At 51.5% G+C, this 71,696-nt stretch overlaps 1 long non-coding RNA gene across 1 annotated transcript; it reads right to left on the minus strand.

The window, feature by feature from the left end:
- Positions 1-24,613: 24,613 nt before the first annotated feature.
- Positions 24,614-52,038, minus strand: LOC131495339 (uncharacterized). Its single transcript, XR_009253905.1, has 3 exons — positions 51,640-52,038; positions 49,801-49,975; positions 24,614-25,682 (listed from the first exon to the last, which is right to left on the minus strand). It is a non-coding gene; the product is annotated as an uncharacterized LOC131495339 (long non-coding RNA).
- Positions 52,039-71,696: the final 19,658 nt, after the last annotated feature.

Consider the following 71,696-nt stretch of genomic DNA (forward strand, 5'->3'; position numbering starts at 1 on the left):
AAGAAGCTTCCATAGCTGGTTAAGAAAGGCCAGCTTGGAGCGGGAGCTGCTGTAGGTCTGGGGCCCGGGGCCTGGGGCCAGGGAAGGTCATAGCACAAATGCAGACTCACATCTCAGCCTGCGGCCACCGTGCAAACCAGTCAGCCGCCCCGAGGTGCCAGCACTCTGGCCGGGGCCTGCTCTGTGGGTCAGATGCAAGAAATCCTGGCTTCCTTCAGGTCATTTCAGTAGAGGGTCCCTCTTGGATCTGGTGGCAGAATGGCTCACATGCACGCGTGCACACACACACACACACACACACACAGGAAGCCAGGTGTGGAAGCGGATGCCCACCCGCGGTCAGGCCCTGGGGGACACACGCGGTGGTGAGCAGGTCTGACCCTGCCTCTGAGGCCCTTCCGCTCACGGCAGAGGCAGTGAGTGAATCCATGCTGCGTAGAAAGGCGGGAGTCACGTGGCAGGTGATAGCTTGATCAGCCACGAAGCTGAGGTGTGAGGGATGAGAAGGAATGGGCTCTGCCCATGGAGTGGGGAGCAGGGAGTCAGGCAGAGTGCCTCCCACATGTGCAAGGGTCCTGGGGCCAGAAAGAGCTTGATGTGAGTAGTGATGAAGACAAACACAGAAAATATGGGAAGAGGGACCCACGGATGCTCAGGTGACAGGGCAGGACCCCTCTGGTCCTGGGGGCCAGGATTGGCCAGGACTCGTTCTAAATGCACCGCTGACATTTTAAAGGGCTTTAAGGAAGGAGACGATAGCATTTTTAATAAAGCATCACCCTGGCTGCTGTGTGGAGACCGGACGTAGTGGGTCAGCTTGAGAGCAGGAAGTGCAACCTCTTGCCAGGGTCCCGGGGACGTGGAGAAGAGTGGAAGGGCAGAAGCACGCAGGATGCATTTGGGAGCGCAGGCAGGGTGGGAGGGACGGAGAGGTCACCGGTTTTGAAATGTCTGGCTGGAGCGGCTGAGTGGAAGGGGGCGGGGGCAGGTGCTGGGGAAGACAACAGGGCAACACAGGCAGGAAGCCATAGCCAACGTCCTCTGCCCTGGGACCTGCACAGAGCAAGAAGGAGGAGGAAGACGCCAGATCATCCACATGCAGGGAATTTCAGGCCCAGAGGCTTGGTCTGGGAGAAGCTCGGGGCCTGAGGAGGGCCAGGAAGACGTTCACCAAGTAGGAGGCTGGCCTCCCCCCACCCACCCTGGATGCCTGGGGGGGCCTTGCAGGTGGAGGCCAGGGCTGGAAGAGGCTCAGGGGCCACTGGAAACTGGCCATGCTGGCCAGGCGCAGGCCCGGGCGGAGACCAAGCGATGGAAGAATGAAAAGACCTTCTCCTTACGCCTTGAGCCTTCCAGGGAGGGGTTATAACCGACGGAGATTCTGAAATTAGAGAACGGCCTTCTTCCACCCTCAGAAGCTTCTGGAACTAGGTGTCCTGTAGCCAACACAGGCAGGCTTCTGGTATCTCCACCTAATAAGATGCACAAGGAAGTGGGTTTCTGTCCACCAAGTTGACTCTTGGGCTAGACCCAGGCTTCTTATCCAGCTGGAATGTACCGGAACACCCTACCACCCAGTGGCTTCCATTCCACTGGGGCCATGCCAGGTCAGTGATGGTGCCATGCGGCCATTTGACTATCAGCACAAAACTGGCCTTATTCATAGAGTGATATTGGGGCCCCTCTGTTCATACGTGGTAGCCAGTGCCCACAGGTCACATGCAGAAGGTCTTTTGACCCTGGTAGAAGAGAGAGGTTCAAAATGCACATGTCTGGTTGGGGCAAAATAATGGCTGCATTATCACTAATGTCTAGCAATCACTGAATTCTTCTATGTGCCTGGTACATGCCCAAGCTCCCCAGAATTTTCTTTTTAAAATTTTTTTTATATGTATTTATTTTTGAGAGAGAGAGAGAGAGACAGCGTGAGCCGGGGAGGGGCAGAGAGGGAGGGAGACACAGACTCCGAAGCAGGCTCCAGGCTCTGAGCTGTCAGCACAGAGCCCGATGCGGGGCTCGAACCCACGGACCGCGAGATCATGACCTGAGCCGAAGGTGGACGCCTAACCGACGGAGCCACCCAGGCGCCCCTTTCCAGAATTTTCTCATCTCATCCCTACAGAGACGCCAAGGGGTGGACAGCCTGACCTCCCCTCTGCTGGGGAGGAGGAAAAGAAGCTCAGAGGGTTTACCTCTGAAGGGGAGGGATAAAGTTCAAACACTTGCTTGGACCCCAGATCCCACGTTCCACCACGTGAGTGGGAATGAGTAATGCGCCAGGGTCCACAGCTCCGGGAGTGGCACCCGGAGAGCCCTAATTCTATTCTTGTGGCAGAAAAGCTTGGGGAACGCAGGCTGCGGGGCGCCTGGGTGGGCAAGACTCATAACTGGAGAGAGATTTAAAGGCAGAGTGCGAATACATTGGCTCACCTTCTTGCCTCTAATTGAGGAGAAATTAAGAAGAAGATTTTTGGAGACGGGCCTCTGTTAACTGCCTCCCAGACTGCCACTCACCGCACGCGTGACGTCAGGCAGGTGGCCTCACTGCTCTGGCCAAGCTTGCTCATCACGGGACCGACCCCACTGGCTTCCATTCCACGCTGAGCGGAAGGTTCTGGCACTTGGCACGGCTGGTGGGGAGCAGCGCGGTCCCGTCCATGACAAGCCCAGCCTGAGGGCCAGGATTTATGAATCTGTTTTGTTTTCTTTTTGAAGCAAGGCCAACTGAGTTTTATAGGCACTTGCTTCCCAGAAACTGGCAGATCAAGGTGTCTCTGTAACCACATTTTTTTTTCTCAAGTCCAAGGAGACAAGAATAAAATCCCCTTTTGGGGGCACCCGGTGCGGGGGCTCAGTCGTGAAGTGTCCGACTTCGGCTCGGGTCATGATCTCACGGTCCATAGGTTCAAGCCCCAACTCGGGCTCTGTGCAGACAGCTCAGAGCCTGGAGCCTGCTTCGGGTTCTGTGTCTCCCTCTCTCTCTGCCCCTCCCCTACTCACGGTCTGTCTCTCTCTGTCTCTCAATAATAAATAAATGTTAAAAAAATTTAAAAGGGATCCACACCCGCTTTCTGCTTGGTCAGTTCCAGTAAACCAAAACCAAATAACAATATGCCCCAAAGTAGCAGCATCTGATGGGCTTGAGATGTATAATGGCCTGAAAGTGCTCTTTGGTTATTTCTCTCTCTCTGGTGTGTTCTAGAAGCTGGTTTACAGAATTCTCTGATTATAGAAACCACACCATCTGCGGATCTCTGGGGTCTCAGTGGTGCTGGAAACCCCACCAGGAGTCTCGGGACGGAGGGCCACGAGGACCCGGACCTCAGCCTTGCTGTGAACAGTGGCAACCTTGATTCGCCCTTGACCTGCCTCCTCCTGGTCCTCGCCCGAGAAATCAGGCAAATGCTGCCAGTGGGGCTGCAGAAGACCAGGTGGCTGACCAGAGCAGGTGTCCCATGGGTGAGTTCCTTCTTGTAACTGCCCAGGGAGCACAGAGGACCTTAGAGCCACAGCTCAGAGACCTCTATTTTCTTAGCTACAAACCACATGGGGGAAACACAATAGAGTCTCCAATTAATGCGTATCCCATGATAGCCCATGTAATTCTAAAATCGTTGGCCCGGGGATCCCAGAATCTCCTGTAGCTCGGATGCAGAGACAAAGAGAGCTCCAGCCTGACCTCTCTGAGCGTTATCACCCCGGGGAAGTTACAGCGATTCTTAGCCCCGAGCTGCTATGTCCGCAACGGGTTGCTGGGGATGAGGGATCCTTTGGGCTGACTTGAAAAGGAAGAGAAAGAAACGTCAGGGCTGCGGCCGTGAAGTTCTATCACCTTCCCCCTCCAAACCTGTCTCCCGGCCTCAGGAGGTGGGTTTCTGGTCCTGGGTGGCGCTCCTCAGCTGTGTGTCCCGTGCAGTGAGCTCCCACATCAACAGGGCAAGCGCAGGACCCGCCTGGGTGCTGGAGACGGGGCATCGGGCTTGAGCCTCCTGTAAATGACGACCCTGACCGGCCATCCGATCTCCCTCCCGGACTCTTCTGCCAGCCTGAGGAAGTGGTGGCCTGCATCCCAGTCAAAGGGGACCTCCATCTTGTTTTTGTGACTGAGTACTACTTGGCTTGGTGTTGACTCAAGCGTGGCTTCCGATGGGAGAGAGGAGTGAGCAGCTGTAGAATGGCTGGTGGCAGGGAGGCAGGGGTGGGGGGGTGGTGGTGGGATTGCCACGGGTACATTTGCTGCCAAGGGATGATCAGGCCCAAGACAGAAGAAGTGAAGTGTCCTTCCCTGGGCACACGGATTGACAGACACGTAGGTACGGGAGGGACATGACGTGTCCCAGACCCTTAAACCAAGCACCTCCTTCACTGGACTCCACTGCCTGGAGGAAGGTGTTTTACTGCTACCTTTTCATCACACAGCATGGCGTGCAATCGATGGCCCTGGCCTTGCCCTTGCAGCCCCAAAGACCTGGCTGGCGTCTCAGTGCCTACAGCCAGCTCTGGTACAGTCCAGAAAATAAGGACCAGGAAGGCGAAGCAAAGTCTTTGCACAAAATAATCCCAGAACCACTCAGAAGAAAATAATCCTAGAACCGTAACCCCACTTGGTTTCTTAGGGCATGGGTGGCCCAGGGGCCAAGTCCCGGTCGGAAACTACACAGTGCGTCTTCTCACGGCAACGCGACAGGTTGCGAAGGAGCTGGGCTGCTAAGGTAACAGGTCAAACACTGACACTAAAAAAAAAAAAACTGAGTCAATGTTTATCTGAAAATCAAATGTCTCTGAGTGTCCTGTGTTTTTTAAAATTATTTTAAGATTCCTTTATTTTTGAGAGACAGAGAGACACAGAGCACAAGTGGGGAAGGGGCAGAGAGAGCGAGGGAGACACAGAATCCGAAGCAGGATCCAGGCTCTGAGCTGTCAGCACAGAGCCTGATGCGGGGCTCAAACCCACGCACGGTGAGATCATGACCTGAGCCGAAGTCGGACGCTTAAAAGACTGAGCCACCCAGGCACCTCTGAGTGCCCTGTATTTTTATTTGCTAACTGACAACCCTAGGTGGAGCCTCTGACAATAACATCTTGGAGTAACCTCCTTTCCCCGGATCCAGCCACTTTACCGCTCCTTGTACGCATGGGCAATCTTTTCTCAGTTTAAGCTGCTGCCTCGTACGTGTTATAGTTCCAACTCGATGGCTCTGTTGTCAGCTTTTTTGCTTCATGACACCGACCCTCCCAGAAATGATTCATCAACGATTCATCGTGATCAGGTCCCGTAAATAATTGCTGAATTGTATAAACCCATAAATCTATCCTATTCTTGGGGTTTTTGTTTTTCGTTTTATTTGTGCTTTATAGAAAGGTGTGTTTTTTTCCAATTTGCCCATAAGGTTGGCACACTGTTACACTTTTGAGAAGAAAACCCTGAGGAGTGCTAACGTGTCACCGACATGTCTAGGCTGTTGCGCGTTGCTCCGTGTTCCTCAATGTGGCAACTGAGTTTGTTCAATTTCCAGCACGAAGCATTTGGCCTGGCCATTCAGTGGTTGGTATGTGAACCGGAATCCCGACACTGTTCTGAATTGTTGACAGCAGTAACCTTGGATATGGGCAAGGGTGATACGAGGATTATTAAAATGAGGTTGGAGGAGGAGGATAGCTTCCAAATCTATATGAAGCACCTAATCTATCAGTCAGAATCTCTGGCAGTTAGATCCTGGACCGAAGCATGTGTTGGGTGTCTTGGGCGATTGTACCCTGAAGCCATCATGTGGCACATGGCTCGGAGCAACTTGTCTTGTCTACACATGCCACTGCGTTTCTGGAAATAAAGTTAAACATTACCAACTGGTCTCAGGATCCTTAAACCATTTACCAGTTAGTGAGTGGGTTATGGTTACCGTGCAAATAGTGGAAATCATCAACCGGGACTTTGTCAGAACGCCATAAAGTTGTTCATGAAAATGTATCTAAATGATCGTGTGCTAAATATAAATTCTCTGAAGATTTTATAGAGGCAAAGTCCACATGGTGAATTCCATACTGTCGCAGCCCCACATAAAATCCCTGGATGGGTCCCTCGGCTGTCGTATGCCAAATCCTCACATTAGTCCCCCCTTTTGTCGGTACGTATGTCTATTCTGATACCTAATAAATACACGCCCATCGAGGCAAAGTGGAAGCGTCCAACTTCGGCTCAAGTCATGAGCTCATGGTTCCTGGGTTCGAGTGCCGCATCGGGCTCTGTGCTAACAGCTCGGAGCCTGGAGCCTGCTTCCGATGCTGTGTCTCCCTGTCTCTCTCTGCCCCTCCCCTGCTTGCATTCTCTCTCTCTTAAAAATAAATAAACACTAAGAGAATTTTTTAAGTGGGAGGATTCTATAGCCCCCAGCTTTCTTACACAAAACATGGGCATCTTTCCACATCAGCAAAGATGTTTTCACAGCCACATGGCGTTTTACCGTCAGGGCGAGCCTACTCATTGTTCACTATTCTGGATGTCCCATTTTCTCCCTGTTGTAATCAATGCTGTCAAAGGCATCTATCATCACTGATGCTGAATTTTTGCAAAGCATGAAATCTTTTCATAGCTTGTAGTTGTGGTCTGATTTTTATCTTTGACCCCTCAGTCGCATAGGGCTGTTCTATGTTGTCCTGCTTTGTTTTAATTTTCCAGGGTTTGAAGTTTCCTGTTTATGCCTCCATTATCTCTCTCAAGTTTTCCTGAGTTGCGGTCAAAGGATGCGGCTCATACTGTTTCTTCTCTTTGAAATTCATGGAGTTTTGTTTAAAAAAATTAGCTAAGACGTGAGGTCAGTTTTGGCAGATGTCCCCGGGGCAGTTGGAAAGTGCTGGATTCTCCCTTTGGAGAGCACACCATTGGACTCTTAGCTCTTGATTCAAAGTTGTTTATTACAGGATTCAAGTCCTCACTCTTGTTGTGTTTTGCTTACGCGATCTCTTAAAACCCAAGGAAGAACCTAGTGTGTATTAATAAACTAGTGTTGATTTGCGGCCAGTTCCCTCTCACTAATGTGAAGTCACAGTGCTGTGTGGCTGCCATTGGGTGTAGCCTGAAGGTCCACGGCAGGTGACTTGTACCATCTGCTTGAAGCCCATCTTTCCAAATGTTACACATCTTTCTCGAGGAACAGAGGGCATCAGTACATGGAAACACCGCCGTCTCTCATGTCTCTCATCCATAGCTATTATGTTTTTTTCTGACATCTTTCCGCCGTGTTTTTACCTCATTCTAAGAAAAGATCCTAAACATCGCCTAACTCAATTTTCAGAATTCTTACTGGCTTTTACCTTTTCTAACCCATTTTAAACTCTGTTGCCATTTTCTTTGTCTCTAACTACTTCTTCTGACGTCTGCCATTTCTTTTTTTCATCTCTGCCGGACCGTGTCATGACTCCCCTCTGCCTGTGCAGAGTCTAGAAAAGGGGAAAGAAGATGATGTCTAAATTTCCCCTAATTTCCCCTCCATCTGTTTCCTGTAGTAAGTTCTTTTAAATGTGTTTCTCCCATCGATTGCAACATGGGTTTGCCTCGTTCTGTGACTCTGCAGACTCCTCTCATGGGTGCGTGCATGGACCTGGGCCATCACAGGATGCCATCTGATCAGAACGGCACCTCTGGGCCCTCCTTCCTCCAGACACGTCACCCACCCCGATCTGGAGAGCAGACAGGTGTAGATTTCCACGGAAGGTGCTGGGTCTCCGGGGCTGACAGTGAGTGTGGCCCTGCTTCGTCCCCTGGTCTCTGCCTGACGTCTTCTCTCATTGGCCAAACCCTCACATCAACACCCAGGTGTCCACGCCTGGCTGGCTGTCCAGCCAGGGCACCACTCCAGCACCCAGGGTGTCTCTGGCTGGCCTCCTAGCTGGTGGGCATTACACCTGCTGAATTGGAGGACTGCTACCTCCCACCTCAAATGAGACTATGGATCACGAACGTTCCCCGAGAGATCAGGTGATCCTCCTGGGGACGGGAGGAGCCACTCAGAGACAAGCTCCACATCAACTAGCTTTCCATTCATCCTCCCTGGGGGTCCCAGGGGTCAGGGCGAAGGGAAGACAAGAGGCGACTCTGCCTGGGCCCAGGGTCAGCTTGAGACTTGTATCCCGAGACCGGGTTGTGGCACGGTTCTCCGGAAGACCACCTGCCACACCCACAGCCCTCGCTGACTTCTGGGGACAGATGAGGTGCCTCCAGGACGTCTGCTGCTGTCTCGCCTACACCACATCCAGCAGGATGCCCTCACCACTCTCGGCCAGGGACCCTCAGCACCAATGGTATTTGCCCCACCTATTTTTGTCTTACCGCCAACCTTTGGCTTCGGTTCCAAGGAGAGAGAGAGAGAAGCTGGGCAGTTAGTCTTACCCCGTGATGTTTCTAGGGATAGTAAGAACAGCCAGCACTCCGATGAGGCCGAGAACAGTCCTGAGCATCTGGCATATACCAACCCACCCAATCGTCACGAGGCATATTATTATTCCCACATTACAGATGAGGAAACTAAGGCACACCGAATCGGAATGACTTCTCCCGTCACACAGCTGCGGGTGGAGCCAACAGTCCCGTCGAGTCCAGCCTCAGTCTGCGTCTCATGCATCGGTTGCGTGGAGCCCGCCCCAACTGCTGAGCCCTCCAGCATGCGGTTCCCGGGGACAGAGAAGGGAGAACACAGGAAACGGTCACGCCAGCTTAAATTCTGGCCCCCACCTGGAGCGCCGGGAGCCAGGGGGGCTCAGTCAGTTGAGTATCCGACTTCAGCTCAGGTCATGATGTCACGGTTGGTGGGTTCGAGCCCTGTGTGGGGGTCTGTGCTGACAGCTCGGAGCCTGGCGCCTGCTTCCAATTCTATGTCTCCCTCTCTCTCTGCTCGCACTATCTCTCTCTCTCTCTCTCTCTCTCTCAAAAATGAATAAATGTTTAAAAAAAAACCTTTAAATTCTGGCCCCCACCAGCAGTCCCAGCGAGGACCTCGGGCCACACGTCAGCTGTCAGATAAACAGATAGCAAGGGCAGGAGCCATCCCTACACGAGCCCCCCCGTGTCAGGGCTGGTGAAGCAGATGCCCAGTCTGCGGTTATCAGGGCAAGTCCGTGAGCCGGCCTTTCCACATCATGCATCAGAGAAGCGGCTGCAGAATAACCGATGCTTCTCTGCCCAGAGCACATCACAAGCTCTTGGCCTGTGCACAGGCCCGTCAGCCAGCACGCGGACTGGAACGTCGCTCCTTCTTTTAATCATCTTACACAGGCTCGACGTGGCATGGTCTCCAACTCAAACACGATATAAAGATTAACAGAAGCATAACTTGGCAAAGGTAAGAAAGGCGAAGAAAACGCTAACTAGCCATCTTCCCGCCAGGGCCCGAGAACCACAGACGGCTGCACGGTAATAACATTCAGGCTGATGCTTTTACTAGCTGGAGATGTCACAGAGATCCCTCCGATACCGTCCACACCACAGCCCTGCGATCCCCACTACACATGCACACACCTTCGAGGCAAGAGCAGATTTACTCTAGAAGCCATGGAGAAATCACTGCTCGCTCCTTCTCCAAACGGGACGCCTCCCAAACTGCTTCTTCTCTAGCTACCAAAATGCTAACTTCATTGCCAGAGAATCAAAGTATTTAAAAGATGGTTTGCCAAATGAATGCTGTGACATACAAACATAAGTGTGGTGGGGTTTTTACTTTCCTTAATTAAAGATCTCCATGGAGAAACAAACAAATACTTTTCTATTCAACAACACTTAGATAAGAAGTTGGAAATGCATCACCATCTGAGGTACAGGAACTTCTAAATGTCAGGAGGTGTGTGATTAATTTGAAGTATTCCGTGGTCTTCCTGGGTGATCTCAAGCAAGTTTCCATGCCTCAGTTGACTTTCCCAATCTGTAAAATCTTGCAGGGATATTAAGATCCGTCGAAGAATGTCTATAAAGCGCTTTGAACTCCTTGAGTTAGACATTAAATAAATACCCAGTGTTATTAGAACTCCATTGGGGCAATAGAATGTTCGAAATGGGACTTTATTATAAATACTCCCTGAAGTTTGCCAAGAATAAATTGAATGGGCAAAGCCAACATACTTGGCTGTAACTTAATCCAAACTTGGCTTATTTGCCAAAAGTTGGCATCACAATACATGAATAGTGATCTCTGCAGTGAACATGAAAGCGTTCTATTATTTTCAGCCAACTGTTTAGCTAAATTTCCATACCGTTCATTTATGTGTTCTAGTCTTTAAATTGCTGCAGTATAGAGGAAAGCAAGGAGCACAAAATAAAAATAAAAGTTCCCTAAGCCTGTTTGCATTTTCCTACAACTAATGTGACTGAACGTAATTTGGTTTAAATATCGCAGAATCAACCCCCACATTGATTGACAGAGATGGATAGAAACCAAGATCCCCTTTTTTTTAAGTTCCCACGGCAAAAACTAGACCGGTACTAAACTCCCTGTGCATGGCGATAACGATTTTCTCTGAGTTGATCAGAGAAAGCTATGTGCACCATCAAATTAGATGTATTTTAAAGTCTCGCATCTTATAACGAAATCATGACTTTCCACGAGCTGGAAGGAAGTTGAGAATTGCAAATTCAAAACTTCCACATTGCCTCGAAGCGTGCATCATGATTTTGGAGTCTTTATAAAGACACAACATGAGGCAATTACCATTACTAAGAAGCGGGGCATTCAGTCTCCATCAGAAGATCAATCAGGGGAGATAGCAGGGTGCAGAGAAAACCCCGACCAGTCTTGGAGTCGGGACTTCTGGAGTCTGGCCTCACCTCTGTCATGAACTAGTTGTGTGGGAGAGTCAATCCCCACCCTGCACCTCCGCGTCCTTAGCATGGATTCGACGACCTCTCTCGTGGCCACTTCCGTCCACAGCATGGAACAGTGAGGGTGCAGTCGAAGGACACGTGTCCGGAAGGAAACTGCCCCAAATGGACGCTCAAACCCTCACTCGTACCCAAGGACAAAGGTCTGGGGGCAACACTCTTTAAGCAGACCCAATGTCTAAGTTTTTCCTCCCTCACCTGCTTAACAAGCAGAAAGAAAACGGTGTCATGTTCGTGGAGACACCATTGGACAGGCTCAGCAGCAGACCTCACTGCCTGTGTGTCCTTGTGTTTAAACTCAGCACGTATTCTTGAGTCCGTATAAATCCTGGGCGGTATGTTTCCAGATACGCTTACCAGGAGATTACATTCCCCCGTGATGGATAGCAGCGGTGACCAGAGAAAGACCTCTGGATTGAAAATATGAGTCGCATATTTTCCGGGTGGTTAAGTCGGGGGGTGGGAGGGAAATGCCAGGTCCAAAAGACGATTGAACAAAACGGCACACTCAGGTTTTCGTCTTGAACACATACTTTCAGCAAATGAGAAGACCGTCTGAATGCTCTAATCTATCTTTGGGACGGAAAATAAACACCCGCCAACACGGCCTTCGGCAAAATACGGGAATTGGAGCCTCACACACAACTAGCCCCTCACTGCACCCACCCGACTTTCCAAGCTCCCTTTGCCCCGAGCCACGGGGGACTGGATGGGACACGGCAAGCCTGAGCTGGGACTGGGGTCCGAGCATGGGCTGCGCTGCCAGGCTCGGGAAAGCCTGCTGGCTGCGGTCTGCAGAGTCGCACCATCCGCAAGAGAAAACGGACACGGGTGCTCGAATTTGGGAAGCTTCTGGAAGCTCTCTGCCCGGTGAAGCCGAGGTCTGAGGAAATGACCAAGGTCGGCAGGCATCACCCTCCTGCCGGAGGAGGGTCGAAAGTCGGCTGAGTCCCATCCCGGGTCCTGATGAAGAAGAGGGGCCTCCGGAGGCCCACCCTTCCCCAGGGCCCCGCTGCAGGCTGGGAGCCACACTCAGCTCTGCTGGACCCAAAGCCTGCCCAAGCAGCTCCTCCGACAGAGGCTCACAGTGAGCACTGAACAAGATCGCACACTCGGGTACTCAGCACTGGGCCCTAAGGAGCTCTGGGCCAATGTGGCCTACTTGTCTGGCTAAAGATGCAGATTCCCACCCGCGCCCTCTGTGATCCCACCCCCACCCCAAACATTCTACATCGCTGCATCTCGCGGGGCGTCCCGGGTTCGCTCCGGGAAGCAGCTGCAGAATAATCCGGGAGCCCTGTCTACTCGAGTCAGCAGACCCACCAAGGTTTAACGTTAAACTCTCAACCCGAGTTCCTTCAAGGAGCTTTGCGGTAAGCAATAAGAACTCTAAAATGTGAGGGGGAAATTGTCCCATTTCCCTGTGTGCGCTAAGCCTTCCCGAGAGCATCCTGTCCTCCCGACTTCCCCGGGGCCGCCGGAGGAAATGTAGAATATCCACCTCATTGTTCCCACCGGTCCTGGCGTGGGCTAATCTCAGCGTAAATACCACTTATCCCCTTTTCCACATCCTTGCCCAGAAAGGTCAGAGTGTCCTCGTCACAAAGCCAAGGCATGGCAATTTCTAGCCCTCGTCTGAACTTTTGAGGAATGCGAGAGACTACAACCTGGAATGTTCTTCCTTCTTGTGGAAGGGCGGTGGGGCGTCACAGCACTCACAGCCCACAAGCCCCCACATTCACACGTACATGCTCACACCCAGGCGCACAATCACGTACACACACGTTCACACTCGGGCATACGCGCACTTGTACTACACAGGTGTGCACGCCCGAAGGCTCACACGCTCGTGTGTACAATCAAACACACGTGCACACCTACACTTGTATGTACTCACACGCGCACACTCAGGCAGAGGTTTGCACACACTCATACTCGGAAACACATGTGCAAACACAAACGCGCCCGAACATGCACCGCCAGCCTATAAAACTGCGACCTGACGGCACGGGGCTCCTGCCCAAATCCCAGTACCAGGGGCATCACCACCACAGCCTGTGGAACCTTCTGTGAATAAGGTCACAGAAGAGCGTATTCGTGGATGCCTTTTGCTGACAACATACAGACTTACTGGGCGAGAAATCATCCACTCTGTCCCTGTCTTCGCCGGACTTACCCCGTTGGCTACGTGAGGTTGTGGAGGACAGAAGTCTGGCCCGGACAGCCTTCCACAGCCAGCCCCGCCAGCGGGCCGGCCTGGAGTCACTGTTGCTGCAGAGGGTGACCCTGACTGAGCCCTCGGACCTTGAGACCTGGGTCCCCGCCCAGCAGACTGCACGTGCCTACACACACATGTGCAAGAACATGCACAGACAGAAAAATCTGGGGGACTCCATCAGTCGAGCGTCCGACTTCGGCTCAGGTCACGGTCTCACCGTTCATGAGTTCGAGCCCCGCGTCGGGCTCTGTGCCGACAGCTCGAAGCCTGGAGCCTGCTTCGGATTCTGTGTCCCCCTCTCTCTTTGCCCCTCCCCACTGTTTGCGCTCTGTCTCTCTCTGTCTCTCAAGAATAAACACTAAAAACAATTTTTTTTAAAGAAGAACATGCACAGACATGCGGGCATATACACGCACACGCACACACATACACACACTGGTGCACACACATGCAGGCCCGTAAGTGCACACACACACACAAGTGCACACAGGTGCACACGCACGCCACACAGAGTTCTCAACCGTCGTGGTAACTTAGCAGCCATTAGAAGGTGGCGAATAACATTCTACGTCGATATGATTGGGTTGTGATAGGAAATGACATATAGGAGGAGACGGGGAGAAAATACAGAGACGTGAGAACAGGGCGTGCGCTCGGGCCAGAAGTCCATCAGGGATCCTGTCCTCGTGCCGCTCTCCAAGTGTCATCTGGTGAGGCTCCATCACATTCGCGATGTGCAGTCTTCTGCTGTACTGGACGCCGGGGCCCCCACCCGTCCCCTGCACTGAGAGCAAGCGTGAGGGCCACACAAACATTCCTTTCATTCTCGAGAGGCTGCAAATGCCACCAGGTGTCCACGGGGCGTCAGGCACAGTAGATGCCATGTGCATGGTCGGGGGCCCCACCTCTGCTCCGGGGAGGAGCTGGGGTGGCAAAGGTGCCCCGTCTTCCTACAACTGAGCCACCTGCACAAGGAGATCCGGGAGGTCTGGGGTCCTGCTGTCTGTGCACCGGCATCCTTGGTCCAGGAGCAGGACATCTGTCCTCAGGCCATAGAGTAGAACGTGCTGGATGAAGGCAATAAGGTATAAAACTGGATGCTCTCCCTCCGGCCCAGGGCTGTCCTGTGTCATGAAAATCTAGGCCCTCCTGTGGGCCAGCAGCCTGGCGTGAGGGACCATGAACAGCAGAATGGCATCAGCATCTGCCTGATATGACGGCCGCCTGGCTGGTGAGGGGACCCCACCTGCTGCCTGATGATGAGGGAACCGCGACCTGATTCAAGGATGGGGACCCCCGGTGTGATGGTTCCCCCCCCTCCCCCCCCGCCAAGCTCAGCTGTGTGACACGACCGAGGAGATGGCCAGCGCGTGACCACTTTGGGGTAGACGTCGCTCAGAGTCGGGCGAGTACCAAGCTTTGGAAGCCCTGACAAGCTGGAAAGGTGGGGAAGCCGTGTAAGGTGGCAGAACATCCCTGATTCTCCAGGTGGCCATCTGGCCTCATCTTTGAGGACAGACTGCTCCTCCGGTTGGGGGAAAATAACGGTAAAACAGTCTGATAATCACCATGCAAGGGAAAGCCAGAATCCTCCTGGGCGGGAACACAGGAGACACCCGGGAGCCAGACCGCCGGGTGCAGGAAGAATGTCGAAGGCTGCCTTTGTGGCTGGCGTGCTTGTCACCGGGAGATGTCAAGGCAGGGATACCAGGGGGGCCGTGGGGGAGGGGAGGCAGCACGGCTGTCCCTCAAAGTGCCTGGGAGTGTGGACTCTGGGAAAAGAGGGTGTCCGGGAAGCGGGAGGCAGCAGAACGAGGGCTAAGGACAGATGGAGCCAGCGGGGCCCCCGATGGGGACAAGAATGGCTGGAAGTCCCTGCTAAGTGGACTTTCCTGCATCATAATCTCCCTGCCAGCCCGGGCTTCAGTCAGGCCGTGCGAGTCGTGACCGCTCCACTTCTGCTGTACTTTGAGCAATTAATAGACGGCACCGCGTCTCTACTGGGGAGAGGCCGGGTGCACGGGAAGCCAGACTCGAGATGCTCACATGGAACCTGCAGCGGCAGTGAGCCCAGGCTCAGGGGACACCGCCGGCTCCATGCAAGTGACCGCCAGGACGGTCACTGTATCACTGGGGACCGCCAGAACGCGGCGGGTGGACAAAGCACGAACGTCTTGTGATTTGGTCATTAAGAGGCCACCTGGGTGGCCTGAGTATGTGGCTCTGGGGGGCGGACAGGAGCTCCAGGAACTGGGGAGATCTTGCCATCGTCTCATGGGCCGCTGACCAGGGAGAGTTTGGTGCAGTGGAAAACAGAGTCGGTCCCCGTGTCTGTCAGGGCAGACCAGGTTACGCTCCTGGTGAACCATCCCATTTAAGAGCCTGAACAACAAAGGGTTATTTCTCACTTACGCACAGGACCACTGGGGGCTCTGAGAACCAGGCTAATGGAGCAGCCTGTGCCTCAATCTGGGCTCAGGGACAGAGAGCCCTGGCAGGTCTCGCCCTGGCCAATAAAGGCGCCACTTGGAAAGAATGCACTTCCGCTGACAACTCGAGACCGGTCACATGGGAGAGCGTCAGAAGTGTGATCCTAAGGGACCCCGGAGAGGGGCGGGATTCCTCTGGCAGACCCCCCCCCACACACACACCTGTTCCATATTCCAGCCAGAGGCTGCCCAGCGTGTGCCCGGCCACCCGGCTCCTCCCAGCCCTGAACCCATAGAGGGACAAGGCAAAGCCAACCTCCAGAGGACAGCGCCATCCGAAAGCAGAGGCAGGTTCCCCAGGGCACAGAGCTTAGGCTCCTCCAAGAACACAGGGACCTCAAACACAGTGACGCTGTGTGGCTGGCTGAGCCAGAGCAGAAAACCCTGCCACCTGGTCCCGGGGAGGGCGGATTTACTGAAGACTGTGCGCTGTGACCCGCAGGTCACGGGCAACGGCAACTCTAACTTCAACTCAAGAGAAAATGATTCATCTCTGATTTCCTAAGGAGAAGTCCGTACGTGAGGAACCAGAGCAAGATTTCCTTCGTTTTGAGCCGTTATCTTTTTTGTTCTTTCCACTGAGAACAGCAGCCCAGCTCTATCAGTAAATGTGGCAATTCCTTGCCAAGGCACTACTCCCAGCCACGCGGTCGTGTCTGTCTGTAATTGTGTCTGCCCCTTGCACGGGAGCCACACAAAGCCTTCCCTCAAGGCCGGTGCCCACTTGTTCCAACGACCCCTGACCTCTCCTCCCCGGGCACATTTGCAGTTCGCTCCAGTGTGAGCCAACCCAGCTCTGACCAGCGCTCGAAACCAGCGGCCAGCGGGCTGAATCCAGCCCCCCAGGGTGCTCTTTGTCTCCGGGAGGTTTTTTTACAACCGAATTCGCCGCCGACATTTCAAAAGTCATCTCATCTTAAATGTTTATACGATATTTCACATTTTCGAGATTCCAGATATCTGGCTTCCTCTGGAAGTTCAGGCAATCCCAGCCCACCGGGCGTTGGCCCCTGCAAGGAAGCAGTCACATGGAGCCTGGCCCCCAGGACATCGAAGGTCGTGGCCCCTGGGTGGAGGGTGTGTGTCATGAAGACATAGGAATGCATCCGGGCACCTGAACCCCAGCCTCAGCACTTAGAATCATGTCCAGTCCTGGGGAGGCCAGTAATACTTGCCTAGTGAATGAATGAATGAATGAATAAATGAATGAATGCTGATATCGAGAAACATCCTGAGCCTTTGAGTCAGGCACCTGGGCTAACCCCTTAGCTCAGCCTCCTTCCCGTGTTTCGGGCCATTCGCTTATAAAAAACATACATCAAATCCGCTGGGAAATCAGCTGAAACCCACAGGTGGCAGTGGCCAGCTCACCCTGGGCCAGGTCCTGCCCTGGCCAACAGGGTCCTCCCTCCATCACAGCCCATCCTGGGGGCCAGCAGCGACAGCGACCAGAACTGGCCCGGTCCCCACACTTCCTCTTTGAAGACCCTTGTGATTACACTGGGGACCCCCCAATAACCCAGGATGATCTCCCTCAGTTAAGGTCAACTAATTAGCAGGCTGAGTTCTCCTTTGCCATGTGACCTAACATTTTCACCAGCTCCAGGGAGGAGGATGGGGACATCCTGGAGGGAGTCTTCCTACACACGCCTCAGGCATGTGGCCGGGGAGTGGTGAGATGCCACAGAAGTCCCCCCTGCGGGATTTTCATCCTGGTGACGCCTCCCCGGAGCAAATGCAATCACGGCTTACGTCAAACCAAAGAGTCAAGGTCAGTCTTCAAGGGCAGACGGGATGCTGTCAGTGCCGGCCAAAGGCCCCTCATCGAGCGTTCACCACGTGTTAGGTGCCGTGATGGGGGCTCGGGGTCAGAGGATAAGTGGACCACGGCCGCGCGAGGGGCACGTGAGGGCTGGCGGGGAAGCCGTGCTCCGTCCCCCGCCAGTGGGAGGGCAGTGGGAAGGGCAGAGCTTCCAGGGCGGGTGTCTTTGGGCAAATCCCTCCACTTCCTTAAAACTCCACTTCCTCAGCAGCAAAACGGAAATGAGAATGGCCTCCTCGCAGGGGTGTGGCGAGAGGAAGAGAAGGAGTGCGTGGGTGCTTCGCCTAGCCCCTGCCCCGGAGCCATGCGGAGCACACGGTGGTCACCGGGTTTGGCCGGCTTGCCACAGAGACCACAAAAGAGGATTTCAAATCTGCACTCTCCCCAGGGCTCGCTCAGCCCGCGTCGATCCTGCAGAGGCCCAAACCACTTCCTGCTCCCCTGCTCATGATCCATTGTTGTTTGTTTTTTTTTTTAAGCTTATTTATTTATTGAGAGAGAGAGAGAGAGAGAGAGAGCAAGCGAGCCTAAGTGGTGGAGAGGCAGAGAGGGAGCGAGAATTCCAGGCAGGAATTCTCTGTCAGTCAGAGCCAGACGCGGGGCTCGAACCCATGAACCAAGAGATCGTGACCTGAGCCCAGATCAAGAGTCAGACGCTTAACCGACTGAGCCACCCAGGCGCCCCACTCAGGATCCATCTTTCAGTTTAGGGGAAGAGGGAAGTGGCCTTCCTTAGAAAACCTTAGAAAGCCGGTCTTCTGGCCCCGAGGAAGTTGCCCTTTACTCTGAACTCGGCCCTGCCATTGGTTGGCGACAGCTCGGTCCTGCTTCAGCTGCTAGCTGTGTGACCTCAGACCACTCACAAGACCTCTCTGATTATCACCTATGATACCATTCACCGGGCCCATCAGTCCATCTCGGTCCTCGCTCACTCCCTGTACAACGGAACAGCGTCGGCCCCCGTGACTTTCCAGCTCAGGCCAAGGCCGGGCTTCTCCGGGTCTCCGCTGAAACCCTCAGCTCGACGCTGTCCCTGAGCAACATCCCGTTGCTGTGTGTGGTCCCACACAGTTGCTGCCCAAAGAGGGTGTCCGCTGACAAGCCGGCGGACCCGAGGCAGGAGAGGGAGAGCTGTGCGGCTCTCCGGAGGGACAGGATCCCCCAGTCTCTGCTCTGGGAGAGCGCGGGGTCCGGGCAGTCTTGCTCAAATGTCAGCCACGTGCCTCGGTGATTAGGGCTGCGGTTTGGGCAGCCTTTCAAAGACGCCCCCAGGAGACACTCCAAGCCCGCCTCAGCCCAGAGCGGGGCGCTCCGTGTGTGGATCGCAGGGCCATCCAGACTTTCCGGGAGAGCCAGGGACATCCTATAAGCCACGCACACACGTGCTCATTCCCCCACTTGTGTCTCTCTGTTCTTCCCTCGCAGGCGAGGTTCGGGCGTTTGGCCGCGATGGCCTGTCCCCGCTGATGGGACGCGGAGGCCGTTCCAGCGGGAGGACGGCCAGGGAGACGGTGCTCGGGGCCTTGAAGCGCCCCGCAGGTCTGCTCCTGGAATTTCAACCCTCACTGTCCCCGCGTGTCCCCCGGCCCAGCGTGAACTTCGCTCGGGCCAAAAAAAATCAACTGCACAGGAACGGGATGAAGCAGGGGCCGGAGACGTAAGTCAACAAGACGCACGAAGGAAGCCTCGGGATTTTCGTTGACTGTGAACTCGGGCAGAGGCAACAGAGGGGCTCGCGTGAAACTTCCTCCGGGGAGACTTAGTAAGCCATCCTCGTGGAGCCAGATCTGACCTCACCACGTCACTGCTCCAAACCTCCCTCAGCAACCACAGACGAAGGCCCATCTCTTTTAACGAATGCATGTGTGCCCTTCTGTGCGCAGAAGACAGCCACCCCCCCGGGGGTTCCCTGCATCCAGGTGGGTCCTCGGGGGCCTCCTGGCCCTTCCTGCTCTCACAGCAGGCCACCTGCTCGTTAAGACGTGGGTGGGACGGGGCGGGGGGGGGGGGGGCGTCTCCTGTGCACAGTTTCCTGAACTTCTCTATCCCTGGAGCTGCCCAATCCGAGATCAAAGGGATTCACTCACTGGGGAGACACTGGGGTGCCTCAACCTTGGCACTATGGACTCTCCGGGCTGGCTCATTCTGTACCGGTGGGGAGGGGTGCCTTGTGCACTGTACGATGTGTGTGACTCCCTCCCCGACCCCTACCCACCAGATGTCAGTGGCACCTCCTCCCAATAGTGACAGGCAAACCACGTCTCCAGACATTGCTAATGTCCCTTGAGAGGCCAAGTCACCTGGTCGAGAAGCACCGGGGTGGAATACTGATCAGGATCCTTCCAACTGCAAGATCCTTACCTTAACGATTCCATTAATTTCCTACCTTTCCCCAGATCATCGGCTCCGTTCAGACTGTGAACCCACTAAGAGCCTAAGACGAATTTAACTGGGACAGCAAGGACAGCAACAAAAAACTCGGGGTTTTGGAAGTCCTCGCTGAGTATTACGAGGATTGTGATGGCGAAAGTGAGGCTGCAAACATGCCCAGTGCCCGCACGATGCAGGAACAGGAGGGTAGTGAGCTGGGCGGAGGGGAGGCCACAGAAACAGGGCTCCTTTGGGATTTCCTTCTGGGCCAAGAGCGCTCACAGCAGACAGCTTCGTAAATGAACTTCACAAAATGTTCCTTCCGCCTGAAGATGATGGCTTCCAGTCATTCCAGCCCCTGGAAGGGGAGGAGCTAAACGAGTCCACGTTTAAATGAAACGAAATGCGATAGCTGGTGCTTGACTTCTTCAAACAAATGGCCAACTGGCTGAAACAAGGCCGGTTTTAAAAAACTGAGAGCCGGGCTTCGGACGCCTCGCTGCTGGCTGTAGGACGGCCAGAATTGCAGAGTGGTTTAAGGGTGCCGAGGAAAGCCTGACCCAAGATTTCAGAGCGTCTGATTCTGGTTTGCAGGGAACCCAGAAATCTACAGGAAGAAGCTCCATGCCTCCCACGTCTGCTACATCACGGCATTTCATTATCAGAGCCCTGAACGTTGGATATAACGCCGAGGACATGATTCCTTCCCCTTGGTGCCCACCTGAGGTCTCTCGAAAACATCTTTTTAGCTTGACTTCTTCAATATGGGTAAGATCGGCGGCTAGGATGGAAACAAGTGCTTTTAAATGAGTTCCTACACTATTTCTGTTCTTAAAACAGATATGCCTGGACCTTGTCTGTGAAAGCCACAGAGGGGGGAAAATTAGGACCAGGCATCAGGACTGAGCGCCATCCGGCTTCCACACCTGCTGCACTTCAGGACGGCTTCTTGGCCCAGGAGCTCACCTGTGTCCTTTTAAATGCTTGGTAAGCCCGAGCAGAGACAGCCAGAAGCTTCTCTGTTCCCAGAACTCAACGGAACCAGGGTGTGAGCGAGAGAATCCCAGCTGTGAAGGCTGCCGATAAAACAGCCCAGATCCCCAGTCCCAGACCTCTCCCTCCGGAGCCTCAGTGTATTCCAGAGCACCTGATAAATGACCCATTTTGCCATCTGAGCCACGAGTGGCGGAGGAGGGCTCTGCACCCAGCTTGTGGTCTATTCTAGACGAAGCGGTGCTTTGTAGGTATGTGCTAACGGCCTCATAGGTGGCTGGGGTGGAGAGCCCTAATTTGCAGCTCTTGCCAAGTCAATAATCCCTCCATGGCCAATTTTAAGCTACCCACATGCACTCAGCTAGTTCTCCCAATGGCTGAAAATTTAACAGTTCTTGCAAGCAAGCACGAGCCACTCTGGCACGCCACGGAGTCTGGGGCTGTTTCCCCTTTGCAACACCACCTCGCTTAGCGCTCCGATGTACCTTATTTAGTCTTGTCTCATAAATGCCGAAGAATTAAAAACATTTTTGGCAAGAGAACCAGACAATCTGGCTCTGGAAAAGACAAAGGGGAGTTTGAGTAAATTCGAGTTCGCCTTTTTTACAAGAGGCATGGTAGCTGCAAAAGAGAGTAAGAAAGTTTAATGCTCTCGACCACGAACCCTGAAGAACACACACTGTACCCAACATCAAACGCAGGCAGATTTTTATCTCCCAGAAGAGGGAAAGGTGATTTATTTTTCTTCAACTCTACTCAACTAGGGAGTAGACTGCCTCATAAAATGAAGCTAATCTTTATTATATATCAGGATTGCTTTTACCCACTAATCTTTTATTACGGTTGAATATTAATGGTGTCTCCCAAAACAACTCGTTCTGCTTTTCCCACCTTCCTAAAACGATTTTATGATTTTAGATTGCCCTTTAGTGACAGGAGTAACAAAACTCACGTAGCTTCACAGATTGGCTCGCCACGTTAGGATCATCGCTTCCTTATTTGAAAATAACTGACCACTTCTGATGACATGGTGGCCACAGGCGTGCAGGGTGTTCTCTGCTAGAATCCCCCTGGGCAAAGAGAGGGGCTGAACAAGTGACAGCTCCAGGGCCAATCATCGGGAAGAGAGACGGCTGTATGAGCATAAAAGACACTCAGTAGGAACCTGGAAAGGTTAGGAAAGACCTTGACTCTAACACACCACAGAGCTTCGAATAAACATCCAGAGCAACCCGAAGCCCCCTTCTTCCCCGCATTGTGCCTTCGTGTTTATTCCAAATGACAAACAGCTGGCAAGAGTTGGGGGAAAGAAACAATGGCCATTCATTCTTCAGGATTTCCAAGGAGAGACAACGTGCGTGATTTTATCTTGATGGCCAACCCAACTGGGTTAAATCTGTAATCCCTTTACTTAGCCCAGGGCTGGGGCAGGGGGGAGGTGACGGGTGGGCAATGGGAGATGAGAATGACTTCAGAGCTAATTGCTGGGCTCCTTCTTAAGCCAACTCACCGAGCACTCATAACTTGGAACCAGTTCAGGTCACTCTAATTTGCTAGACATGTCCGCTATTATCCATACTTTAATGTACAAAGGCAACCCAAGAGCCAAAACGGCAAGGTGGTGCCGAGACTCAATCACCATTAATGTGCATATTTAAAGGTCAGTGGGCTGCATAGTTCAGTTACACCGCGCGGTAATCCGTCATGTCTAATGTAACCCAAGGACTCCCTGAGACAGCCCATAAAGCCATCTAAATTTGACTGTTTATGAAGGTTAACCCAAGAGCACTGATTACAGCCACGGAGCTGACACACATAATTAGGTTAGAGAAGCTCTCTAAGTGAAACCGTAGGCAGATTCTTATAGAAACAGATGTTTATCCAACTCATGCTGTTGGGTGAGTGCCACACGGCCGTGGCCGTGGCCCTGAGATGCTCGAGTCTGGAACATCCTTTTACTCGCTTGCCTAATTGTTAACTCAGAGGTTTCTGTCTAATGGCAGACGACTGCACTGCCCTGGGACCAGCCAAATGTGGTGCGCGAGGTCATGGCTGCCTGGCACCCTGTTCTTGCCACCTCCTTTGCAGCCTTGGACTTACACCAGGCAAAAGACGGACAGGAGTCCGCCACAGAACGAGCCTGGCGGAGGCAGCATCGTCACAGGGAAAGAGAAGACACTATCCTCGTATCAAAGCAACATGGCGGCCAATCCCTAACTCCAGCCAGGATGCCACTTCCTCCCACTTAATTAGAAGAGGAGCAAGCCGCAGAGGGGGACTCCTATGCTGGGGAAATGGGATAAGCCAGCGGAAGCAACATTCAAGACGCTGAGTTAGTGGGCCCCCTTATCTTCTTACCCTGGGAGGGAAAAGGAAGGGAGTGGTGACTGATAACCAAGATGGACCTCAGAGGGTAACACCTGCCCCAACCCTCCCACCACCACCAAGGGGTTTTCTTTCTGGGTCATAAGTGGGAGAATCTCCAGACACAACTCAACAGAAGAAATCCCTCACCAAGGGGCACACACTGTTAACCAGAGCAACTCGACAAGCAACACTATTCTGTGTGTGGGTCCCTGATGTCCCTGGAAAATTCAGACTCCCTTCCCATTCGGATCCATTGCCTTCCTCTCCCTGCAATTTCACAGGTAACAGACGTCTAGTATATCGACATAAAGTAGGGCGCCCATGGTTGCTGCTCCCTCTCTCCACCCACTCTCTCCTGCCCTCCATTCCCTTCTTGCTATCCGGCCGTCCATCACACAGTCTCTGTGGCCTCATCCCCATTGCCACACCACCTACCACATCTCTATGGATTCTATTTCCAAAACCGCCTGGAGTCCGGACAAGTCTCCCTTGTCCATCTCCTCTGCGGCCACCTGCTCCAGGCCCCGGCACTCATCTCCCGCTTGGTCTCCCCCCCACCCCCAACGCTTGCCCGCTGCACTCCATTCCCCATGTGACAGCTAGAATGATCCGTTTAAATCCTTATTCAATCAGGTCACCTCCCTGCCAAACCCTTTTATGGCTTCCCACTGCCATTTGGATAACATCCAAAGCCCCTTTCATGCCTAAAAGCACGATGGAACATAATGAAAAGTAGTACAATTAGAGACCATCTTAAAGAAGCAGAAGGGGCGAGTGTCCCAGTGTCTCGATATGAGCTTATTATAACAAGTTAACACTACTTTTAGCTATAAGTTTCCTAAAAGCCAGTCAAAAGGGAAACACTTGGGGCACAACTGGCATTTTTAAACAAAAGGTGCCGTGAAAACACATCTGGAGAGAGCTGCTGATGCTACACCCAAGGATTTAACTCAATCCTTGTCTAATGATGGGAAACCCATTCATCACGACTAGGGTGTTAATGAACCTCTCTGCAAGTCCACGGGGCACAACACGGAGTAATGTATGGCTCAAACAAGACACTGTCGTACGTGAAAGTGCTTTGTAAACCATAAAGGGCATTAACCAGTCTTAGGTAGTCTAAACCGAAAGCCGTATTCTGTTTCCACACTGTTTGTATGGCCCCTCTGTTCTCATCACTGAATGGAAACATTTCTGAGGGGGATAACTGAGGTCATGTGGTCAAGGCATTTTGCTTCTTGATGATCTAACAGTGTTTGGCGAGTGTGCTCATTCTAAAAGAAAAGAGACAAGATCTGTCTCCCAAATATCCTATTTCTCAGGCAAAGCTGAGGCAGGTACAGAATGGATGGCGCAAGTCAAAGTGGCACGAGTCACAGGTTTTACTGCAGACGCGGGAGCGGGACAGCATCATTCTGGCCTGAAACTTAATAGGGAGCTCTATGAATTTAGTTCTTTAGGAATAACGAATCATCCATCCTTCCACCAACTCAGAAAACGATCAAGTGTCTGTTTATTGCCTTTGGCCATGAACATAAATCCAGAGCACTTACAACAGAAAATGGTCAATCGTGTGATGAACCCAAGGAAAGGACCCTATTTCAACGTCGTTGGAAGGTGTTGGTGTGTGTTCCCCATTCCAAATCGCCCTTCCCTTCCCTCCTGACTCTCTTTCCCCCTTTCCAGTCCTCTGCCCCCATACCCCACAAAGAGTCATGAGGGTCCTCACTGCCCAAAGCAGGTGCCCAAGGGCATTCTTTAGAGACATTTGAAACTTTAGAACGTTGATGTACAGGTAGGTGCCCTATCTCACAGCTGCCTGTGTGATCGTGTAAGTCCGTGCAGTGCACATTCCAGAGACCCCCTTGTTATGATGAGTGATTTTCTATCATACCCTAGACATCTGGGTAGTATATTAGGCAATCTGGATCCTCTATGAATCTTCCATTTTAACAGCGGTCACTCAGGCTACAGCCAGCACAGGTCCTGACTACAGGTGTGGGCTGTAGGTCCAGTGACAGTTTGGATTGCAATCCTTGCAGCACTATTCTGGTCTCCTTTGTACAGTGCCCAGAGGCCACAGCATGTTTATTCAGGTCAGTTTCACATGTGAGCGGTTAGGTGTCTGCCCAGGACTTCTTATGTGAGTTGAAAGAATCCCTTTCTTCAGCCCACTCCCATCTGAAATTCTCCCATCAGTCTCTACGCTGGGAGTGGGAGGGGCACCAGCTGCCCTGAGAGAGGAAGCCCAGGGTCTCCTATTTGTCTTCATTGACACTGAAACAGGAAAGGAGTGCCTCTGCCCAATGTAGGGGAGAGGGGTGGGTGTCTGCACTCCCCTCTCAGGCTCTGCTGACATCACCTTGGGGTGGGGTGGCGTGGGGCATCCATGGCGTTGAGTTGGGGCCATGGCATTGAGTTGATGTTGAGTTGATGTTGCCAAAAAAGTTTTCTGTCCTACTGAAATGTCTTTGGACCAGAAAGAGCAAGATTGTCTTGGTGTTTTTGTTGTCGACTCCTTCCGGCCGTTCTTGGTTTCAGGCTCCCCCAGCATGCAGTCTGGGAAAAATAGGACATAAAAAAAATAAAAAATAAGAAGTCAGGGAATGTATCGCCATGTTATTCCTCTAGCCCTGAGGGTCCTAGCCAGTCCTTTTGATGTTAAGAGTCATCTTAGGATCAATTGTCTATTGCCTCTGTCCAGGGTTTTGCTGTACTTAGCAGGAGTAGCAGAGAGATAAGTCTCCACCATCTTTTCCAGACTCAGAAGTCTAACGAACTTTTTTTCTTATTTTTTTAAAAAGTTTATTTACTTATTTATTGAGTGAGAGAGAGAGGGAGAATCCCAAGCAGACTCCGTGCTGTCAGTGCAGAGCCCGACGAGGGGCTCTATCTCACAAACCATGAGATCATGATCTGAGCCGAAATCAAGAGCTTGACGCTTAACTGACTGAGTCACCGAGGTAACCCTAACAAACTTTTTTTTTAACAAACTTTTAATTTTGGAATAATTTTAGATCTACAGAAAAGTTGAAAAGACAATACAGTAGCGTTCCTGTATGCCCTTCACCTAGTTTCTTAATATCTCGCATAACTAGGACACATTTGTCCAAACAATATCAAGAAATTACCACTGCTGCATTACTCCAACTATCGGTCCATTATCACCGAAACTCCAGATTTTATTGGATTTCACCAGTATTTCCACTAATACCCTTTTCCTAAATGCATTTACTCATCATGTCTCCAGTCTTCTCTGGTCTGCAATCCTCTGTCAGTACATCTTTCCTTTCAACGACCTCATATACCTGAAGAGTGCTGGTCAGGGACTTCGCAGGGCCCCTTAATTTGGGTTTGTCTGATAGCTTCTCATGATTTGACTGGAATCATAGGTTTGGGGGTAGAATCTATGGAGATGCAGTGACCTTCTCATATCAGGAGGGACACAATATCAGTGTGACTTATCACAGGAGATCCTAACTTTGATCACTTGGTTAAGGTGGCATCTGTGAGGCCTCTCCACTGGAGTGTTAGGATTTTTTTCCTCTCCATACTTTTTTTTTAGAGAATTTTCAGGTCCATTTCCATCAGTGTGGAGTTATATGTGATTACTTTATGCTGTATCTTATCATTCAATATTACGTTATCTATTTTATTGCCAAAATTCTTCTAGCTTTGAGCACTGACTCTTTCAGGTTGTTCTTCTTCAGTTTTAAGGGTGAAACAGGGGAAGAAATCCCAACCCTTTGTAGAGTCCCCCAAAACCCTGCCCATGCCCCTCCTCACATACATCCTAATATTCACAATGAATACTAAAGTAGGGATCTTTGGCCATATTCAAAGCTTCCAAAGCTATTTTTTAAAACCAAAGTTTATTTAGCTAATCTTATAATAGAGTGAATGATTCCTTTGGTAAACAAAAATAAATGTTTGAGTTTCAAGTATCTCCAAACATAAGATAATTCACATAAAATTCTCACACACTCCTGCTATGGGCTTTGTTGAACAGCAGCTGAAGCACTCAGAGGGGAAAGAGTCTGTGCACTCAGGGAAATCACTTTTAAATAAGCTACATTTATTAAACACCATCCGAAGAATTTTAATTCTATTGAGCTTCCATTTGAGCATTTGTATAATCACTCAACTATTGCAGCAAAATCAAATGAGAAAAATTTAATATTACTTTCAAACAGAGACCAAAGTTTACCAAAGATCTTCTGGATCAACGGAAGATATTGTTCAATAGCAGTAATAAAAATGCTGTTGTACCGTCTAGAAATCAGATAAGATGGAAACAATTGACTAACAAGATTCACACTTCTATAAAATATATTTATAAAACACTAACCTAAAAATTAGGCATCAAGTCTCCATTTGAAATATTGTATAATTCCTTAACCAGAGTAAAAACAAAGTAGAAAAATTTCAAAATCATTCTAGAAGAAAGACAAAACAAAATTCTTGCCATGTTTTTGGAAGATTTTAGTGGACTTGTTAACAACAGTAGAGATACTATCATTGCACTATCTACAAATAAAATAGAATCAAGTAATTTATGAGTCACATTAAATAATCTGCAGTTATAAAACATTATCTAAGAATAACAAAATCCTATCAAGTTTCCATTTGGGCCAATAAAAACTAACAGAAGTAAAACTAAAAAAGAAAAAAAGAAAAATTATTTTGGTAGAGACAAAAGTGTCTTGCTGTGGTTCTGGATGTTCAGAAGCAGCCTCACTGAAAGCAGAGGCAACTCAGAGGCAATTCATTTCTGCCTTTAGGCTGTGTGGCCAGTGCTTGGTGTAGACATATTTCTCTGCACCTCAGGAGAAGATGTGCTGGGCGAGGTGACCCCCTAGGTAGGGAAGACCTCTAGGCAGTTTTTTCCTCTCATTCTAGAATGTGGGTAAGGACAGAGTCACTTCACAGGAGCTGCCCCTCACCCCAGAGCCCTTGGAACCTACACCATTTGACAAAGCAAGATGGAGCCCAGGCCAGCCACATTCGGTTCCTTGGCAAGGCTGGATCAAAGCCAGCCCCTCCTTCTCGTGCTCAGTGTAAGGCCGCCACGTGGGGATGGGGCTGACCTGGTGGAGGCTCTTGGCCAAGGGTCTGCCAAAAGTCCATCGGCAACAGCAGGGACAAAAGGATACTTTGGAAACCTTTAAGATTCTTCCTCAATATTTCTGGTCTCAGATAAGCACTCTCATTTTTTAAGTTGTGTGGGCGTCTCTCAGCCAAAAGAGCACTCAGTGCATTATTCTGAGCTTTTACTTTCGTGGAAAATAAGCTGTCTTGGATAATAGCCAGTGGTTCCTTCAAATTTTTCCAACAGAACTTTGGCTTGCATTGTATAGGTGTCATATGAGACACCTTCACATGTGTGACTGATCCTATCATGTGCTTTGGAAGATTCTCCTGAACCCCGACAAGGTAAACCCCCTCCAAATCAGATACTTGGCGAACACTCTTTCTTTTCCTTGATGCAGTTCAGGAGGATGCTGCCTCCTCCTTCAGACTGTGATTTTCTAACTGTGGCAAAGCTCTCCCAGGGTAGCGACCTCTTGTGTGATCTTTAAGGGCATCAATTGTTTCATCTGTTTCAGTTAATCCGTGCACATTTGGATTCTTTCTTCCTCAAGAGCTTTTAACTAGGCATTTAACTTGGCTACATCGATCCACGGCTTCAGAACCCTTTGATTCACCAACATGATCAATCCCTCGTTAATGGCTTCGAGGAAACTTGCCTCCATGGACTCTGCCTCCTTCCTCCTTCAGTCCCAGAATCCAGCTCTGTACAAGGATTAGAGCCCTGGAATCAGCGTTTTCTGCAAGGTGCAACCCAGTTTCCCAAACTAGCTTCCTACAGCACCCTTCTCTGCCCCAACATCCCCTGACTCTGATTAACATCTTCCAAAAAATAGCATTTCAGGACACACTTTTGGAAAGGTAGATATAGTGAGACGCAATCATTGTAGGTGTTTGACAAGGCATGTGAATTTGGATTGGGAGTATCATACTTGCCCCATCCATGTAGAGGACATGGCACGGTGTCTGACACCCAGACAGTAACCAGTCTTAGAAAATGGGTCTGCTCTGTTCCCCAAGTGTCTCTTCTTTGGCTCGAGTGTCCTGTAGATGTTCCCATCCCTTTTGGGGAAAGACTCGACGACCTTGCTTTGTGACAGGGAATGACTCTAGCCCTTCTTGAACACTTTGGGTCTGATGAGGGAACTATGTTGTTCTGACTTGCAACTAATGGCTTTCCACTTGTGGCCTCCCTCTCTCCGTGAGCCTCACAACTGGACAGCTGAGACAGAAACTCCAGCATGACTTTGCTGGGCTTCTGGTTTTAGCTGGACATGTAAAGAACTCAGATGCCAGCACTCCATCCTTGCCATGAGAAAAGCCAGATGAACTGAATACTGACAACTTTTGTTGGACCCTTCAGAAAACTGAGGTCTCAAGGCAGACCACCACCCTGACATCTGAAAAAAATAGGTGCTCTGAGCAGACAGAGGACATGATATTTACTAAACTGAAACAGCAATCACCAGATGCCACAAGCCAATAGGAACATTAAGGTAGGAATTTTGAGGAATTTGCTAGACTCTGAGTGTGGGATACTGAGTGAGAACCTCTTAGAGGCCACAGTTTTAGAGAAGTCCCCACACTTCTTCAGCCTTTTCCTTCAGGAACTCCAACTAACAGAGGATTGGGTGAATGCAAAGGGAATACCCTCCCCCCAACACTTCCCATGGTCCTGATAGGAGGAAGGAAGGAGTAACCATTGTGTGATCCTCCTTACAGAACAAAGCCCTCATCTTGGGAAGGACATTTCCAAATAGTAGCAGTGACACCTCATCCAGCCAGTGAAAGGGAACTATGTGTGATCCAACCCCCTTCCCCACTCTCTACACCACCTGGTTAGGGCTCCAATCACAATAATGCTGGACGACAACAGAGTTACTGTCAGAGACAGATTCTGAGGAGAAGCACAGAGGGAGACAAGAACAATTGAGGTCAGTGATGAAAGTGCCCCCAACAACACCTTTCGGGGTTCAGCTACCATGGCACATTAACTGTGAGGAATTGCATAAGGCACAACTTCACCACTGGCTCTGCAATCCATAGACCATGAGGCAAGTAATGACGCACATCCCTTCAGTCACCAATCCCATCACTTCCTCCAGAGTCTGTTGTTGGATGGTCACCCTCCTACTCAGGGCGTCATGGACAGCAAAATGTCCATTTCTGTTGCCTCCTTGTGTCCTGGCAATAAAACCATGGGATGTTTACAATGAATGGATAATCAGAAAAGGGCATTGGCCAACATACATGAGCATGCATGCAATAAATGAAAAGCGGTTTGTTCAGGAAAAGTTCAAATTGAACATAACCAGATTGGTAGATGAAGTGGATGACCATGGCGATGCTGACATGGCTGCCATGAAGAGGCTCTACATGTGAACCAGGACCTTCCTGAGCCACCCTGCCCAACACACATGGGGAGATTCGTTCTGACAAAAAGGAGAAAGATTCCTTAGTGCCACGGATGCCGGATCAACTTCACACTAATGGAACTCCCAGAGATATTTCATGACATTATAATAGCAAAGGAGACACTGTTGGAGGCTGATCAAAATGGCGGCCTGCCAAAGCACAGAGAGGATGCCCAGTACCCACAGAAGGTGTATAAGAGGAGAAGGCAAGCAATGATCACACACCTGATATATTTTTTTTTACAAAGAATGAATGTTTCTAATGTTTTACATTATAGTGTTCTAAGTAAATATTAGTCTTACTATTTTTCATTTTCCTATACATTAGGAAACAACAGCAGGAGAGTTGTTAATGTTTTGACAAAATATTTTTAACCATCTTATTTTTCCCATTGATTATCGAGATCGTTCTGTGTAGTTTCAGCTTCCATGGTCATTTATACAGCCCCACGCAGCTATACAAAGCAAGGATGCCTGTATATGAACAACCACTTCTTTTTAAGTTTATTTGTATATTTTGAGAGACAGAGAGGAAGAGAGAGAGAAGGAGAATCCCAAGCAGGGTCCACACTGTCAGTGCAGAACCCGATGCAGAGCTCAATTTCACAAACTGTGAGATTGTGACCTGAGCTGAAATCAAGAGTCAGACACAACCAACTGAGCCACTCAGGTGACCCAAATCACTTTATTTATTTATTTATTTATTTTATTTTACAGAGAGAGAGGGAGAGCTCATGAGCAGGGGAGGGGCAGAGAGAGAGAGAGAGAGAGAGGGAGAATCTCAAGCAGGCTCCATGTTCAGTGCAGAGCCTGATGCAGGGGTCAATCCCATAATCCTGGGATCATGACCTGAGCCAAATTCAAGAGTCCAATGCTCAACCAGCTTAGCCACCCAGGTGCTCTACGAACAATCACTTTAAATGCAAATTGTCCAAAAAATGCAAATTTGACAGAGATTGTCAAATTAGATCTAAAGGAAATAAAAGGACTCAACTATATGCTCTCCATAAGAAACACATTTTAATTCAACTCAACGTTCTCAACTCATAAAACTCAAACACAGTAAGAGTTAAAAAATGAAGAAACATATACCATAGATATAATTCAAAACTGCTAGGGTAGCCACAATAATCTCAGACAAAACCGAATTCAGAACAAAGAAGACTATCAGGAACAAAAAGAGACATATAATGGTAAGTGATCAATTCTTATGGAAGACAGCAATCCTAAACATGTATGCACATAACAACAGGATGGCAAAATCTATGAAGCAAAAACTTATAGGACTGAAAGGAGAAATCAATAAATTCACAATCATAGTTGGAGACTTCAACATCCCTCTCTCAGTAATTGATAGACAAAGCAGATAGAAAATAGGAAGGAAGTAAATGACCTGAACAGCATTATCAATCAACCTGGCCTAACTGACATCCAACAACATTAGAGTATACATTCTTTTCAACAGTGCACGGAACATTCACTAATATTGACTACATTCTGGAGCATAAAACACAGCTCAACAAATCTTTAAAAACAGAACTCATACAAAGAACTCATACATTATCAGACTGTAACAAAATTAGTTTGGAAATCAGTAAAGAACAATAACTGGAAAATTCCCAAATATTTGAAATTCTACCATAAGCTGCTAAACAACCCATGAATCAAAGAAGTCTCGAGGAAGTCAGAAAAAATATTTTGAACTAGGAGACAATGAAAATAAAGTAAAAATGTGTTTGATGCAGTGAAATCGGCACTTAGAGGAAAATGTATAGCATTAAATGCATACTTTAGAGACATATATTTAACATTAATAATCTAAACTTTCACCTTAGGAAAATAAAGAACAAATAAAATCTAAATGCAAGCAGAGGAAGGAAATAATGAAAATGAGAACAGAAATCAATGAAATTTACAATAGTAAAATAGTGGAGAAAATCAAGAAACCAAAGCTGGTTCTTTGGAAAGACCCATAAAGTTAATAAAACCTCTAGCTAGGCCAATCAGGAAAAAAGAAATACAAAAATTATTAATACAAGAATGAAAGAGGGGTAAAAAAATAAATAGATACATAGATCTATGGGACAGAAGAGAGAGCTCAGACATAGACCCACATGATTATGGTCAATTGATTTTCAACAAATATGCAAAGGCAATTCAAGGAAGAAAGGATAATCTTCAACAAATAGGGCTGGAAAAATTGGACACCCATATGCAAAATGTTAAGTCTTGATTTACATCTGCCACCTCATATAAAACCTAACTCAGTGGATCATAGACCTAAAAGTATCATGTAAAGCTGTAAAGTTATTAAAGAAAATGTAGGAAACAAATCTGTGACCAACTATTGGGCAGAAAAGTCTTAGATGAGATAATGAAAGCATAATCCATAAAATAAAAAGGTGATAAAGTGGACATCATCAAAATTCCAGAACGTTTGTCCTATGGCAGACAGAGAAAAGACCAGCTACCTACTGAGAGGAAATATTTGTGAGTCATACTACTGACTACGAACCTGTATCAGGAATATATAAACAACTCTCAAAATTCAACATAAAACAAAAAATCCAATTTTTAAAAAATGGGCAAAAGTTAAACAGTCACTTCACCAAAGAAGATACACAGACAGAAAGTAAGTTCAAGAAAAGATGCTCAACATCATTCCTCATTCGGAAAATGTGAATTAAAACCACAATAAGTTGCCATTACGTGCTTGCCAGAATGCCTGCAATTCTTTTGAACTGAATATACCATGTGCTTGCCCGGATGCAGAATAACAAGAACTCTTACACACTGCTTGTGGGAATCAAAATAGGACAGCTTTCCAAAGCAATGTGACAGTTTCCAATAAAGTTAAACATACTCTTCCCATATAATTCAGCTATCCGTTCTGAAGTTCTCAACCAAGAGAAATGAAAACATACGCCCCCCCACCAAAAGCCTGTAGAGAAGTGTTTAGAACAGCTTTATTTCTAATTGGCAAAAGCTAAAAACAACCAAAATTTCCCACAATGGCCAAATGTGTAAAAAAAAACAAAAACCTGTTGTACATCCATAAAACGGAACACCGTTGAGCAATGAAAGGAACAGGCTGTTGACACATGCAAAAACACGAATGAGTTGCAAATATTCAAAGACCAAACCATAGAGACAGAGAACAGATCTGTGTGACTGTGAATAGTATCTAGGGGGGATTTGGGGTCTGGGTGGAGAGGGGGGGGGCATTGGGGGTCAGGGTGGAGAGAGAGAGAGAAAGTCTCTATCCTGACTGCAGTGGCGGTTACATGACTGTGCATTTGCCAAAACACGTAGAATTGCACACCAAAAAGAATGATTGTCACCTTATGTAAATTTTCAAATAGCCTTAAAAAGTCAAGGTCCATTGTTAAGTATCTATTCGTTTATGCACTCGGTTATGTTTACCATGTGACTATTTTATCATGCAGACTTGGCTGGATTCTGTGCAGTGGCAAACAAGATAGACAGGGTCTCCATTCTCTAAACTCACGGTCTGGTGCAGGAGTTGGCAAACTACAGCCCAGGGGCTGAATCCAGGCTACCACTTACTTTGTAAATAAAGTTTTATTGAAACACAGTCATCATGTCCATCCATCTGTGTATTGCTATGGCAGAGTTTAGTTGTCACAAAGACCTATAGCCCACAAAACCTCAAATATTTACTATCTGGCCCTTTGAAGAAAACGTTTGCCAACGCCCTAATGTAGAGGGTCTCAAGCTTTATATTGACCTAATATCTTTTTGGAGCCTATTAAATTCAAGTCCTATCCAGAAAATTTGTAACTGAGTAAGAAAAGTCTACAGATTTCTAGAGGATCCTAAAGCAAGTAGTTCTGGACCTCTTTTGGGAAAAGCTATTTAAGAAATACAGACATTAGGGGCACCTGGGTGGCTCAGTTGGTTGAGTGTCTGACTCTTGATTTCAGCTCAGGTTACGATCCCAGGGTTGTGGGATTGAGCTCTGTGTCAGGCTCTGTACTGAGCATGGAGCCTGCTTAAGATTCTGTCTCTCTCTCTCTCCCTTTCCCCTTTTCCCCCACTCGAGCTCTCTCTCTGAAAGAAAGAAAGAAAGAAAGAAAGAAAGAAAGAAAGAAAGAAAGAAAGAAAGAAAGAAAGAGAAAGGAAGGAAGAAAAAGAAAGAGGGAGGGAAGGAGGGAGGGAGGGAAGGAGGGAGTGAGGGAAGGAGGGAGAGAAGAAAGAAAGAAAGAAAGAAAGAAAGAAAGAAAGAAAGAAAGAAAGAAAGAAAGAAAGAAAGAAAAAGAAAGGAAGGAAGAAAAAGAAAGAGGGAGGGAAGGAGGGAGGGAGGGAAGGAGGGAGCGAGGGAAGGAGGGAGAGAAGAAAGAAAGAAAGAAAGGAAGAAAGAAAGAAAGAAAGAAAGAAGAAAGAAAGAAAGAAAAAGAAAGAACACAGACATTAAGCAAAGAACGGCAATTGGGTGTTTGAAGGGTTTGAAGGGTTGTCTGAAGGGTTAAAGTACAATTCATGCATTAAACTCCAGCTTGACAGCCTGGTCCTTTTAGAAGTTGCTTCAACTGTTTGAAGGTGGCACCCTCTGGGTAAAACAATATTTTGAAAACAGATGTTTCAGAAGAATTATGGGCATGGGGTTATTTTACTCACCTTATCTCCAGTTATGAATATATATAAAACTGTTCAAGAATTTGGTAATAAAACCACACATTATTTTCTGTTTCAGCCCCAGTCCAGCCCAGCCAGGGTTCCTCAGCGAGACAAGAAGGCCCCTCTGCAGGGGGGGACAAGAGCTGTCTCCATGTGTAATCCTGGGAGCAGGGCAGGGGCGGAGGGGGTGCGGGAGGCTGGGGCGGGGGTCGTGGGGGTGCCGTGGGAGTGGGGAGGGCATGTTGGAAGAACTGGAGGTTACTTCGGGGGAGACTTGCCAACAATGCTTACTGTGCAACCCCCTCCATCTCTAGAACTTTCTGCAGCAGCCCTGTCTGCCAAAGCTCCCTGTCCCCGCTGGCCTGCTTCAACCCCTCTCTGTCAGGGCGTGATGCCCAGCTCCTAGCGGGGCCCCGGGGGGGTCCCCAAGCCCTTGCAGAACGTTACCTAAAATGAAAGACCAAAGCAGAAGAGAGACCATCTTCAAGGAGCATAGGATGTTGATGTGAAATAATGTAAAGTTGCCTCTGAGTTTCCTAAAAGCTGGAGTGGGGAAGCAGGTAAACACACCATAAACCACTAATTAGCAACACGCCTTGGCCATGGGTGGGGGCAAGTCATAAAATGAGGGAAGGGTCTGGAGCAGAGGTAGTATCTGTCTTTCTGGATGTGCCCACCAGCCTGTCCCCACAGCCGCCTGCGGGGGACCTGCCTTTAGTTGATGCCCTTTTGTTTCAAAGGACAAGTTTGGCCGTCGATGTCAGGACTCTGCAGTCAGCCCAAAGTAACCCGGTGAATTCCATCGGCTTTAGGGCTCTAATAATAACTATTTGAGAACGTTGCAAGATGGGAATATAATTGCTTTTATTAGTAATTAGATGACATCACGGCTGGGAAGCTTTTATTTTGAGAGTGAAGCTACTCGTGATGAAAAGTAAAATTATCTTTGGTCTCTTCTAGCCCCTCCTCGATGGCTTATAATTCTGACGTCTCGCAGAACATAGGAACTATGGCCACCGTGTAAACATAAACTTTTTTAATACCACTCGCTTTGCAAATATACTTAGCCTGAACTCTGCATCCGAAGCCAAGATGGCCCGGCTCTGTAATTAGTAATGAATTCCTGTCTGTCTTCCGTCAATTATTTTCTCTCTGGTTATTATTTGACAAAAGCCGTGTGTCCAACAGGTGTCCTGTCTGACCTTTCTCATCAGAGCCCGTGACGGGAGCATTCCACCATGATGGATGGGGAAGGGGATGAAGGGACTGCTTTTGGAGTGTGCAGAAAATCAGAAGATAAATTTCAGCCTGGAATGAAGAGAATCCCCACTGCTCTGGACAGTAGGGGCATCGTGAGGCTAACCATGATTTATCCTGCCAAAAACAGGACCTCATATGCTATCACGGAGGAGCAGAGAAAGCGAAAACCCCAGCATCCTCTCCTCAATGGATGGTCACAATAGGAGTTAATGTGAAGACACAAAAGAGGCAGTCACAGGTCATCTGACACCTTGTGAAGTCATGCCTTGCTTACTTACCTCTCTATATTTCTTTAGAAATGTTTGCCCTATATAGGGCCGTCTTATCAAAAACTATATTAAAAGAAAATACCATTTCAGAGGCACCTGGATGGCTCAGTCGGTTGAGGGTCCAACTCTTGATTTCAGCTCAAGTCACGATCCCAGGGTTGTGAGATCAAGCCCGGTGTCAGGCCCCATGCTGAGCCTTGTAGTCTGCCTAAGATTCTCCCTCTCTTTTCCTCTGCCCCTCTCCCCCTCACTCTCTCTCTAAAATAAACTAAAAATGTTTTAGTAAATAAAGAAAAGAAATGGACATTTCAGAGAATGTCCAACTCTAGAGGCTAAGGGATAAAATAGTGACAAAATGCATGATCTCTTGAGACTAACATCAGTATTCTAGATCAATAGTCACGGTGAAAAGTTACACAGGATAAATTTTGAATTTTTTCCCCTCAGAACAATGTTCGGAATGTATTATTCGCTGTATTAATGTGCTGAAAACCTTTACGTTTTCAGTTTCAGGACAGGAACTTTGGCATGGCCTGTGCGGTAAAACGGTCGCTGTCTCAAACTCAACACACACCCAAAGGGGGAGAAGGCAAATCGTCAAGACTCTTCATTGAAATCCAAAATGGCACAAATCATCTTTAAAATCCAGCCAGGAAAGGAAGGAGTCACAGAACGTATTTCTGGGGAAGAAATAAAAAGTCACAGGGGATGGCTGTGTGACAGGGATGGGTAGTGGATGAGCCATCGAGGGTGGGGTTGAGCCGGGGCCTCTCGGGGCTGCCTGGGGTCCTCAGGGGCAGACACAGCAGAACAGCTGAGCGGGTTCCAGAAGGAGAAGGGCCCTGGAGCCATAGGATGGCGGCCCCCACAAGGGTTGGCCTGGGGGTCAGGGCAACGGACTTCAGACAGGTCAGCTGACCCCTCCAGCCGTGGGGGTCTGCCGAGCTGCAGAACTGGGGGCAGGACATTCTGGGGCGGCAACCTGGAGGCCGAGGCCGAATGGCAGGCATCTGCTAGGCAAACAGCAGAGCCTGGATGGAAGGGAGGTACGGGTCCGAGGAGGAAATGATCCTGGCGTCTGCTGCGCCTGCTGTCTTAGCTGTCCTCCGGCTTCCATCAGGAGTCCGGGCCCTGTGTATATAGCCTGCTTGCTAGGGTGTGTGTGTGTGTGTGTGTGTGTGTGTGTGTGTATTCGTTTCCTGTGGCTGTTGTAACAAATTACCGCAAACCGGGTGGCTTAAGACAACAGAAACTCTCACAGTTTTGGAGGCCAGAGTGTGTGGTGGAGGTGACTGCAGGGCCACATACACAGGCTCTGGGTGGGGGTCCTTTCTACTCTTCCAGCTTCTGGTGGCCTCAGACATCCCTCCAAGCTATCGTCCTCTTTGTGACTCTTACTTGTCACTGGATTTAGGGCCTACCAGAGAGACTAAGACGATCTCTTCACCTCAAAGACTTTACTTAAACTTTGTATATCTTATTTTATTTTTTCTTTTATTTTCTTTCTTTTCTTTTATTTTATAATTTTGTCTATTTTATATATATGTGTGTGTGTGTGTGTGTGTGTGTGTGTGTGTGTGTATTTTAAAGAAGGCTCCACTCCCAGCGTGGAGCCCAACGTGGGGCTTGAACTCACAACCCTGAGATCAAGACCTGAGCTGAGGTCAACAGTCAGATGCTTAACCGACGGAGCCACCCAGGCGCCTCTCTTACACTTTTTATTGAAGTAATACTCACAGACACTTGCGATTAAAGAGTGGACATACCTTGTGGAGGCCGCCATTCAACCCATACGCCTGTTTAGCCCTTATTTTCATGAAACCTTTCACTCTTCTTTCTTATGGATGTCAACGTCTGCTGCAGGCTCCTGTTCAGGAGGACTGGCAGGCCCCGGGGGGGTTGGGAGGTGTCATTCAAGAGATCAAGTCGCTCCGGGGACCATGGGAGCATCCGGACACATGATGACCTTCACCTGGGCTTCTCAGAAAAGGGCCCAGAGAGAAGATGTTAGGTGCTTACATGAGATTCCGGGCAGGCAACCGCTAGGAGCTTAATTAATGTGTTCTCGGCAGCTAACTAGTTGGACTACAGTATCCTAAACTGATGGAACCGTAGAAAACAAATGAGGCCCCAAGATCCAAGGAATCCTGAGGAAGCCAGCCCAGAACACTTCCAAGACTATTTTCTCTTATATTTTGAACAGATTTCTCTTTGTGTTTTAACACACAAAAAAGCACACTGCTGGGTCAGGCTTGGGCTTTTTCTTGGAAAGGGCACGATCCAAGCAAACCCTGAGGCCCATTGCGAAACACTGCTGACCGAGCGGTCGTGACTCAGCACTCCCAGGCAAAGCCGGGGCACTAAGACCGCCCTTCCTCCGCCTGGAAACACACTTCTTTGAAATCAAGCCCATTTGTCATCCCACTGGCTGTTTTTCCTTCACTGCGCCACTCGGGTTCAAATGACCCCTCAGAAGGCCCAGGGCCGGCCGGCCAACACGAAAACATCCCTCTCTGGAGGGGAGGAGGTGCCCCACATCTGGGAGAAAAGCAGATGTGAGTGCAGAACAGGGGCTCTGGTGTGGCTCAGCCTCACTCGGCAAGAATGTGCATGGCCCAAGCATTGAGTCACTCCTCGGCCTTGTTTTTCTGAACCTCAGAAACATTTTGGAAGCCACTGAACCGCCCCTCCCCTGGAAAGAGCTCTGATGGACGTCATTCTGGTCGGGTGGTTCTCCAACAAACACATGTGTCAGAAGACTCCGTGAACCTTCTAAAAAGTACATGTGTTCGGGCCCCACCCGGACCTGCGGAAGGAGAACCCCCCGGTAGTGGGAGCCGGCCGTGTGTTTGGTGCTTTTGATTTTCGTGCTGTTTTGATGTTCCACAAGTGACTCAGATGTTGGCCACTTGCTAAGAAGCATTGAGTCCTCCGACGCAAAGTGACCATTAGGACACGGAGTCCCCCGGCAGTCAACTGCTTTGCCCCAAGGATACACGATGAGTTCACAAAGACCCCAATCCCTAACTCCCCAAGTACTGACATGCCCACGGCCCTTTTGGGGGAGAGTCAACACCAAGGTGTCTGGGAATTCAGAATCCCTGATTCATCCTGGCACAATGATCCAAGCCCCGGGGAGGAAGCGAAGAGACGATGCTGTTTGGAAACGAGAAAAGCACAACCAGCTCACACGTGAGGGCGGTTTACAAAGCGGAAGCCCACACGTTGAGAATTAGTTGTGGCCTGGCCAGGAGGACGCGGATACACCAGTAAAATCTCCTTCCGCAGATTTCAGGGATCCGAGGGGCAGGTTAGGGGACAGCTGAATACAGCAGATTCGTCCCACCCACCAGAGCTGGAGCAGAAGAAGGAGCAGGAAAATGACTTAGACCCTCTCAATTAGGCAGGATTACAGGGCAGCACAGGGCATGCAGACTTCTGGCAGGCTCCGGCCAGCGGTTGGGACCCTCACCAGTCACCAGACCTCCCAGCCGATGGGGACGGAGGAAGCCCCAGGACTCCAGTGGGCTAAAGGCTCAGCCCTGGGAGCCCCATTCCCGGGGCGACCACAGATGTGAGCACACCTGCAAATAGAAGCCAGAATGGAAGAGCCCCATCCGCTGAGGCTACACTCACCGTCCTCAGTAGTCCCAGCACGATGCCTCTTACAAAGGTTGCATTTTTTTGCCCCAGGATCCCATGAAGCTTCTTTCACTGCATTTTTACTGTTTTTATTTTTTTTTTTTTTACTTTATTTTATTTTACAACAGCTCCCCATCTACCACCCTTTGAGGTGTTTGTTTTGCATGACATTGAACAGAGCCTAGGCTGGTTGTCCCGCAGGATGTCTGGCATTGCTTTGACTGATCATTTCCTCTTTATTAACATTTGGGGAAGAATGCCACACAGGTGTTGTTGCCACACATAGTTACTGTTTTGATAGACGGTCCGTCCACCGGGAGCCCCTCCTTGCCAGCTCTTGTGTCATTTTGTGTGTTCCTCCAGCCCATACGCAACAGCCTGGTTTCTAAAGTTAGATGTTCCAGGTGCAATTTGTGGCTCCCTACAGGCATCAGCTGTCTCTCCAAAAGCCCTAGTTCCCTTTAGTGAAGAATGGTATTTAGGAACCAAAGTTTGGGCACTAGGCGTGCCCACCATAACTGGGATGTCACCGCACCTTAGCGCTGTTGGTGACAGGTAATACATAAGTACATATTCCATTCTGATTCCTTTGACTCAACCCGACACCAAAGACTCCTCCCCACCTCCCGCATTCCGTTTTTGTGGCTCCTTCTTCCACAGTGAGAGCCCTGGACCCCGGCAAGAGGATACAGTCACTTACTTCATCTATCCTACGATACTTGGGAAATATCTGAAAAGTGACATAATGACAGCAGCCATGCCATTATCAAGAACAAATCTAGTTAGCAAAGTTCAAAGTTATCTGCATTAAGATTTCTCTTGTGCTGTTAGAATGGTCGGTTTGTCACACCACTAACTTAACTTATGTTTTTAATACCGGAGTTTGCTTGTTTTTGGTTTTTTTTTTTTACCATTTTGTCTTAAACTCCATTTCTTACCATTAGAATATATACGGTGCAAAAATCACAATTATGCATAAAATTATACGCAAGCCACTTATCTTCAGCCCTTCTCTCTACCCCACTCTTACCCAATCCCCAAAGGTCACCACTTTGACTAACCTCTACATTATCGTTTCTGTGTCTCTTTTTGCAGAAATATGCAAACACAATCATATATTTGTATTCCTCCTTCCCAACAGTCTTAACCATATGTCCCCACTTCATCTGGAGATTGTATCATATTAACTCTTACAGGTCTGCCCTATTATTAATTTTACCCATCACGTTATTCAATTAATCGTCAAGCCACGCCACGTCTTTGCCTCCCTCATGCAAAATTTCCACACAACATCAACTAGGAAGGACAACGTGGGGCTCGATGAGGTTGCGGAAAGAGGAGGTTAGAAGGGAGACCAGAGACTAGAGGCAGGTCAGGTCCGGATAGTAACATGACGTCTACCTGTGATAGAATCCAATCCAGCATCCCTTCTCTGTGGAAAGATGGTTTCAGCAGGACAAAAAGGAGAAGGAGTCCCATAATGTCCAAGCAACAGGGTTTTCTACAGACTCAGACACTGTCCAGACAGTTGCCAGAAGTGAGCAGCAGGGCTCCATGGGCTGTGCCGAAGACATGGTCTTACTCAGCAGATTAATCAATGCTTAAGGGGCAATGTGTATCAGATAAAGAAAGTCTGTTTTGCAAATGGGAACGTTAAAGCATTTGTGCAGGACTGCACACACCTATGGCACGGTGACAGGTGAAATGACCGTTACAAAAGCAGTCTTGTCCTCAAGAGCAGGGATTCTCAACTCGGGTTATCTGGGAACCCTCTGAAATCCCTTGCAAAATGTCTGAGTGGATTTCAGTGGGGGGAAGTATGCAGAGTTTTCGTCGGGTTTTGAAAGGAGTTTGTGACTCAAAACATTTTAAAAGTTCAGAAACACTGGTGTGGGGGCCAGGAGACTAATGGGGGAGCAGATGGCTGTGGTCATCGGATTGAGGTGTACTTAGCCAATGCAATCAGTGAAAATGACCTTCCTGGGCTTCATCGGTAATAACCACGGATGCTCTTGGCACACATTATTTCCTGCATCCTTGTAACAGTGCTTTTAATGAGCCGTGCCCCAGAGGGATCAATAACAACCCCAAGGCCATGACATTGGCAAGTGGTAAAGCTGGGATTCGAGCCCACACCTGCCTTATTCCAGAAGCCACAGGCCGAAGCCAGCATCGAACGGCTTTTCACCAGTCTGGCCACTGCTGATGCACCATATCTAGTCCCGTGGACCTTACTTAGAGACTAAGTGGGAACATGGCCAGAGTAGGGCTACCACATGGTCGTGGGCACCCACAACCTCATCACTGCAAAGCCAATCAGGGCTCTTTCAGACTATTCTCACAACCTCGGCCAGCCATGGCCCCCGCAGCCTCCCCCCGCCAGCGTCTACATCACCGGGCTTGAGCGGGCCAAGGAGGCTGCTCAGTCCTCAGCTCACCTGAGCCCAGAGTGGGGCTCTGCTACAGCCCTGCTCTGGCAAGCTCCAGCCCCTCCTGTGACCAAGTCACCACCTCTACCCACCTCTGCAAACTGGGTCCCCATAGAGGTCTGCATTCTGCTTCCTTTGCCCTGTGCCCAAGGCATCTGCCTAGACCTTACTCCTGCCTGCTGGCTCATTCCCAGGAAGCCTTCAGCCTCAGCCTCTCCATCTGCTGGCCCGGATTCCAACCCTGGTCCAGAGCCTTGCTATTGTACACGCACCCTCTCCAGCATCGACTCCATCAGACCACCCTGCCCTCTGGACACGCCATGGTTTCTTCCAGATGGAACAGCTCCCAGAGCCTCCAGCTGGGTCTGCCGTTCTCAACAGCACTTCAGATTTGTCTTTAGATGCATACCGTCCTTAAAGGCTATGACACGAGCCCTTCTTACAGAAGCGCGTCGTGTTAGCAATCGAGAAATTAATGCCAAAAGCTAAATTAGAGTTTAGTATTATTTTTACGTCATTCTAAAAACTTTGTGTGATACGCCCGCATTGTTAAAAGTGCTCTGTCCTACAGAGGAGATGCCCAGCGGGTCCGGAATACCTTGTGAGTACTGATGTTGATAGGTAAATAAACATTAGTGAGACTGAGGCATCCAGTGGGAACACAATTAATAACAAATGGAAAGAATCCACTTACTTAAAATTATAGCAAAATGTTCCAATTGCACTTTCCTTTGACTGTATTTTTCTTGTAACTGGTCTTTTGCCATGGCTTCTCTCTAGAGGGAAGTTAGGAATATTTTCCAATATTTAATCAGGAATCATCCCCTTCTTAAGGACATCCTTGTGTTTCAAATCTGGTGTTTGGCCTCAATTGAACAGATGGGATTTTCCGTTAGATTTTTGAGAGAGACCTCGGAATCCCGAAATCCTACCTCTTCCAATAACACCGCCATTCAGCTAGTTGGTTGGCAAACACATTTATAGCACTTAGCAAGTGCCAGGCACAGTTCTAAACACTGCAAATGTTAGCTCCTATGGCAGACACCCCTACGTACAGAAGCATAACCTTGTAGAGTTAAGTCCATGAAGATGAGGCTCTATGTATAATTGAAAATTTTCTAGAACTAAAATTTGCTCTTAATTTTATGCTATTCAGGCCAAAGTGTAGGGGTGTGTGTGTGTGTGTGTGTGTGTGTGTGTGTGTAATGCTACATGAGAAGTTAACAGGATGGGCGAGGGGTGAGTGAGAAGTGACTGCTAATGGCTTTCTATTTGGGGTGATGAGAACATTCTGGAATCAGAATAGTGCTGTGTGCACAGCTTTGTGAATATTCAAAAAACCCCACTGATTTGAACACTTTGAAAGGGTAAATTGTACAGCATGTGACTTGTATCTGGATCTTCTCTTACGTTACAGGCTAAGAAGGCAAGAAGAATAACATTTCTCTTGCCTCTTCTCATGTTCTCATTGTCTACACCCCAAACTGGCCACGACGTCTTCCCCTCTCGCCTGGGTCTTAGCTGGAGAGAGAGGAAACAATGAAATTGGAGGAAGAGAGAAAAGAAGGTGTGGCAGTGCTGTGGGAGTGACCAGAGCAGCCGTCACCACTTGGGAGTGGAGAACGTGAGCAGAACGTGAACATCCCGCCCCTCCACCTGGCCCCAAGCCACCTCGAAGCTTCTGTGTTCAGCAGCCAGGTGACCACCAAGCCAGGGCCGATGTACCTGTCTGGGTGCCGCTGGGTGCTGGAGTGGGGCAGTGGGGACAGGCAAGGGACAAGAAGATAAGCAAAAAATGTACCCATGCAAGAGGTGCACGATTTTCCGGAAGAGAAAGGCCAGGAGAGAACACCTCGGCTCGGGGAGATGTTCCTGAGGCAGAGGCGGAGCTCAGAGTGCAGGGACCTATGGCTCCTGCCAGGGACTCGGGAAGGCTTTCCGAAGCAGATGCATTTGAGAAGGGTCTTGAAGGATGCTTAGAAGTCCACCAGACCAAGGATGCACCAGAGAATGGGTGTCAGGAATGACCGTGTGAGTAGAACGTAAATGCATCATGGCGGCAGAGGCCAGGAAGGACCAACAGAGAAGGCCCTGCGCACCATACTGAGAAGGGGACCCAGCAAAACGCTTTCGGAAGGTGACAAAAGACGGTGCACTGTGCCTGAGAACAGCCACGCTGGCGGTGAACAGATGCTGGACCTGGGGAGGAGGGAACAAGACGCGAAGAGAAGAGGATTCAGCCCGGGTCACTCCCAGGGCCTCTGGCTTCATGATAGGAATTGCATTTTAGAAAAGTCGAGTCTTCTGTGGCTGTGGAGAATCCTGGGTCATGCACGGGTCTGGAGCTCAGGAGACAGGACAGTCTGCACAGACATGGTGGGGCTCAGCCTTCCAGGACACAGAGGCTGTGGCCGAGAGAGCAGGAGGAGAGCTCAGGACGGACAGAGCCGCTGGGGGCAGGGAGAAGAGCAGAGTCCATCAGGAAGCCGGAGAGAAAGAGGAGGAATGCACACAGGCAATGAGAAGAGGGGAGGAAATGGAGGGGAGGGTGTGTCTAGAGAGGTGCGCACCAAGAAATGTGGGGCTCGAAGGAGGCTTGTCAGACGTGGCCGCAAGGAGGCCGCTTCTGGGCCGATCGCCACGCCCGGTACTAAAACCAGATCATCCCACACGCTCCCCGGATACACGGCGATTTCTCCTGGAGGAAGGGCTAGGCTTATGCGTCCTAAACAAAAACAATGAGGCCCAGACAGATCTGTCGCTTGTCAGACACCAGGCCCTCCTGACACGCAGGCTCTCTTGACCCCGCCCGCCTCGCCAAGAGCAGACACTCCTGAGCCAAGCCTGTGCTCACAGGAACGAGGAAGTCTCTCACAGACAGCCCTCTGCACAGGCCTGACAGTGGTCCCCAGCACACTCCCAGCAAGTGCCTTCCGGAGGCCTTTTGAAATGCAGGGTTTTCGGCATGTGGCAGAAAGGTCTGTCGAGAAAAGAAGAAAGGAGCCATCACATGAGAATGAGAACTGTATGTGCTTACGTGATACGGATAACGAAGCCATATCCTAGTGCCTCCCCACTGAGCTAGGGTGGCTGTGGACTCCGTGCTGCTCTGGCCCTCATTGTAATGCCTCTGGGCTCCCGTGATACCGGGCCACCTGCACCGAAATCAACCTCATTCACTATATGAACAAACTGGTCAGACTTTGATCTGAAGCCTTGACCCGATCCCCATTTAAATTCGTTCTTTGTTTGAAGGTTTCTACAAGGCTCGAATCTGCCAGAGAATTTTTCAAAATGGGGGTTGCGGCGCCCGGGTGGCTCCGTCGGTGGAGCGTCCGACTTCGGCTCAGGTCATGATCTCGCGGTTCGTGGGTTCGAGCCCCACGTCGGGCTCTGGGCTGATGGCCCGGAGCCTGGAACCTGCTCCGGATTCTGTGTCTCCCTCTCTCTCTGCCCCTAACCCCTCAAATATAAATAAACATTTTAAAAAATATTTTTAAGTCTACTAAGTGGAAGTTTCTTACTTGCCCTGTGGGCTCAGGAGCAATACAGGTCCTTTCTCTCTCTTCTGATGTCCAGTCAGTGTCTGTCCTGCCGAAGGGGAGGGACGTCTATGTCCCCTCCGGAGCCCTCTGAACCAGCATCCCCTGGTGGAACAGACCATGGCATCTGCTTTCTGTGTGAAGGCATTACCCACCCCTGACTTGCTTCCAGAGAGCTCCTGTGACCTGAGCTGATGGTCAACTTCACCCAGGCTACTCCCATAGCTCTCAAAGACTCCCAGAAAGCATTTGCAATCCAGAAGATCTTGATCCATTTAGTCTGGTGGGACTCAGGAGGCCACAGTTTTGTGTTTTTTTCCTAAATATAATTTATTGTCAAATTAGCTAACATACAGTATACACAGGGTGCTCTTGGCTTTGGGAGTAGATTCCTATGATTCATCACTTCCAGACAACACTCGGTGCTCATCCCAACAAGTGGCCTCCTCAATGCCCGTCACCCCATTTCCCCTCCCCTCCCGCCCCCCATCAGCCCTCAGTTTGTTCTCCATATTTAAGAGTCTCTTACGGTTTGCTCCCTCTCTGTTTGAAACTATTTTTCTCCCTCCTTTCCCGCATGGTCCAGAATTGGACCCACAAATGTATGGCCAACTAATCTTTGACAAAGAGGAAAGAGTATCCAATGGGAACAAAGACATTCTCGGACAACAACATGCAGAAGAATGAAACTGGACCACTTTCTTACGCTAGACACAAAAATAAACTCAAGATGGATGAAAGATCTAAATGTGAGACTGGAAACCATCAAAACCCTAGAGGAGAAAACAAGCAACAACCTCTTTGACCTTGGCCGCAGCAACCTCTTATTCGACATGCCTCCAAAGACAAGAGAAATAAAAGCAAAAATGAACTATTGGGACATCATGAAAATAAAAGCTTCTGCACAGCAAAGGAAACCATCAACAAAACTAAAAAGCAACTGATGGAATGCGAGAAGATATTTTGCAAATGACATATCGGATGAAGGGCTAGTGTCCAAAACCTATAAAGAACTTACCAAACTCAACAACCGAAAAACAAATAATCCCATGAAGAAATGGGCAGAAGAAAGAATAGACACTTTTCCAAAGAAGACATCCAGATGGCCAACAGACACATGAAAAGATGCTCAACATTGCTCATCATCAGGGAAACACAAATCAAAGCCACACTGAGATACCACCTCACACCAATCAGAGTGGCTAAAATTAACAACTCAGGAAACAACGGACGCTGGCGAGGATGTGGAGAAATGGAAACCCTCTTGCACTGTTGGTGGGAATGCAAACTGGTGCAGCCGCTCTGGGAAACAGTGTAGAGGTTCCCCCCAAAATTAAAAATAGAACTACCCTATGACCCAGCATTAGCACTGCTAGGAATTTACCCAAGGGATACAGGAGTGTTGATTCATTGGGGCACATGTACCCCAATGTTTATAGCAGCACTATCAGTAATAGCCAAATGATGGAAAGAGCCCAAATGTCCATCAACTGACGAATGGATAAAGAAGATGTGGTTTATCTATGCAATGGAATACTACTTGGCAATGAGAAAGAATGAAATCTGGCCCTTTGTAGCAAGGTGGGTGGAACTGGAGAGTGTGATGCTGAGTGAAATAAGTCAGAGAAGACAGATACCATGTTTTCACTTGTGTGTGGAATTTGAGAAACTTCTCAGGAGTCCACAGCTTTTAAAATGCCCCATTTGTCCAGCCAGGTCATGCTCTGATAAAAGGTGCCCGGGAAAAGTCATTCTGACTCCAACCATGACCTTAGCACATCACTCTAGCACATTAGCAAGACAGAAGCTGATGTCAAGGTGTCGGCGTGGTGTATTGTCTCAAGCTGCCTGCTGGCTTGGGGGCTGAATTAATTACTGTATGAACTTACAGACACCCCAGTTCATCCCACAAAAGAGTTGACATGATTTATCAAATACCCCCCCCCCCAAAGTTTTTACAGTAAAAGAGTAAAATAGTGAAGAACTGAAAATAATTTTCTCCTTCCTGGCTCAGGTCTGCTGCCTGGTTCATATTACCCAGAGTCCAAGCCAGCAACGTCCCCGAGGGGAAAGCCAGAGGGGAGCCCCCAGTCGCTCGGTAAGGCCCCAGGCAGGGGGCAAAGCACCTGCTTGGGAGCAGAGGGGAGGGAAGACTAAAAACTAATAATAATAGCCAGGAGGCTCGAGGCCCTGCACCAGAGGCACTGTCTCACATCATCTTATCAAACACCATCCAGATGGGGGATGGGACAGTGCATATTAGTTTCCGGCAGCCGCTATAACAAAGCACCATAAATGGTGTGGATTCACACAACAGCGGTTTTTTGGGGTTTTTTTCCCTCTCTCAGTTCTGGAGGCCAGACGTCCAAAATCTTGGACTCTGTTGGCAGAATCGTGCTCTCTCTAAAGACTCTCGGGCAGAGGGGTGCCTGGGTGGCTCAGTCAGTTAAGCGTCCGACTTTGGCTCAGGTCACGATCTCACAGTTTGTGAGTTCGAGCCCCGCGTCGGGCTCTGTGCTGACAGCTCGGAGCCTGGAGCTTGCTTCGGATTCTGTGTCTCCCTCTCTCTCTCTCTGCCCCTCCCCTGCTCCCGCTCTGTCCCTCTCTCTTAAAAATAAAACAAACATTAAAAAAAAATTTTTTTAAAGACTCTCGGGCAGAATCCTTCATGTGGCTTCCCAGCACGTGGAGGCTCCTTGGCTTGTGGCCACCTCACGCCTCATCTTTATATCATTTTCTTCTCTGCATGTCTGCTGGTCCTCTCCTCTCCCCATAAAGACACCAGCCTGTGGGTGTAGGCCCCACCCTGACCCAGGATAACCTCTTCTCAAGGTCCTGAATTAATTACAACTGCAAAGAACCTAATTCGAAATCAGGCCACATGCGCAGGCACCAGGGGTTGAGATACCGACATATTTTTGGTGGGAGTGAGACACGATCCAACCAGCTGCAGGGGTGTTACCGTGCTACCCCTCTTCAGAGACGGAGACATACGAGGGAAAGTTCAGCAGCTGAGGAGGGCACGGGACTGATAAGAAGCAGCACAGAGCAGAGGTGTGTGCAGGGGCCAGTGTGTGTGAGTTCCAGAGGAAGAGAGAGACGTCTTTGGTCTCTGATTGTATCCCAACACAAAACTGAGTACCCAGAAGGGGCATTGGTTCTGATCCCTCTAGAACCAGGATGCTCGAACAGACTGTCTAACCCTAGGGCAAGGGCCACCCAAAGTGTGGCCCACAGCAGGCAGCTGCCCACCCGTCCCCGATCTGTGCCGTCGGCACCGGAGACAGCTGCCCCGAAACGGAAAGACATATTTTCAACAAACACACACTCTGGCTTTTCTTCTCCCGAGCGAGCCAGGATGCTAATTAACAAAGACTCACTGGCGAGGGTCTCACCTGCAGCTCACGAGGCAGCCTTAATTTGCGGGGATTGATCATAAATCCTCATTTAATGGGAACCATCCCTCAGCTTGCGGGGAATATGTCAGCTGTCACAAGCGCCCAGAGGCTTCGCTTTCCTCCTCCGGTGAGTTGAGCCTGATGCTTGGAGAGAAGGCGCACGAACCAACCTCTGGAAAAATTACAGAAATCGAGGAAGAGACATCTGAGATTCCAGACCACTGATCCCAGACTGAGGGAATTACAGGAGAAGATGTGACAGTGGCGGGATGCCACGTCAGTGCACCCTTGCCACTCGCTTAGAGGAAGGGGGGGGCGGGAGGTGGGGAGGACAATACGGAAAGTTAATTAACCTGCCGAATGGATAATCCCTCACCCGCGTTTCAGAGCCCAGAAGAGAACGGCGGCAGGGAGGACCCCGGGTTTCTTTCCAAGGGTGGAGGGGGGCACTGGACAGTTTCGGCCCTCGTGCAGAGAGCACTTAGGAGCCATCCCTCCCTGTCCCGATGCTGGCCTTGCGCACGCGACACCAGAGAAATCGGGAGGCCAGCCTGGGGTCGGGGTTCCCGACCCAGCTCACCCCATCACACCAAAACACAGGTTTCCCGTCATTGATTCCCTGGTGGCTGTGGCCAGCTAGGACCGCTTTCTTCCCAAAGCGCTGGGAGGCCGCCGGACGGGTGGGTACAGATGAAAGCACGGGGACCAGGCTAGGCCGGCTGGGCCGAGGGGCGTCGAAGAGGACCTAGGGTTCAGTTCAAGCGGCACAGCTCCTTCTGCAAAGATGCCCCAGCCTGAGGAAGCAGGGAGCCCAGAAGCTGGTTGTTAACATCCTAGAGTCAGACTCCGATCCTACTAATCGAATGTTCCAGAAACGTAAAGACACGGTAATGATATTTATCTACAACCTTTAGTACTGCTGGTGTGGAGCTTGTGAACCCTCCAACACTCGGGCCCCGTGGGTCTCTGCTCCCGCCCCAGGACCCTCCCCCACACACGACGCTCAGATGGATGACCCACAGACTCTAGTCTCTGTCCCAGCTCTGGCCACATGTGTCCAGCTCCACAGACGGACCTGATCCCTTCTGCCTCCCGTCACCTGGAAGCCCATCCCTGGCTGTGGTCCCCAGGGGCATAGCCGCCCTGTCCTCTGTCCTACCCCTCAGGTCTCAGGCTGGCCCGGTGTCCACTTGATCCCCTGTGTGTCTCCCCCTCCTAATGTCTTAACTCATTTGGTCCTTTCCTCCCAATTGTCTCATCCTCACTGAGACCCTCCCCGCCCCTTGTGGAGCCTCTGGCCGTATGCTCCTAACTGCCCCCCCAACAGCTGCTTCTGCGAGGGTGGCCGCGTGCCTGCCTGAGCCCCTCCACAGCCCCTGAGCCTACGCGGGTCCCCGCGTGACCCGCAGGCCATCCACAGTCCCACGTGCCCACCGCCACCTCAACACTGTACCCTAACAACGCAAAGCCATGCCAGTCCCAGCCCAGCACCAGCCCTTGTGCTGAGCCCCCTTCACAGCCCCTCTCCCCACTGCCTGCTTGACCAACTTCACCCTTGAAAACCCTTTCCGATGTCTACAAAGCCTTCTCGGACAGCGCCCGCCCCCCCACGGTCAGTTCATCCCTGCCCCCCTTCCTGCCCCTCCCCCTCATATGCCCCTGCACTTATCACCTGCCCTGGTCGTCTGCCAACACCATGGCCGGGAGCTCCTCGAGAGACGCCTGCCTCGCGCCTTTCCGAACCCCAGAGCCCACTGCTCTGCCGGGCATGGATGTGTGTGTGGGCCACAGTCCCCCCGCCCTGCCTCGGGGACACGTCATGTTGATGGCACGCACCTTAGATACGACATCATAAGAAGGGCACTCCAGCTCTGTGGGCTCCCTCCAAACCCCCAGTCGAACCAGCAGACGAACCCAAACGGAGGCCCCGACAGGGGCCTTAAAGTCCTCCCCCAGGCAGAAGAGGACAGGGAGACAATGTCCACAGTGAGCCTGGACCCTGGTCCTGTGGCCAGGATAGGATTTCTATCCTTTCGGGCCAGCTGGCTGTGAGGACTCTCTGGCATGGGGAGGGGGTAGAGACCACGAAAAGTGTGGCCACCCAGCTGCCTCCTGTCCCCCCCCCCCCCCGCCACTCCCCGAGTCACTGGATGCCACTCCCCGCCCAAAACTGCCTAGTGCTCCTCTCCACCCTTGGAAAGAAACCCGGGGTCCACACTCTGGTCCGAAAGGCTCTGCTGGGCGTGGCCCTGCGGCTGCTCCAAGTTACGTTCCCTCCCCTCCCTCCTCGCTGTGGCCAGCCACGTCGAATCCCCTCCATCCTTCAGGCACCCCCCACCCTGCCCTGTTGGCCCGCCCTCCCCTGGGCTGGCACGCCTGTTCCTCTGACTCTCCAGGCCTCCTTTTGAATCCCCCTTGGAGCAGCCGCTCTGCCCACGGGGGACACCGGCGTCCCTCCAATGGCGGGGCTTCGCCACCCTCAGTTATGATGTCCTGCCTGCTGACCGCCAGCCCCACCGAACCCTAGGCCCCGTGCAGGCAGGGATCACAGATGATCTCAGCAGACCCAGGGCCGGACGGCTCCCGGATGCTTACGGAAGGGGCGAAGGCACAATGCCGTCTGCGGTTACGCATCACGGAAAGCCCGTGTAGACTCTGGTGCCAGTTACGCAGGGATCTGAAGTGGGACTTTGAGACAGGGTATCTACTGCAGAACCTCCTTCCCCGAAAAACAGCAGATAAAGACACCACTTCGTAAGGTTGCCAGGATTAAGTAAGACTGGAGTCACGTGCTCCTTAGCCCCTAATTTTTTAAAGATATGGCTAAGTCAACAGTGTGCGTTGTTTAAAGCCTTTCTCAAGCCAACTCCACCACGATCGTGTTTTATCTCTACCCTAAGTCATGCCAAACAGCCCATTTTTTAAAAAAAAGATGTTAACTTTCTACCCTTCCCACGTATTCTGAGTTCTGAAAAGATTCTAACAACACAGGCTGAAGCACACGTCTCTCCCGCTGCTGTTAGAAAATAGAAGGTAAATTGTAAATGTGCCCCGAGGGGAAGGGTAGCGGCACCGTCACCCGTGCAAGCAGGCTGGGGTCCAAGGAAGGATCGGAGGAGAAGGCGAATCTGAACAGAGAACCAAGAGGGCGGAAGTTAAGACCACAGAGCTCGGCCCTCAATCCCGTCTCGGCTTTTCAGCTTACCCTGGCCACGCTGCAGAAGGAAAAAGCCCTTTTCTTACTGATAATTACACCACTTACCCAAAAACGATGTAACACGGTGGGAAGAGCATAATTTATGGTAGTGAGGACAAACGTCTGTCAGGGGAGACAGCGTGCAGAAAGGGGGAGAGATTGAAGTCCCCCAAACGCACTGGGGACGGAGGCGAGGCCTTGAATAGGGACACCGGGCCTGGCACCACCGGGCCCAGGAACAAAAGGCAAGTCACACAGCAATTTGCCCCAGAAAAGGGCACAGAGGCCTGGAGAGAACATAGCCCTGCCGGAGAGACGTGGCACGGCTTTGTTTCTGGGCTCTGGGGCGTTCCTGAAGGATCGTTGCGATGCGAGGGGGCCTTGTGCACGGCAATCAAGAGCTATGTGGGGGAATCCCTCTCCGCGAGGGTCGGATCAGTGCTGCTGCCCGGTGTGTGCACACAGGCTCGCTGGGGACAGCTGGCTCCTCGCCGTGACCGGCCGCCAAGCCCGAGCCCATGTTGCCTGAGCAGAGCCAGAGATCGTGGGAGCAGAGGGAACACTGGGGGTCCTTGCTTCTAACCCTTCAGACTGCAGGTGAAGACAGGGGGCTCAGGGCCAAAGTCTCAAAGCCCTGAACACCCTGGGCCAGGGCCCCCTTGGACACACAGAGCTGCCTGACTTCTGAACTCAGAGCTTCAAAGAAAGAATCACTCCCTCTGCCCAGAGACGCTGGCTTAGGCAAATACCTAAGATAGCAGTGTCACCAGACGGGCCACTCCAGATTCCAGCAGGACAGCTTTTTGTCAGATTCTCAATCACCAGCAAACGCACCACGGCCGGGCTGAAGGTCAGGCCGGGGACCCCAGCACCCGGACTCTGGGGAAGGCAGGCAGGACAGCGGGGAACGTGGACGCGCCCAGCTCTCCTGGGTGGTTGGGACAAGTCCTCACTCGGGCAGGCCGTGGCTCCAGCCAAAAACACCCCAACTCTTGTGTGCGGCTGAGTGTTGTGGGTCAAACGGTGGTACCCCAAAATCGACGTCCACGTGCTGAAATCGGGACGTGACCGGGTTTGGGGAAAAGGGTCTTTGCAGCTTTCCTGGGGTGCGTGTTCCTGCAGCCAAGGATTCTGTCCCCAGCTCCTCACACGAAGTTCCCCTCGGCTACATCCAGAAGCTCGGAGCTCAGCACTGAGCTATCCGCACCAGGGGGCGCAGGGGACGCGACCAATGTCACAGCCAGCCCGGGGCTGCAGGGGCTCCCGGGACACAAAACCTTCAGCTCTGACCCAGCCAAGTAGCAGGCAAACCAGGACAAATAGTTTATCCTCCCTGCAGCCTTCCTCGAGGGTGGTAACGAAGCCCCCGGCAGGTGCAGGCGCTCGAGTGCCTCGACTGCTACCCTGAAGGTCTCAAACATTCCCTGAGCAAAGAGAAGTTGGCACAGACCCCCCAAAAACCTTTTTTTTTTTGCAAAGGTAAAACTACTCCAAAGGGATCTCTAGCAGTAACGAGAGAAGAATGGTCCTGTCCGTGTCCCTCCTTGTACTCTCGCACCCCCACCCCCAGCCACAGGTCCCTCTGGGGGAACATCAGGATCTGTGGATCGCAGAGGGAAATTCAGTCCAGTGGCTGGGACTATTCTCAGCTTGGTGGCTTGTTTCTACTCCACGGCCCCACCCCAACATCAGCTGGCCACTGAGAGCCTGGCCAGGAGGACCTTGGAGGCTGGCAGTCCCTGAGGCCCACCGCCGTGCAGGCCCCCCTTCGGAAGCCGGCCAGATTCCCTAAGTGACACCGTGGGGGCTGTCCCCCACCTCCCCCGCCCGCCGCGACCACCTTTCTACCCACTCGGAGGTGCCTCCATAAAAGAGGGAGGCACCCGGATCCTGGCACCCCGTGAGGGAAGGGGGCCCCCTCCAGGGTGCTTTCCCGGAAACCCGTGACGGTGACAAATGGCCCTCTGACTAGGAGGCTCAGCCGCCCATAATGGTGAGCACCCGGGCCATGCCACATTAGCAGGGTCCTGAGAAAGGGGGCCGTCCGGACCGCCTCCCTCGGCCTCTATTCACACATCCATTATCTTCCTGCAGTGGAGACAGATCCAGTCAAGGGGCAACGAGGTAGGCGAGGCTGGCTCCTGAGCAGCAGGCAGCGGGTTCACTCGGGACTTTCAGGGAAGCCTTTGATCCTGCGTTCTCTGGAGGCTGAGCAGCGGAACACAGAAGTAAGGGGTTCGAGCTAGGGGAGGCAGCCAAGAGCACACCCCTTCTTCTGCACTTGCCCGCTGCCAGGAAGAAGCCCACCCCGTCTGAGGGCTCCCCACCTGCTTCGGTTCCCTCGTGGGTTTACCTCAACCTGCCTACGTCCGCAAGCTGGCGTCCCTCTGCCCCCTTTCTCCTTCCTCCGAGCTGTATTTATTACCACCAGCTCCTTTCCTGGACTACCTTAAGCGCTCACTCTACAACGGCTGATGAATTGGATTAAAAAGCTGGAAACTGTTAGAGGGAAATCAGTGTCAGGAGGCCTGTTTCCGTCTGTGCTGGTTTCCAGTTGTTAACAAACGGGAGGGGATCCCGGCGCTAGGGAGGCCGAAAGCAAAGGAAGGCGTCTGTCTCCCTACCAGCACAGTGGACACTTGTGACCAGGTGGCCAGCTGCCTGGATGGTCTTGATTCTCCTGCTGGACACAGGTGTTACCTCCTCCTTGAGACCCCCCACACACACACACACAGACTTGTCCCCAACCCTTCATGCCACGCACCCGCAATCCCAGCCGCTGGGGCTCCTTGGTGGCACAGCTCCAAGGGACCTTTCACATTGTGGGTGAATGGGGACACCTTACAGTTACCTGGGTACACATTTGCCTCCTTGCAATGCCCCAGCCTCTTGACCTGAGCCCCTTAAACACAGGAATCTCGTCCTATTCGCCCTCGTGCCCCAATACCTACCTGAGCCTGGCACACAGTGGGAGCTCAGCAGGGCTTGTCTGGACCCCAGCCCCCAACATTTCTATCATGGGACTCCTCCTTTCTTCGGCTACCATTGAGCCTGAGGCCTTGGGGCCTCCCTAGGGACAAAGGGCTATGGTTGCCTTAGCTCTGAACCTTAGGAGCTCACTCAGAGTCTGTGACAGTGAGCTGTGGAATGTCACAGTGACATCCTGGGTGCACCTCGAGCCCTAGACGCCCAGTCCTGAACCCGGCACCCACAAATCCACTGCGCTCCCTCCTCACCCCCTACAAACCGTAGCCAGTAAGGCAAAGTCACCAACTGGAATAGGCCACCATGTGAACAATCTAAGAAACAACAGATCAACCTAGGGGAAGGGAAGGAAAACTAAGATAAAAACGGAGAGGGAGGCAAACCAGAAGAGGCTCTTCAATGCAGAGAACAAACTGAGGGTTGCTGGAGGGGAGGTGGGGGGGGGGGGAAGGGCTAAATGGGGGATGGGCACTAAGGAGGGCACTTGCTGGGATGAGCACTGGGTGTCATACGATGAATCACTGGGTTCGGCTCCTGAAACCAACACTACACTGTATGTGAACTCACTTGAATTGGAAAAAAATACATTTAAAAAAAAGCTTTTTTTAAGTTTATTTATTTTGAGAGAGCATGAGCGGGGAAGGGGCAGGGACAAAGAGGGGAGAGAGAGAATCCCAAGCAGACTCTGCACTCTCAACGCAGAGCCCGATGTGGGGCTCAAACCTTGAGATCGTGACCTGAGTGGAGATCAAGAGTCGGACGCTTGACCAACTGAGCCACCCAGGCGCCCCTAAAAATTTTTTTTGAATTTTTAAATTTAAAAACTAAAACATACAAAAAATAGAAAGCTTTCTGAGGCCAAAGCCATCCAGAAGACGTTTAGGTCAAAGCTGGAGAACACGCCCGAGGTTGCCGTTTCCCGCAGACAAGATCGCCACAGGTCAAGAAAGGCTCAACTTGAGAAACAAGGAGCCAGCCAGCTCCACGGCCCCTGCACGCCTCCTCCTGCCCCTGAACGTGCCCCGGGATGCTTTCCAAGTCCTCGAACCTGCTCCCCAACCCGCACGGAGCAGTTGTACAGCAGCCTGCGGGGCAAAATGTTGATTCCCAAAAAAAGGAGAACACAGGGCAGGTGGGGGGAGGGGTGGCGTGCTGGACACTGGGAATCGAGCGGCCAGGCCGACCTGCTGAGGTCTCCCACGTCCTGAGGACGTTGGAGAGTTGGCGCAACCAACTCTCGAGGCTGGACGCTCAGCCCCAGTCCATGCACATCCTGTTCACCGTCCAAGATAGATGGGCCAGTCAGTGCCTCCTCTTGGATGCCTCCCTTGACTGGGAGCTCGTCACCGCTAATTCACATCAGGCATGTGAATGATGACCTGGGACACCTCTGTGCTGAGCCAGCCTCTCTGGCTCCTCGCCCTGGACCCCTTCATCCGAGTCGACCCCACGTCCCCATGTACCACCTCCAGCAGGCTTCTCATTCCCTGACAGGGCTGCCCATGAGCTTGGCCACTCCCGTCCCCTCGTCACGTCCAGCCCTGGGACCCAGCGTCACACGGCAAATGTGACCAGAGCAGAGCACAGCTCCAGGGAGCCAGGGCCCTGACGTGATGGGCTATTTCCATCTCGGGGCCCAAGGACACTTGGGCCGCCTCTCTTGCTGTCCTGACTCGCTCTATATTTACAGCCACATGACCCTCCCACCTGTCCTCACCCAGTTGGGCTTTTCCATCCCCTAGCGTAAGACTCTGAAATAACCACCGTTGTCTATCTCTCCAGATACCGGAGTATCCTGTAACGAACAGACACGTGAAACAACACACAACACGAACATAATGGACAAGCTGCAAGAATATAAAAGAAAGGCACAGCCCATTCCTAGAGGTAAGATGATGTTTACGTCCGAGCAAGCCTTTGCACAGCGCCTCCTAGAAGACAATGCAAAACGACAGGTTTCCACTGGCAGGCAAAAGGAGGCAGAGTGGGAAAGAGCCAAGACCCACTTTTTCCTGGTGGGAGTTCAAATGAAAGAAATGTGCCTCGCCTACTTGCTTATGCGAGTGCCACTAGGTAACATGAGGGGGAACCCTGGCCCCATCGAGACCGCGTTTCAGCACATACGGGGCACTGCGTGGTCCAGCCCGCCGAAGCTTTTTGGGTCCCGTGTCGTGTCCAGCAAACTGAACGTCCCACACGGCCCGTGTCACGGGAGAGTGTAAACCATTGGCTGTCCGAGTTTGCACCCGGTGACGCTGGCGGCAGGGAACAGGGCAGGGCCGGAGGGAACGGCACTGTGCGGCCTGGCCCGGAAGACGGGGGCTTTGCGCCCCTGCCGCAGCAGCCTCAGACTGACCGGCGTCTGTGCGGCCAAGCACAAAGCAGGCCCCCCGTGGAGGCAGAGCCACCAGGGCCAGAGAGGAGCCTCGAGGGGCCAGGAGGGGACGTCCAGGCCCAGGTGCCCGTCCCTTGCTCGGAACTGGCTGCAGCTGAACGCACGAGCCTCCCAGCTGGCTTTGCATCCCACCAGGCAGAGGCTCCAGGGCCCCCCGGACCACCTCAGAGTATTGCGTAGATCCTAGATCACTGGAGCCGTCCTGTTCCAGCTCCTTCTCCTAGCTTTCACCCTGCCACGGCTTTCCTCCGAGCTCAGTTTCCTCTTGTGTTTCTCTGAGTTATTATTTGCTCCTTATTTTTAGTGTTTTTTTTCTTCGTTTACAAGGAAGGTGGGCAGGAAGGAGGGTGAGGACACTCTCCCCCATCACCCCCGGACAGCCTTCCATCCCTCCCCTCCCAGGATGAAGCCTCCGGCACCTTCAGTGGTGGATCCCTGGGAGATTCAATGACCTTCTAGACCCATGAGGAAGCAGCTCCGTGGTAGTGCGTGGGTCCTGCCGGGGCAGCCGTGCTTCTGGTCCCCAATCTGGCGCCACGTGGTCTCTGAGAGGGAATCCAGTTACACCTGGAGCCTGTGAGCTCAGGGGACATCGGTCAGGCCTCGTGAAACCCTCCAGCCGGCATGCTTCCGGCAGCTCTCGAGGTCGGATCTGCCCTCTCACCAGCCTGTATCTCCCCATCTTGTCCATGTGTCAATGCACCTGCTGGGCGATGAATCTCGGAATCTCATGCGGCTGCAGGACGAGGCAGACTTGGATTGCTCGTGCCAGCTCTCCCTCCTCCCCGCCCCCGTGTGCTCTCAGGCAACAACACGAGCCCTTCTGAGCCCCGATCCCCATTTGTGCATTGGGGGGGGGGGGGCACAGTCTATTCACACTCGCTGCAGAATGAGTCCGCCTGCGAACGCCCTGCCACGAGTCCTACCCGAGCTAGATACAAGAGGTGGCATCTGTCATTACGACTAGGGATAGAACCCAGGCCCCTTCCAGGGAAGTATCATCCCATCCCTGGAGGCTGTGTCCTCCCCGGGGGAGCACTGACGCCATTCGGGAAAGAGCTCGGACGAATGCTCGGGAAAGTGCATGACCTTTATCCCCGTTCCCGACCGGAGAAGCTTCAGGTGCTGATGGGCCCGTTCCCGCCCAGGCGTCTGAGCAGTGGCAGCGAGAATACCAGATGCACTGAGTCCCCCGGAGACTGGGCCGTGATGATGCAGGGAGGCAGGAAGGTGACAAAATCAGGGACAGAAGCGTAAAGGCCATAGGCCTGAAAGAGTGAAAATAGGACTGGCCAGAAGAGGAGGGTGGGGATTCAAGATAGGCTTTGGCCTGAGGGTTGGGTAGCAGAGAGGACAGGGCGGTAGCCGGGGGATGAGCCCCTGGCAGGCAGGAGGTGGGGGGCGGGGGGATGGGGCCAGGGAGTTGAGCTGAGCCTCCTCAGCCCTATTCACAGAGCCCCGGGGCAAACACCTTGAAGAGGCTCTTCCTGTGGCCTGTTTCCTTCAGGGCTCTTGCCACGTTCCCTTTCCTTCCTTTGGAAGAAGAGAGTACTCCCGATGCCCTCACTTGGTCACCTCGCTGCCGGGTCTCAGCCCGTCCTGCCACTCTGCAGACGGGACCCACGGCTGTGCTGCCCTCGGTGCTCACCCCGGCCCGGCCCCGACGTCACTGGGCCACTCCAGCTCCCTGCGTGACTCCCTGCCCCCTGCAGCCCTTTCCTCTGGACACCCCCCAGCCTCTCGGAGCCTCCTTCTCCTCCTAGATCCATTTCCCAGACCTCACACCTGACCCCACACTCCCCCCTAAACCCTGTTCCTCTCCCTGTGTCCCTGAGACAACGGCAAAGCTCACCACCTGTCTCAGAAATGGCAGAGGTGCCCCCACGGTGCACAGGCAGGACCCAAGTCTAGCCCTTCCACCCTGCGCTCGTCAGCTCAGCCGCTGAAACTAAGAACCAGAGGGGCTGTCAACAACAGTCATGTGTCCTGAAAGTCCAGTGTCCTGGAAGCTGAATGTGATGAAGGCCGAGTGTCCTGGGGGCCGAGTGTCCAAGATCGGGGCGCCAGTGGGGTTCAATCCCGCGGAGGCTCCTTGGCTTATCTTCCCTGTGTGTCTGCGCCCTACCCTCCTTTTCTTACAAGGACACCAGTCAAACTGGACCAGACCCACTCGGAAGACCTCACCGTGCCTTAATTGCCTCTTTACGGTTACCAGAAGCAGTCACATTCTGAGATACTGAGGATTACGGCTTCAACGTATAAATCAAGGGGGGACACAACGCAGCCCGGAACACACCCTCCAAGCAAGCACCTCGAGAGGCCATCCTGTCCCGCATCCTCCCTGCCAAGCCGTGGTTTCCCCCCCAGCACCGGCCGGCAGCTGGAACACCACTCCCGGGCCTCCCAGCCTCCAGGCCCTCCTGTCCCAATTCACCGGCCACGCTGCCCCCCCCGTCGGTCAGGCTACTCTTTGTTTACACATCTCCAACTACCACCTGTTTCTTGCAAGAAGCCGACCCTTGGCGCTCTTCCCCATCTGCCCCAGCTGCTTCTCCCCTCTCCCTGCCCACCAGGCGCCCTACAGGGACCGGGGAACACACTTCTGGGTGAGGGCAGGGGTCCTCCTGCCTTCCCACTGGGCCCAAGGCCCCACTCGTCCCGTACTTCTTTCCTGGAAAGCCAAACCATGTCTCCTCCTTCGAGATCCCACCAAATGCCCCGAGATCTGAGGCTTCCTGCACTCGCCCGGGGAGACAGACACTCCGTTCTCCGTGCACCCAGGGCGCTCTGTGCAGACCTCGTCTCCCACACGGAGCCCGAGGGGTGCCCTCTGCACGCGTGCACCCACCAGCGGCGGCCGACGGAGGCCGGACCCGTTCCATCTCTGCATTCACGGGGCCCCGCACACGGGGGACACTCCCAGGTACTGCATCGATTCAGTGAACGAACCTACAGCCTGGGCTCTCCCCCGCTGGAGAGTAAACGAAGTCTCACAGTCCGCTTACTTGGCACTAACTTGCAGGCCTGAAAAATAAATAACTTTCTCGGAATTCTGAGAAACCCGGTATCGGAGCCCTGAATGGGGGGCCGACACGTGCATGTTGCTGACCGGACAGAGGAATTTCAGGAGCCCTGGGTCTCACAGCATCCGTTGGTCTGCGTGAGCCTCAAAGCCCTCCTAACATTCTGCGGGGACAGTGCTGCCATTCATCGGGGCCCCTGCCGCAGGGGCAACTCAGGGGACGGCTGAACGTTTCACTGCGCGTTTATTTTGCAAGCAAACATAATGAAATGTGAAGGGCCCCAGCGGCTCCAGTGAATAAACAGCCTGTTGGGTGGAGAGCGCAGGAAAGACAGTTCGGAACGGAGCTCGCCCTGCGAGGCCCCAGGTCTGCCCTTTCCTCAGCGGCAAGGCGTGGGTTACAGCTGGAACGCGAGGACTTTCTGTTTGTGTCTCAGCAGCAGGAAGGACTCGGAGAGGGGGACTGTTTTCTGAATAGTAAAGAGTTTGCTTGTTGGCGTGGAATCCGCTCCTTGGTTTACAGGAATGAATGCTCAGTGCTAGGGCTCTCGTCTTCTCCTTCAGAAAGTGGGACGAAACCCAAAGCCTTGAACCTCACAGTGTTGTCCCCTCTGCCTGCCAAATCCCCATCAGTATGCGGTCCACACGCCTCACCTTTTCTCTGGGTTCAATGCAACCTTGCACAAAGCCCGTGCTCTGGGGGGTGGCCCCGAGCCTCTGAAACAGAGCAGGTGCAGGGGCCTCTGCCGGGGCCCAGCTCCCAGTTCTGGCACAGGTCATGCCCAGCCCCCCGCCCCAGGTTCCCACGGGGATTTACAGAGCCCAGCACGGGGAAGATGCTGAGCCCGGGGTACCAGAGCGGTCCCCTCTTCACGGTAAGTAGAAAGCTCCTTACTTTCTCCTTCACTTATTCACTCGTTCAAAAAGTACTTGGATGCCTACGTCGCGCCAGGCACTGTAGCCACGTCTGAGGCACTGAGGACGGCCGCGGTGGGAAAGTCAGGCCAAACCCTGAGTTTTCTCCAGCCCAGCCACCAGCGTCCCCTTCCCATACCCACCCCGGCCCCAGACCGCCGCTCACCGCGTGGTCAGGGATCCCGGCGGTAAGCTAAACAACGTGCGAGGCTCTCCCCCAAGAAGAACACCCACGTCGTCATCCGTGTAATCTGTGACCGTCTCTGGAGATGGAGAGATTCTCCCGGACCGTCTGCGTGGGGCCCCACGTGTCACCTCCAGCGTTCCTACTAGAAGGAGCCAGGAGGAGGTCTGGTCACAGAGGAGAGGGGTCACCGTGCCAGGGCAGGGCAGGCAGCGCGGCTGAAGAGATGCCCTCTGCAGACGAAGGAGGGACCACGGGCCTCTAGTCACTGAAAAGGCAAGGAAACAGACTCTCCCCGAAGCCTCCAGAAGCGGCCGCTTTGCCTGCACTTTGACTTCTGCCTGATGAAACCGAAGGCAGACCTGTGACTTCCAGAACATTCAGCGTGTGTTGCTTCAACCACTAAGTTTGCGGTAATTTGTTGCAGCAGCCACAGGGAACTAGTGCATGCCTCTTGTGTCAGGGGCTGGATTTCACGGTGCCAGAGTAGGCGGGCCGGGAAGGGCCACCCGGGCCACCCGATGCGTCTCCAGATATGTGCTGTTCGTCAGATCACTGCCGGGGCAAGTATCCTGCAGCACGAGGGAGTCAGGCGTGGTGCTGCCACGGGGAGCACAGGTGGCAGCAACAGCCCCCGGGCCTGGCTTGTGGAGTTGCTTCCCTGCCGTGAGGCTGCTTGCACACATCCAGTGACGGGGAGCTCACTCCCTTACAGAGAAGCCCATTTTATCCTAGGACCACTCCTGCCGTTAGAAAGTTCTTTCTTTGAGGGGGCGCCTGGGTGGCTCGGTCGGTTAAGCATCCGACTCTGGCTCAGGTCATGATCTCACGGTCCGTGGGTTCGAGCCCCGCGTCGGGCTCTGTGCTGACCGCTCGGAGCCTGCTTCGGATTCTGTGTCTCCCTCTCTCTCTGCCCCTCCCCGGCTTGTGCTCTCTCTCTCTCAAAAATACTCTCTCTCTCTCTCTCTCTCTCTCTCTCTCACATTAAAAAAAAAAAAGAAAGTTCTTTCTTTCAATAGAATGGAACTCCTTGGGAATCACTTCTTCCATTGAGTTCTGAGGAAGTGAGCTGCGTCCAGAGAGGATCGCCACACAGCCTCTGTTCCCCACACCGCCCCTCTGTGGATGCATCCACAGCCGAGCCCCTCACCCCCGAATCCGTGCCCCCAGCCTCCCGGAACCCCAGACTCTAATACACCTGCCTTCATCAAACATACCCTCCCTGCTCCTACGTGACTGGTTTTTCGAGGCTGTCACTTTTGCTTCTCAAACACCATCACTTTAGGTGCGACGTGGCGTTTCCCCTGACCTAGGTCATCCGACACGTCCACAGCCCTGTCCTCTGTGTGTCATCAGAAAAGCATTTCTTCTCCTTTTTGGTCAAAGCGGAAACCTCCGTGCTATCTCCGTGCGGATCGCTGCGAGGACACGACGTGTCCTGACGCCCGGGCCTCCTCTGCTGAGGGTCACCGGACACACACTGCCCTGCGGTCGGATGCCTTCTACCTCATCGCCTGTGCTCTCAAGCAGCGCCGGCTTGTCCCTAAGCAGGAAGCGGTTAACACATCCCCGAACTCCGTCACCTGGAGGCCCAGACATCAGCCCTCCCCGGGCGTGCCCTCCACGAGCATGAGGGTGCCGGGCGGAGCCCTCCCGGAGGGATTCCACAGAGGACGCACGGATGCAGAAAGCCCGCCAATCGGGACACTGGCCTCCAACAAAGATTGGTAAAGCTTTCCTTATCAGCCTTGGGAACGCAGACTAACCTGACAGCAGAAAACAGGTACTGGTAATTAGAGGCGTGCCAGGAAGCAGAGTCTAACTAGGAAGCTACGTTTGGGAGGCCTGAAAGGGACAATCAAAATACGATTGGGGACGGGGCACCTGGGTGGCTCTGTCGGTTCAGCGTCCGACTGCGGCTCAGTTCATGATCTCGAGGTTCGTGGGTTCGAGCCCCGCGTCGGGCTCTGGGCTGACGGCTCGGAGCCGGGAGCCTGCTTCGGATCCTGTGTCTCCCTCTCTCTCTCTGCCCCTCTCCCGCTCACACTGTCTCTCTCTGTCCCTCAAAAATAAATAAATGTTAAAAAAAAAACATTTTTTTTCAATATACGAAATTTATTGTCCAATTGGTTTCCATACAACACCCAGTGCTCCTCCCAAAAGGTGCCCTCCTCAATACCCATCCCCCACCCTCCCCTCCCTCCCACCCCCCATCAGCCCTCGGTTTGTTCTCAGTTTTTAAGAGTCTCTTATGCTTTGGCTCTCTCCCACTCTAACCTCTTTTTTTTTCCTTCCCCTCCCCCATGGGTTTCTGTTACGTTTCTCAGGATCCACATAAGAGTGAAACCATATGGTATCTGTCTTTCTCTGTATGGCTTATTTCACTCAGCATCACACTCTCCAGTTCCATCCACGTTGCTACAAAGGGCCAGATTTCGTTCTTTCTCGTTGCCACGTAGTATTCCATTGTGTATATAAACCACAATTTCTTTATCCATTCGTCAGTTGATGGACATTTAGGCTCTTTCCATCATTTGGCTATTGTTGAGAGTGCTGCTAGAAACATTGGGGTACAAGTGCCCCTCTGCATCAGTACTCCTGTATCCCTTGGATCAATTCCTAGCAGTGCTACTGCTGGGTCATAGGGTAGGTCTATTTTTAATTTTCTCAGGAACCTCCACACTGCTTTCCAGAGCGGCTGCACCAATTTGCATTCCCACCAACGGTGCCAGAGGGTTCCCGTGTCTCCACATCCTCTCCAGCATCTATAGTCTCCTGATTTGTTCATTTTGGCCACTCTGACTGGCGTGAGGTGATATCTGAGTGTGGTTTTGATTTGTATTTCCCTGATAAGGAGCGACGTTGAACATCTTTTCAAAAAACATTTTTTTTAGTACAAAAGGAGATGGGAATTTCAGTAAATGATGATCCTTTGAGGCTCTCCCTTGAGTAAACTGGCCACCTCGTCTCCAGTGGGCCTCCCGTTCCAGCCCATTCCCTCAATGTGCGTGTCCTGAGATCCCCATGCCGAGTGCAAGTTCTGGGGCTGCTGGAGAGGGGAGCGAGGCGCAAGCCTGCCCTCGGGGAACATGCAGTCTAACACGGAAGGAGAACCACAGCACGTGGCCACCAGTCAGACACTCGGCCACATGTGCTTCTAAGACCAGACTTTAACATGATCAGCAGGCAATGGCCAAGCCGTCTGGTCCCCAGTCCCCACCCTCACATGACCCAATGGGAGAAACACCCCCAAGTTCAGGCTCCTTTTTTTTTTTAATTTTTTTAACATTTATTTATTTTTGAGAGAAAGAGAGAGAGAGAGAGAGAGAGAGAGAGAGAGAGAGACAGAGCATGAGTGGGGGAGGGGCAGAGAGAGAGGGAGACACAGAACCCGAAGCAGGCTCCGGGCTCCGAGCCATCAGCACAGAGCCCGACGCGGGGCTCGAACTCACGAACCCGTGAGATCGTGACCTCAGACAAAGTTGGATGCTTACCCGCCTGAGCCACCTGGGCACCCCAAGTTCAGACTGCTTTAGTGCTGGACCCCTAAGGGCAAGGTGGCTGACGAGTTTCACCCTTGGAGCCAACCCCAGCTGGTTGGCAGAGCTTCTGTGAGCACTGGGTCGGGACCTCAAGCCAAGCCTTCCAGACTCCGTGGAGGAGAGAACCAGGGTGGATAAGTCGTGAAACCACCACCAAGGGTGTTGGCAATGCGACACGCTCATTCCCCATCTACAGATATTTCTGTTCAGCCGGCTTCACTTCCCCAGCTTCACCCAAGTGAATGGCCCAACTCCTGAGGAGTTCCTCCAACTCGAGATGACAGTGACCCCGACAGCAGGGCAGCCTCTGTCCCTCCCGACTCACCACTGAGCGTGTGAGAAGAGGCCTGTCTGGCCCCAGGGCACTGCTCGCCTGAGGTTGTTAGCAAAATAGATTTGGACGTAATGGGTTCGCTCAAGCCACCTACCACCAAGGAACAGGCCAGAAGGCCCGGGCTGATTCATAATGGTGACTGATGCTGGAGGTAATGAGTTACATAATTTTGGGCAGTGGAACGGTAATTCCATGGAGCTTACGTTGCAGGACCGGAGCATTAGGAAGGCTTACTTTCAAAGGGCTAGTAGGTATCGCTGAACTCCCACGTGCTCCCACCTGCCTTTGAACCAAGTCCAGGACCAGAGGCTCACGGTCAACTTGACGTGGCTTTAATAAGACCTTGGTGGAATCACAACACATGAGGATTTCTTTATTGAAAAACCCCAATGCTGGGGCGCCTGGCTGGCTCAGTCAGTTGAGCGTCCAACTTCGGTTCAGGTCACGATCTCAAGATTTGTGAGTTTGAGCCCCACGTTGGGTTCTGTGCTGACAGCTCAGAGCCTGGAGCTGCTTCAGATTCTGTGTCTCCCTCTCTCTCTGCTCCTCCCCCACTCATGCTCTGTCTCTCTGTCTCTCTCTCTGTCTCTCTCTCTTTCTCTGTCTCTCTCTTTCTCTCTCTCTCAAAAATAAATAAACATACAAATTTTTTTTTAAAACAAGAAAAAAGAAAAACCCCAATGCTGAGTCCAAGACTGAGAACAGCTGCGTTCTGGGGGGGGGGGGGGGGGGGGTGCTGGGAGACACTTTCCGCTGGCTGGTTCTCCCATTGGCCCTCCAGTGCGGCCTTCTAGCTGCTGCTGTCCCTTCATGGCTCCTTGTCTCTTTACTGTTAAGACTGATGCGTCCATGGAGCCCTACTTCCCAGCTGTTGCAGTTACCAGTAGCTTTTAGCACGGCGACCAGAAGAAAGCCCCTTGAACTTGTCTCCCTAGATCTGCCCCTTTAAGACCACAGGTGGTCCGTGGCTTGTGGATTCTACTTGTGTACTTGTGGGTGTGCTCTGTTTGCAAGAACATGAAATCTGGCCCTGGGCGCTAATTTCTAAAATGAGTGTGTGTGATACAGGGCTAAGTTCCAAGCTCCCGAACATCCCTGGACATGCATCGTGAAGAATGGAATCCGCCAACCTGCGTTCCACATGCGTTATGTGCTAATGCCATCCGCAGGAGGAGCTGGGTTCCACTCTCACGTGACATCGTGCGTATTCGTCCTTAAAGCACATAGAAGAGTGCCTGGCCATGAGTAAGTGCCCTGTAAGTCCACACCTTCATCAGCCAGTCACAAACCACCTCTTTCTAATTCGTCCCAGGTCCCATCAAAAAGAAAACCCATCCCACTCTACCAGAAAGAAACGAAGGTCTTGGAATTAAGCAGACGTGTTGCCCGATGCTAACGGCATCATGCCGGGCACGCTGGTGGAGAAATCAGAGGCACGCCATCTTGCAAAGGGCCCAAGAACGTGAGGGACGATAGTGACAAGTCACCTCGGCACACCACAGGTACCCCATGAGTTAGGGCTGTCATCCCCGGGGGCCTGGTGGCCCAAAGGAATGGCACCCTCTCCCCTCTCTTTATGCCTGGGAGCACAGACCTTTCCTACCTGCACTCAGGACACATCTCTTGTTTAAAGATCTCATGAAGGAGGTGCCATCTACAAACCTCGTTTTATTTTGAAAATCACCATCACACAAACAAATGGGGGGCCACGTTGGCTCTGTTTCTCATCATGTTTCCATTTCTTTCTACAACAAATCCAAAGTTTCAAATATACACAATAAACCTGATTTGAGAAAAAAATACCAAGCAGGAATGAGAAAGGAAAGTAGTCAGGTGCACTAAGAAAATGACCGGGATTAATTATGACCTGGCTCCGAGCCTTGCATTTAAAGATGGCAGTTGGAGCCCATGGACTTCATTCCCCTCCACCCTTAAGAATTCCCATTAGGTTATTTGTTTTTCAGGTGTGGAGTTTAGTGAGTTCTTTATAGATCTTAGATACCAGCCCTTTATCCGATATGTCATTTGCAAATATCTTTTCCCATTCCATCGGTTGCCTTCTAGTTTTGTTGATTGTTTGACGATAGATTATATTTAAAAAATAATAAAATAATAAAATGAACTTAAGGGAATTATCATTAAAAAAAAAAGAATTCCCATTGAATTTTCTTTGAAAATAGGAGAGAAATTCTGTAGCTGAGCTGGAAAATATTGGTGCCACCGTGGGTAATAAATGACAAGAACTGCCCATAGGTATGTCGCCGATGGGGCGGGTCTCAGGAGAGAGAATCTTGAACAGTCTCTACACAAAGCCTGACGTGGGGCTCGATCCCACAACCACGAAATCATGACCTGAACCGAAATCAAGAATCAGACACTTAACCGACTCACCCACCCAGGCAATCCCAGGACGCAGCTCTTAACCCTAACCTGAGACCCATACCGAAACATCGGGCAGCCACCACACATCTGAGCTGCCCTGCAGCTCTGTAATCGATCTCACTCGTATCGTCCTTGGCTGGCCCTTCGTCACATTGGGTGCTTTTATTTTTTTTTTATTTATTTTTTTTGTTAAATTTTTTTACTGTTTATTTGTTTTTGACAGAGAGAAGCAAAGCATAAGCGGGGGAGGGGCAGAGAGAGAGGGAGACACAGAACCCGAAACAGGCTCCAGGCTCTGAGCCATCAGCCCAGAGCCCGACTCGGGGCTCGAACTCACGGACCGCGAGATCGTGACCTGAGCTGAAGTCGGACGCTTAACCGACTGAGCCACCCGGGCGCCCCTTGGGTGTTTTTATCACAACATAAAACTTGTATTATCACAGCAGAATCACACAATCCAGGCAGACCTGACGTAGCCCTCATAGGACTTGATGGAAAATGGAGATATTAGATTCTTTTAGATTATTTCAGAGAACAACACGCAAAACAAACAAGCCTATGGAGAAGCATGGCCCTTGGGATCTGCTGGGTTCTCGGAGGCCTTTCATTTCTGCTAGACTTTCCACATAATGGCAAGACCCAGAAACGTCAGTCACATCCATTACGGGAGACTGTGACTTCTCTTAGTGGTTAAAACTGGGGTTTTTATCTCCTGTTTGGTGTGCAGAAATGTCAGGACGCGTGCCCTGTGAGACCAAGCAAACCCGAGAAACGTCTAGGACGGGCTCGCAGCCCTGGTGTTTCAGACCTCTCATCTGGAATTCATTAAACTGTAAGATTATTAAGCTTCCAGTCAGATGGAAAAAAGAACTGTATTCATTGGAAATGTGAAGGTATTCCAGTGTCAGCAACCAGGCCCTACCTCTAGGGACAGGGTTTTCTTGAAAGAAGTGCTATTATGGTAAAGTCTGTGTTTCTGGTGATTTCGCCATATCCACGTTGTTGACAACAAACCTCACTTTCAGAAGTGATGTGGGATATGCAACAACTCTTCATGCGGGCGACCCCTGCCCCCCCTGTAAGCCAGCCTCCGTCCATGGTACCCCAGCCCCACGAGATGGGCAGGGCGCCTCTCGGCGGGTCAGACAGGTGGATGGTCGTGGCCGAGGTCACCCAGCTGAGAAGTGATGGAGCTCGTTCTAGAACGCGGCTCCTCGGGCTCCTGGCTCAGGGCACCACTCCCGGTACCCCCTCCACAGCCCCCAAGCCCCAATGCCTCTGCTAAGTGCCGAATCGCGTTCCCCAAAACTCACACATTGAAAACCTCACCCGAGACATGACTGTATTTGGAGACAGTGCCTCCAAGGAGGTAATTACAGTTGAATGAGGTCACAAGGTGGGGCCCTAATCTCATAGGCCTGTGGCCTTATAAGCAGAAGAGGCTCCAGAGATAATCTCTCTCCCTCTCTCTCTCTCTCTCTCTCTCCCTCACCCCCACCACCCCATGTGCCCCAAAGAAGGGCCATGTGAGGAGACACAGAAAGCGGCTGTCCACAAGCCAGGCAGTGGGCTCTCACCGGAAACCACATTTGCCAATACCTTGATCCTGACTCCTGGCTTGAAAAAAATAACTATTGTTTTATCCTTAGAGTTCTTTTTCTTTTTTTTCATTAACTAGGCTCCACACCCAACGTGGGGCTTGAACTCAGGACCCTGAGATCAAGACTCACATGTTCTACCAACCGAGCCAGCCAGGCGCCCCTAGAAAAATAACTATTGCGTAAGCCCCTGTGTCTGCCTGTTTTGCTATGACAGCCCAAGCTGACTTGGACGTAAAGGCCTTAGAAGGCCAAGGGCAGGTGTCCAGGAAGCAGGACGAGGGCCCTTTCTTAAGGAGAGCCCACAAGAGTGGAGGCGTGCGTGTCACAGGCAGGGGTGGGGTTGTGCAGTCACTGCTCCGTGCAGGTGCCCGCTTTGGGGCCGGACAGCAAGGACATGTGGAAAGCCCGGGCCTGGCGCTCCCCATCTGGGACAGAGTCCACTGCCGGGCCACCCAGCCAGGCTGCAAGGCAGTGGGCCCCACTCCTGCCCAAGGAAAAGTGAGCTGGAGATCCGGACCCTACTCAGTGATGCCGCGAGAGTCTAGCCAGCCCTGCCAGGTCAGAGGCCATCCCAGAAGGGACCCAGAGTCAAGGGCAGAGCCGGCGTCCTAACAGCCTTCTTGGACAGTCAGGCCCCGAAAGGTGCCTTTGGTGTCACAGATGTTGTCCCTCCTCTTCCGGCCAGTGCCAGGAGAGGGCCAGGAGGTACATCTCAACTCCTCAGGCTGGGGGCAGGGGGAGGGAGGGGGTCGGCGTGGGCAGGCTGCTTTGCTTGAATTCCTGAGAAGGCACCATACGTAGTGGCCAGAGAGTGGGTAGGAACACAGCTGTTGGTGTCGGACAGCAGGTCTGGACCGGACACACAGAGCAAGGGGTCCATGGACCCACAGAAGGAACTCGGAACCAACACACGATACCATCACCTGTTACAGGTGAATTGTGCCTCCGCCCAAAGCCGTAAATTGAAGCCCCAGCCCCAGTGTCTCAGCATGTAGCCGTATTTGGGGACAGTTATGTGCCTTCAAAGAGGCATATAACTTAAAAGGGGGCCGTTAGAGTAGGCTCTGCTCCAGTCTGACCGGCATCCTTAGAAGAAGAAAGCTAGACATCCTGAAGGGCACCAGGGACACACAAGCACAGGGGAAAGGCCTGCTGAGGACAGGGCGGGAACACAGGCACCTGTAGGCCGAGGAGAAAGATCTCAGCAGAATCCAATCCAGGCAGCGCCCTGACCTTGGACTTCCAGCTTCCAGAACCAGGAAGTGAGTTTCTGTCAGTCAAGCCCAGTCTGCGGTACTTTGTCACGGGCGGCCCGGGCGGAGTGACACGTCCCCCAC

The sequence above is a fragment of the Neofelis nebulosa genome, chromosome 2 (assembly GCF_028018385.1).
Source record: "Neofelis nebulosa isolate mNeoNeb1 chromosome 2, mNeoNeb1.pri, whole genome shotgun sequence".
Taxonomy (NCBI): Eukaryota; Metazoa; Chordata; class Mammalia; order Carnivora; family Felidae; genus Neofelis; species Neofelis nebulosa.